This window comes from Haemaphysalis longicornis, unplaced genomic scaffold (genome assembly GCF_048455015.1).
Source record: "Haemaphysalis longicornis isolate Haplotype H1 unplaced genomic scaffold, Haemaphysalis longicornis Haplotype H1 scaffold_159, whole genome shotgun sequence".
Classification (NCBI taxonomy): Eukaryota; Metazoa; Arthropoda; class Arachnida; order Ixodida; family Ixodidae; genus Haemaphysalis; species Haemaphysalis longicornis.
This window is the reverse complement of record NW_027526265.1, coordinates 306,505-378,593: the sequence shown is the minus strand read 5'-3', so window position 1 is coordinate 378,593 and position 72,089 is coordinate 306,505. Positions and strand designations below refer to the sequence as shown.

General features: G+C 48.7%; 1 protein-coding gene across 1 annotated transcript; it reads right to left on the bottom strand.

Moving 5' to 3' along the window:
• Positions 1-18,285: 18,285 nt before the first annotated feature.
• On the bottom strand, positions 18,286-51,460 carry LOC144166033 (uncharacterized). Its single transcript, XM_077695700.1, is given in 4 exon segments — positions 18,286-18,480; positions 47,705-48,007; positions 48,009-48,464; positions 49,350-51,460. Coding segments are annotated over 4 exon segments (2,787 nt in total). The 5' UTR covers positions 51,183-51,460.
• Between the last annotated feature and the right edge of the window lie 20,629 nt (positions 51,461-72,089).

Here is a 72,089-nt window from a genome sequence, read left to right as displayed (position 1 = left end):
CTTCGCACTGCGCGACGGCCTTCTTTACCGCCGTAACTACCTCGATGAAGGACGCAAATGGCTTCTTGTTATCCCGCGCCATCGCCGTGCCGACAATTGTGCTTCCCTTCACGCCGACCCAACCTGCGGTCACGCGGGCGTCTTGAAGACGTACCATCGGGTCCGTTTGCGCTATTACTGGCGTGGCATGTACAACTTCGTTAGGAAGTACGTCCAGTCATGTGCCACGTGCCAGCGCCGCAAGTCTCCTCCCGCTACTTCAGTCGGTCCCTTACAACCGTTACCATGTCCAGCGAAACCCTTCGACCGTGTTGGCATTGACCTCTATGGACCTCTGCCCTGTACGCCCGCTGGTAACCGGTGGATTATTGTCGGTATCGACCACCTGACGCGCTATGCCGAGACTGCTGCATTGCCAACGGCTGCAGCAGGATACGTCGCTTCTTTTATTCTCAGTCACTTCATTTTGCGACATGGAGCGCCTCGCGAGCTCCTTAGTGATCGCGGACGCGTGTTCTTGTCCCAAGTTGTTGAAGCACTGCTCAAGGCATGCCGCGTCGTGCATCGAACAACTACTGCCTATCACCTGCAAACAAACGGCTTGACAGAACGCTTCAATCGCACACTAGGGGATATGCTCGCCAAGTACGTCGCCGACGATCACCAGAACTGGAACCTCGTACTACCCTATATCACCTACGCATATAATACCGCCACCCAAGCTACAACGGGTTTCTCCCCCTATTTTCTGCTCTACGGAAGTGAGCCCTCGTGCACTCTGGATACCATCCTACCCTACCGACCCGATCCTTCAGAGGGCACGCCCCTTTGTGATGCCACGAAACGCGCGGAAGACTGCCGACAACTGGCGCGACGTTTCACTGCCGAAGAACAGTGGAGACAAAAATATCGTCATGATGACGTTGCTGCAGACCCCACCTATTTACCTGGCTCCCTGGTGTGGCTTTGGGTGCCCTCTACTACACCGGGACTATCCAGCAAGCTACTGTCGAAATATCACGGGCCTTACCGCGTCATTGAACGGGTTTCCCCAGTCAATTACGTTGTAGAGCCTACGACCCCTTCTGCGGACCTCCGGAGGCGTGGTCGTGAAACCGTGCACGTGCAGCGTTTGAAGCCTTACCACGAACCGATCGTTTCTTCGGCGCCATGACGCAACAGCCAGGATGGCCCTCTCTTCTCCGGGGGGGTAATTGTAATGAGAAATTGGTGCAACCACTGGCCAACCCGCCCGTATGGCTGGTTCACGAATCATCGCCAGCAGCGGCCGCGAGGCAGAAGAAGCAGAAGACTAGTCTGCCCGACATAGCCTGGACTGCCCGTTTCGGTGACTGCGCTTCGCTACCAATAAACCCCCTTTCAATAACATGTTACGTGGCACAGGACGTGAACCATGAGATGCGGATGATGTATTTAACACTATTTATATGGCGGCTATCGCCGAGCTCACACCGGCTGCGCGTCAGCCACTTCCTCGACTTCGAGTATGGTTCGACATCGGGGATTGTCTTCTCGTTCGTAACATCACTCCCCGGCCAAATACCACCGTCCCGGTCGTGCTCGGTCACCGTGAATGGATGGGTGCGGTGAGGATGAGATGCGATGTGTATTAACACTGAAGTCCTTTCCACAGCAAATGATGACGGCGGTCTCCGATTTCGGCTGGTCCCCGAACATCGAAGCCCACAAGGCCACGACGAACCGATGAGGGTGCACAGAACCGTACCGGACGAAAAGGCTGGGGACACGGCTGGACGACACGTCTTCGCTGGTCACATCTCGTCGCGTCTTGGTTCTTGATCGGCTTCTCACGGGCTGGGGACACGGGGCGGAGGTATCGTCAAGTGCTGGTCGCGGCGGGGCTGGGGCTGCCCGACACGGCCCGTGTACCCTCGATGTTTGCGCCGGTGCCGAGACGGAGCGACGCCGGGGCCAGGACGGGGAGAAACCCGCACACTCCACCAAACATGTTACGTGGCACAGGACGTGAACCATGAGATGCGGATGATGTATTTGACACTATTTACATGGCGGCTATCGTCGAGCTCACACCGGCTGCACGTCAGCCACTTCCTCGACTTCGAGTATGGTTCGACATCGGGGATTGTCCTCTCGTTCGTAACAATATATATATATATATATATGTATATATATATATAGTGAAAGAAGTCCACTGACACGTTTCCCGTTTTTGTTGCCAACAGTTTCGGAGTTAAACTCCTTCTTCAGGGCTGTATTTTAATTTCTCACATTTCGCCTTTATACAAAAACTTCTGTGAGGGAGGATTACTTCCCTCATCCCTGCAGGAGAGGTCGCGAGTGAGGGGTGTTACAAACAGTTTTAGCAAGTGAGGCATTCCGATTGGCTAGAAAGGTGGAAGGTGAGGGAAGGGGAAAGAACACGGACGAGAAGGCAGCACAAAAACACGTAACAAGAGGCACACAAGAAAACACAAAATCAAAAATAAGAGTGAGTCCTGCGCGCTCCGCAAATGGTGTAAAAGTAGTCAGCGGGAAGGGAAAAGGGGCAAAAAAAGGGGGGATGAAGGGAGACGGACATAAGATGGCGGCACAGGCATAGATCTTCGATTCCGTCAAACTGGAAGGCCACATGCATGGACGGCCCGCCCAGTCGACACATGGTCCCCGCGCCATACTCGGAATTTCCTGTCCCATTTTCGGTGTTGTTTTACTCCTGGTTAAACCTACAGCAGCTCTCGTCTTGGCGCCACTTCGACGAAACCGAGTGGTGCAGCAAAGCTTTGCCGCGCGACCAGCGAGCCGCGGAACAAGTAACACTAGGATTTGGTTTCGTTTCTCATTCTTCGGTTGTTTGTCTGTCAGTGGTGCGGCGGTCATAATTCAGGCCACTGTGCGTCGGCGGGCCCGCGGGGCGCGCTCACAGCTGTTAAGGTCACTGATGAGATGGGTGGTTGTTGCCGAACGGGCGGGGAAGGGGGGCGGGGGCGTTCTACACGTTTGTTTTGCTTGACTTCGCCCCTAAAGCGGGGTTTCCTTTTTTCCTTCTTGCTTTTTTTTAAGTTGTATACACGGCCCCGGTTCCGCGCTCACCCCCTCCATCGCCCGCAAGGTCCCAATATTTCCGTCTAAGGCGCAGCTTTTTGTCGTAAGAATGAGAGGCGGCCCGGGTCGTCATTGATGCCATGGGTGAATGCCTGGAATTTATGTACGAAGTAGGACTCCCTCTGCTTCCGTTCGAGGGAAGAGCGGAAGCGGGACTGCAGGAGAGTGATTCTGATATGCTCAATGGAATGGTGCGGCAGGCGCATATGTTTGGAAAATGGTAGATCCGGCTGTGAGGTGACGTGGGATTTGTGGTTGTTGAATCTGATTCGGAATGCATTCTCGGTCTGGCCAATATAGTCCTTGCCACACATTTAGCAGTGCAGTCTGTATACGACGTTACTGGAATCACAGTGAAGGCTTTCTTTTATTCGGAAGGAAAATTTGGAAAAGCTATATTTTGCCGTGTCGGTTGGGGTGATGAGGGGACAGATTTTGCAGCGCGTTTTCCCGCATGGGCGGCAGCCTGAGTGTTGTTTGGTGACCCCAAGTTTAGCCTTAACAAGCATATCTCTTAAGTTATTGTCTTTACGATACACTACACGGAGTGGTTCGGGGAAGATAGCTGACAGGTGCTCACTTTGTCTGATCATGTTGAAATGCTTGCTCAGTATGTTGTTTACTCGTGGCATGTTCGCACCGTATGGTAATACCAGGTTGGTCTGGGGTGTTTCCTTTTATTGTGAATTGTGAATTGGCTTTTGACAATGCTGACTGGCGGTCTGTTCGTTGGGCCCGGTTGATTGCGTCATCAATTATATTTTCTGGGTAATTTTGATTCAGAACAATGTTATTTAGATTTTACGAGTTTCTGTCAAATTCTTGGACATCAGAAAAGATTCGGCGGTATCTGTATGCCTGCGAGTATGGTATTCCAACTTTGCAATGTCGTGGGTGGTTGCTGTCAAAATGCAGGTACTGTTGGCGATCCGTGGTTTTTTTTAGACGGTGGTCGCGAGGGAGTTGCCATGTACCTGAAGGGTTACATCCAAGAAGTTGGAAGTATATTGAGATATGTCGTGGGTGAACTTGATTGATTGATGGAGGCAGTTAAATTTGGAAATGAAGTCGAGAAGGCTTGCATTGTCATGGTTCCATATCATGAATATGTCATCTAGAAAACGCCTGTAAAACAGTGGTTTCTTTTGTTGCTTCTCAATGAAAAGAGTTTCGAATGATGCCATAAAAATATTGGCGTAATTTGAAGCCATCTTGGTTCCCATCGCCGTGCCACTGATCTGAAGGAAGTGCTTTTCGTTGAATTCGAAGTGGTTATAATTTAGTACAATGTTTAGAAGCGTTGCGAGAGTTTCGCTCTCTATGTCTGTTGATCTGTTTCGCTCTCTATGTCTGTTAAGCCAGTAAATGCTGCCACGGTCGCGGCGATGCCTTCCGAATGGGGAATATTTGTGTACAATGAACACACGTCCAGTGTCCCCAGAAAAAAACCCTGGGGATATGGCGATACCAGCAATTTCCTGTAGAAAATGGCTGGTATCTTTGATGTAGGACGAGAACGTACCGGGGATGTCCTTAATTATGTGATTAATGAAGCTTGAAATTTTTTCTGTCACCGTCCCATTACTGGATACAATGGGTCTGCCCGGGTGGTTGCTCTTATGTATTTTAGGTAGCAAGTAAAATCGACCAGGGACAGGATGTTCCGGTGACATAATTTTAACCATCCCGGCAGTTATATTACCTTCCGTGACAAGAGATTTGAGGGTGTTGTGTATTTCACTTGCATAGAATTTTGTGGGGTCATTTGGTAGCTCATTATAGAATTGCCTGTCGCTTAGTTGTCGTATTGCCTCTTCCAAGTATTAAGACCTGTCCAGTCTAACAATGGCTCCCCCCTTGTCCGCTGGTTTGATAATTATACTGGTGTCCGCTTGAAGGGAATTTAAAGCTGCTCGCTCTTCTACTGATAAGTTGTTGCGCACGGGTTGGTGCTGTGAATATGCCCGGATTACATCCTTCTGTACAGCCGCTATACAGATATCTAAGTGCTGGTCTCGTCGGTATTTTGGTGTCCAGGATTTGCTTGACGCACCAGACAGTTGTGTTTTTGTGTTGGGGCGGTCATGGAAGTATTCCCGGAGACGCAGATTACGTGCGAATGTGTCCAGATCCTGATATATTTGGAACTCATTAAAATTTCCCGATGCTGGGCAAAATCTCAAACCTTTTGAGAGAAGTTTTTCTTGAGCCGGGGATAATGTTTTGCTTCACATATTTACCACGTTCATTTGTTGTGCGTTCACATGGCGAGATATAGCATCGGGATCTGGGGTGACGCCTACGGGATGGGTTGGTTGCACGGGGTTGACTAAAAACCGGGGGGAAATGTTATCGCGTTGCAATTTCTTGATCTTTTAAGTGCAATGCACTTCTTAAGCGACCCTGAACCTGCGTCCACCGGCGATGTCCGCATCACATACCCACGTGGGGGATTGGCAAGGAATCTCCTCGTCATCCTTGGCAACGGGGGGAGATGGGCGCGCGCTGCCTGGCCGCTGACATGGCACATACCCACGTGGGGGATTGGCCAGGAATCGGGCGTGAGAAGGGCTAATGCACCCGCTTAAAGGAGTACTGACAAGAAATTTCAAAGCTGAGATCCGCTCTAGCAATCAAGTACAACGACAACACAAATAGGTGTCGGTGAATAAATGCATCTTTCTTTCTTTGTAGTTGTGTGTGTGTGTGATCTCTCTTTCGCGAACATTACCGAACCGCGCAAATTCAACTCGTGCATTCGCACTTTCACATTCTTCCCCTCGGGTAAATGCGGGGAATTTTTGTTGTGATATTTCTTTCCTCTTTGTCGTCTCAAAGTTTTTAAGTTCCTTGCATTCTAAGTCGGATAGATTCGATTGCGACCTCGCTAGAATTTCGGCATCTAGAAACTCCGTGTCCCGTCTTCGGCTGTGCTGCGAAACAATCTCCGTGAGACCCACCGACGCATCGGACAGCACTTTCTCCCATTTCGTAATTTCCTCCGGATTAAATGTGCACATCGAGGGTGTGCAGGCTAGACGAAGGCCTCTTTGTCCGGCGTTCTGGTTGACGTAAATTTCCAAGTGACCAGCATGCAAATCTAAAGCAAACACGCTTGTCGATTAATTTCGTAATTGACAAAAAAAAGGGAGACCATGAATGATCAAGGCGAGCCGTAGCTGTCTCCACTGCAAGACAATTCTCAGCCTCCCGGCTTGGTTGCGACACCGCCTGCGTGGCCAGGCGTGTCATGTAGCGGCGTTCTGGGATGGGCGGGGCTCGGGAAGGCGTGGGACGGGGTGGACGTTGTGGACACGGCGGGCACGGTAGGCACGGAGGACAGGGGGGCAGGCCGGCCGGGGGAAACGCTTGGTCATGTGTGTCCGTTTCTTATTTGAGTCGAGGCGTGGAGGCCCAACGCGGGCGATGATAGCGCAGGCGCTCCTTAAAGTGTTGCGCCAGAACCGCGAAGCCCTCGAAACTCGCGTGCAGCCCGTCGGCGGCGAGGAAGGGCCAAGGGGGAAGTGTCCGGAACTCGTGATCTATGTAGAAACACCATAGAGCGCAGTAGGCAAGGCAAAGAATGAAGGGGACACGGACGAGCGCTCGTCCGTGTCCCCTTCGTCCTTTGTCTTGCCTACTGCGCCCTACGGTGTTTAGATGGAGTTCCAACTAGCTCGTACCCATACGTTGTTAAACTATGTAGAAAATCCGGGGCCCCAGTACCCCTGCACGGCACAGCTGTCGAGCCTCCCGGGCGTAGTGCTGTGCCTCCGCGTTAAACCAACGAACAAACTTCCGGTTGGCACCCCCTCTGCGACGGTTGGGGGTGCGGGGAAGAGGGAGGCTGAGAAGGATGGTCTTCATCTCCGGTCGACGTTGTCGTATCCGCTCCACTGTTCGCTTCAACTCCGCCACCGCCGCCGCCGATCCGCGCCAGGCTAGGTCCACCGTACCCACGTGTAGGACAAGGGTATCAACTCCGGTCGGCAAGTACTGCAGGGTGGCAAGGATATCCTCAAACAGTGCTCCGCCGTAGGACACAAATCCCGGTGCCGAGGTATTGCTTGGGTCGAAATGATTGAAGACATGTCTGATGAGTGAATCACCAACGATTCCTGTTGGGATTTTGAATTTCGGAAATCTCCGAGACAGACGTTCAGTCGCGAGTTTGCTGGCAGCCATAGTAAAATATAGAGATCATGAGGTTCGATGGGCCAGTATAAAAATAGGGAAATAAGTCGACTGACACGTTTCCCGTTTTTGTTGCCAACAGTTTCGGAGTTAGAAACTCCTTCTTCAGGGCTGTATTTTAATTTCTCACATTTCGCCTTTATACAAAAACTAATTTATACAAAAACTACAAAAAAATTACTTCCCTCATCCCTGCAGGAAAGGTCGCGGGTGAAGGGTGTTACAACCAGTTTCAGCAAGTGAGGTATTCCGATTGGCCAGAAAGGTGGAAGGTGAGGGAAGAGAAAGAACATGAACGAGAAGGCAGCACGAAAACACGTAACAAGAGGCACACAAGCAAACACAAAATCAAAAACAAGAGTGAGTCCTGCGTGCTCAGCAAATAGTGTAAAAGTAGTCAGCGGGAAGGGAAAAGGGGCAAAAAAAGGGGGGATCAAGGGAGACGGACATAAGATGGCGGCACAGGCAAATATCTTCAATTCGTTAAAGCTGCAAGGCCACATGCATGCACGGCCCGCCCAGTCGACACATGGTCCCCGTGCCATACTCGGAATTTCCTGTCCGATTTTCGGTTTTGTTTTACTCCTGCTTAAACCTACAGGAGCTCTTGTCTTGGCGCCACTTCGACGAAACCGAGTGGTGCAACAAAGCTTTGCCGCCCGGCCAGCGAGCCGCGGATCAAGTAACACTAGGATTTGGTTTCGTTTGCGGCGCATTCTACTGTTGTTTGACTGTCAGTGGTGCGGCAGTCATAATTCAGGCCACTGTGCGTCGGCGGGCCCGCGGGGCGCGCTCACAGCTGTTCAAGGTCACTGATGAGACGGGTGGTGGTTGCCGAACGGGCGGGGAAACGGGGGGGGGGCGTTCTACACGTTTGTTTTGCTTGACTTGGTCCCTAAAGTTTGGTTTCCTTTTTTCCTTCTTGCTTTCTTTTTTAAGTTGTATGCACGGTCCCGGTTCCGCGCTCACCCCCTCCTTCGCCGTCTGAGGCACAGCTTTTGCAGCGCGGCAAAGTTTTGCTGCACCACTCGGTTTCATCGAAGTGGCGCCAAGACGAGAGCTGCTGTTGGTTTAACCAGGAGTAAAACAAAACCTAAAATGGGACAGGGAATTCCGAGTATGGCGCGGGACCATGTGTCGACTGGGCGGGCCGTGCATGCATGCGGCCTTGCAGTTTGACCGAATCGAAGATCTATGCCTGTACCGCCATCTTATGTCCGTTTCTCTTCATGCCCCCTTTTTTTGCCCCTTTTCCCTTCCCGCTGACTACTTTTACACCATTTGCGGAGTGCGCAGGACTCACTCTTGTTTTTGATTTTGTGTTTGCTTGTGTGCCTCTTGTTACTTGTTTTCGTGCTGCCTTCTCGTCCGTGTTCTTTCCCCTTCCCTCACCTTCCACCTTTCTAGCCAATCGGAATACCTCTCTTGCTCAAACTGTTTGTAACACCCCTCACCCGCGACCTCTCCTGCAGGGATGAGGGAAGTAATTTTTTGTAGTTTTTGTATAAATAGTATTTGTATAAAGGCGAAATGTGAGAAATTAAAATACAGCCCTGAAGAAGGAGTTTCTAACTCCGAAACTGTTGGCAACAAAAACGGGAAACGTGTCAGTCGACTACATTCACTATTTTTATACTGGCCCATCGAACCTAATGATCCCTATATTTTACTATGGCTGCCAGCAAACCCGCGACTGAACGTCTGTCCCGGAGATTTCCCGAATTCAAAATCAAAACAGCAATCGTTGGTGATTCACTCATCAGACATGTCTTCAATCATTTCGACCCTAGCAATACCTCGGCACCGTGATTTGTGTCCTACGGCGGAGCGATGTTCGAGGATGTCCTTGCCACCCTGCAGTACTTGCCGACTGGAGTTGATACCCTTGTCCTACACGTGTGTACGGTGGACATAGCCCGGCGCGGATCGGCGGCGGCGGTGGCGGAGTTGAAGCGAACAGTGGGGCGGATACGACAACGTCGACCGGAGATGAAGACCATCCTTCTCAGCCTTCTTCCCCGCACCCCCAACCGTCGCAGAGGGTGTGCAAACCGGAATTTTGTTCGTTGGTTTAACGCGGAGGCCCAGCGGTACGCCCGGAAGGTTCGACAGCTGTGCCGTGGAAGGGTACTGGGGCCCCGGATTTTCTACATAGATCATGGGTTCCGGACACTTCCCCCTTGGCGCTTCCTCACCGCTGACTGGTTGCACGCGAGTTTCGAGGGCGTCGCGGTCCTGGCGCAACACTTTTAGGAGCGCCTGCGCTATCATCGCCCGCGTTGGGCCTCCACGCCCCGACTCACAGAAGAAACGGACACCCATGACCAAGTGTCTCCCCCGGCCGGCCTGCCCCCCTGTCCTCCGTGCCTACCGTGCCCGCCGTGTCCACAACGTCCGCCCCGTCCCACGCCTTCCCGAGCCCCGCCCGTCCCAGAACGCTGCTACATGACACGCCTGGCCACGCAGGCGGCGTCGCAACCAAGCCGGGAGCCTTAGAATTGACTTGCAGTGGAGACAGCTACGGCTCGCCTTGATCATTCATGGTCCCCCTCTTTTTTGTCAATTTGACAGACAAACAACCGAAGAATGAGCCGCAAACGAAACCAAATCCTAGTGTTACTTGTTCCGCGGCTCGCTGGCCGCGCGGCAAAGCTTTGCTGCACCACTCGGTTTCGTCGAAGTGGCGCCAAGACGAGAGCTGCTGTAGGTTTAACCAGGAGTAAAACAAAACCGAAAATGGGACAGGAACTTTCGAGTATGGCGCGGGGACCATGTGTCGACTGGGCGGCCCGTGCATGCATGCGACCTTGCAGTTTGACCGAATCGAAGATCTATGCCTTTGCCGCCATCTTATGTCCGTCTCCCTTCATCCCCCCTTTTTTTGCCCCTTTTCCCTTCCCGCTGACTACTTTTACACCATTTGCGGAGCGCGCAGGACTCACTCTTATTTTTGATTTTGTGTTTGCTTGTGTGCCTCTTGTTACGTGTTTTCGTGCTGCCTTCTCGTCCGTGTTCTTTCCCCTTCCCTCACCTTCTACCTTTCTAGCCAAACGGAATGCCTCACTTGCTCAAACTGTTTGTAACACCCTTCACCTGCGACCTCTCCTGCAGGAATGAGGGAAGTAATCCTCCCTCACAGAAGTTGTTGTATAAAGGCGAAATGTGAGAAATTAAAATACAGCCCTGAAGTAGGAGTTTCTAACTCCGAAACTGTTTTCAACAAAAACGAGAAACGTGTCAGTCGAATTCTTTCACTATTTTTATACTGGCCCATCAAACCTCATGATCTCTCTCTCTCTCTCTTTATATATATATATATATATATATATATATATATATATCGAAGTGGCTGGAGTTGATACCCTTGTCCTACACGTGTGTACGGTGGACATAGCCCGGCATAGCCCTTCATATTTGTATATATAAATATATATATATTTGTATATATATTTGTATATATTTGTATTTGTACATATTTGTATTTGTACATATTTGTATATATATATATATATTGAAAGGGGGTTTAGTTACTCGCAGAGGCCTGATGGCACATAGCCATTAGAAGGTATTGTCCGCAGTTCCTAATTTATGCAGCCCGCATTACTCCCTTACAACTGCCCGTCTCACGGGGCACACGACACTAGGGGATCATAATATGGTGTGACGCGGGTTGTTGTGTGGATGAGGAAGTCAAGTTTAACTGACGGAGAAGAAGCGAGGCATATGATGTCAGACATGGAGAGACTCTATTCACTGGACTGAATTAGAAAAAAAAAACTAGTAATTAATCTAATCAAATGACTAGATGTCCGACAAGACAATTTTCTTCGCTCAAAAGAGTTCCCGCTCACGTCTGGCAGTACTTGGCGGGAAGGAGCTGCGGCGCTACACTTGATTGGTGTGATGGCTGCAGACGCTGTCTCCTTGAGGCTGGCGCTGGTCGCCTCAAAGTCGGGTCTCGTGCGCTAGACTCGGGGCGCTAACGCGGTGCCCTTGTCGATGCCGGTGCTGCGACTGATGGGCGATTCGGCCCGGGTGCTCCGTGGCCAGTCTCGGGTGAGCTGCCTCGATGTCTACGGGGAAGATGCGGCTCGCAACGTAGGTTTCCCGAAAGTTCTCGGGCTCGTAACGGATGTTCCCCGAATGTTCTCGTCCGGCAGGTCGTTCTCCAACCTCGCTCCTCCTGCTCTCGTGCCACGATCCTCCGGTTTCCTCTCGCTCTTTTTCTTCCGAGCCCATCTTCGGCCCCCGCACACACCTCGTCTTCGCTTCGACCTGCCGAGCCCTGTTCAGTGAGCTGCGCTTCCTCACGATTGCCCCCATCGAAAGAAGTGTTTTGGGGGAAAACACTTCCGGTGAACAGTTCGTCGGATGGTAACAGTCCTTGATGATACTGGTCTGTCGGTCGACGCACACTTCACTTCCAGTTACTACTACCACTACCACACTTCCGCGTCCGACACTCAGTTTGATCACAATCACAGTACATTGTAATGACTCAAAATGCACAGAAATACTGAAAAACAACAGTTCTACGAACCGGGACAGTTCCATGTTCTCATTGAAGGCGGCTCAAGTAGTCCGGACCCACGTTACTAGCGTAAGACTTAAAACACAGAATTTCCTTTCTGAGTAGAAATGGCCGAAGCCTAGCATTGTTGTATACATACGGCCAGCAATATTCCGACAGGGCCAAAACGGATGATACACCAGTTATTGGCTTTCCGCAAAACAGTTGTGGTTCACCATCATGTCATGAAAGTTAAGAAATCTTTTGACGCCTTGTTCACTTCTCGTCTATAATATTCTGTCTTAACTATGGATTCGGTCTTTTGGGCACCTTTGCGGGCCGCCGACAAACTTTCCCGTCCGAACCGATTCGGGCGTTCTCGGTGTTGCTTAGTCGAGTTCAACTGGTTAAGCCTTTCCCGGGAAGGTACTTTGTGTCCCCCGAAGAAATCATTGCGTGTTGTCGAGGATCTTGCCTCTGGTTCAGGCTTCCCGAGGAACTGCTTTCGGTTGATAGCAAAGCAATTTTCCAACCCATTCGTTGGTTGTTCTGTGACCGATTTGAGCAGATCAGGTTGAACACCTTCTGCGTTAAGCCTTCCTGACCTAAATATGTCAGTTTGAGGAGCATCCTCCTGGAGTGTTTCTTTGTCTTCTTTCGTTAAATAGGCCAGCTCCCTTGTCGTGTGAGGGCCAAACGTCAGTTCCACACACGAGCTAGACATCGGCACAGCCTCCACATTTCCTAATATCAAGTCATAGAGAGGATTTTGCCTACAATTTGCGGTGAGTTTTCCCGAAAAGAATGGAATTTCGACCTCGATGTCTGCTTCCGGAAGGAACTTGATGGTTCAGCCTAGGAGAAGGACAGGGCTAATTTTTCCTGTGAAGTTTTTGCCAGGAACCAAGTTTTTTCGGACAATAACGGTGTTGCACCCGGTGTCTCGAAGCACACTAACAGTCTTGCCTTCTAGCAGTCATTCAACAACAGCTAGGTCACACATAATGGTCAGGCATTTTTCTCTGGCCGTATTTACGACTGGAAGTTTTTCGCCAGTGTCCAGAGCGACCAATTTCGCAACATCTACTCGGGGCTGTACCACGCACGATGCCTGCAGTTTTTCGTCTTCCTGCTGGTGGCAATTATCAGCCCTATGGCCAACCTGCCCGCATTTGCAAGAGGCTCTCGTGCGCTGCCAGCACTCGGTGCTGTGTGCCCCTGTTTGTCACAAAGAAAACATTGATTTCCAGTCGGGAGTTTCCTATCCGGTGAGCAGCGCCTCCTCCCATACGGCTTCAAACGCTAGACATGAACAGTCTCCCTCCCGAGGCCACGGAGGTCTAAGGAAGGTGTCATGGGCTCTATGACGTAGTTCACCGGCGACGTCCGTTCGAGAACACAGTAGGGTCCATGAAACCGAGAACGAAGTTTGCTACACAATCCTGATGTAGTTGAGGGAATCCACAGCCACACCACAGATCCTGGAGAATACGTCGGGTGCGTAGCTGTGTCGTCGTGACGAGATTTTTGCTGCAACTGTTCTTGAGTCGTAAAGGACCTTGCAAGCTGGCGGCATTCTTCCGCGTACTTGGTAGCTTCAGAAGCCGGGGAGCACTCGGAACTATCCAGCCGGTAGGGGAGAACCGTATCAAGGGTACATGACCACTCGTGACCATACAGGAGGAAAAAGGGCGAGAAACTTGTTGTGGCCTGAATGGCTGTATTGTCCGCTAAGTCACTTAGGGCTGCACAAGGTCCCAGTAATCGTTATCCGCTGAGATGTACATCGACAGCATGTCGTCGAGGGTGTGGTGGAAGTGCTCAGTGAGGCCGTTTGTCTGCAGATGGTACGCTGTACTTGTGCGATGGACAACACGGCACTCATCAAGGAGGGCACAAATAACGTCTGACAGAAACACACGTCCCCTGTCGCTGATGAGCTCACGAGGTGCCCCATGACGCAGAATAAAGCACCATATGATGAAAGAGGCGACATCTCGGACTGTGGCAGCAGGCGGAGCCGCAGTTTCGGCATAGCGCGTCAGGTGATCGACGGCGAGGATAACCCATCGGTTACCAGAGACTGTGTTGGGTAAAGGTCCATACAGGTCTATAGAAACACGTCAAATGGTTTCTCCGGGCAAGGAAGCGGCTGCAGTGGACCCACCGAGCTGGAAGGCTGAGACTTGCGACGCTGGCAGGTAGTGAATGACCTAACGTACTGCCGCACAAAGGTGTACATGCTGCGCCAGTAATAGCGGAGACAGACACGGTGGCACGTTTTTAAGAAGCCGCGCGAGCACACGTTGAATGGGCATGAACCAACGGGCAATCGTCGCTGAGATGGTGCTGAGGAATCACGAGCAGCCAGTTTCGGACTTTGTTGAAGTAATTCCGCCGGTAGAGCAACCTGTCACGAAGTGTGAAGTGCATAGCTTGTCTGCGCAGGGCCCGAGGTCGTTCAGTACGGGAAACGTCAAAGAGCAAGGAGATGAGTGAAGCGATCCTTGGGTCCTTACGTTGTTCAGAGGGCATGTCAGTATAAGAGAGAGTGAGGACACAACCGCGTCGTCAGGCAGGATGCAAGCAATCTCTGATGACACTGGAGAACGGGATAAGGCATCAGCGTCGGAATGTTTGCGGACAGACCGATATATGGCACGTATGTCGTACTCTTCTAGCCGTAAAGCCCAGCGACCTAGCCGCCAAGACGGATGTTTTAGTGTAGACAACCAGCATACAGCATGGTTGTCTGTGACGACGTCAAAAGGGCGGCCGTACAAGTAAGGACGAAACTTATCTAGTGCCCAAAATATGGCCAAACACTCTTTTTCTGTGACAGAGTAGTTTGCGTCAGCCTTGGTAAGGGTACGGCTGGCGTAGGAGTCAACGTACTTCTCAAAGCCCGATTTTCGCCGAGCAAGCACAGCCCCAAGACGAACGCCGCTGGGATCAGTATGAACCTAAGTGGGGGCGTTCGGGTCGAAATGCCGCAGGATAGGTGGCGACGTAACAAGCTTCCGCAACCTTACGAGCGCATTTTCACAAGCAGGGGACCACGTAGTGAGGTCTTTAGGGGTACCAGAGAGAAGCTTCGTGAATGGTGGAACGACGGTCGGAAAGTTGTGGACGAAGCGCCTGAAGTAATAACAGAGTCCGAGGAAGCTCCTGAGGGCCTTCATAGATGTCAGCTTCGAGAACTCCGCAACTGCCTTAAGCTTAGACGTGTCGGGTAGAACTCCATTCTTCGAAACGACGTGGCCCAAAATAGTGAGCTTCCGAGCGGTGAAGCGACATTTCTTTAGGTTGAGCTGCAGCTTTGCGTGAGCAAGACAAGTCAAAACTTGTTCTAGTCCGCGTAAACGTGTCTCAAAATCCGGAGAAAAAAACGACGATGTCGTCCAGGTAGCACAGGCATATTTTCCATTTTAGTTTGCGCAAAATGCTGTCCGTCATGCGCTAGAAAGTGGCAGGTGCAATAAAATGGCCGAACGGCATCACAATGAACTCAAAAAGAACGTCAGGTGTTATGAAAGCCTTCTTTTCGCGATCAGCATCTGCCATAGGTACCTGCCAGTACCCGGAGCGCAAGTCGCGCGACGAGAAATATTCGGCACCCTTCAAACAGTCGAGGGCGTCATCGAGAACGCGGGAGAGGGTAGACATCTATTCTGGTTATCTTATTGAGGCGCCGATAGTCGACACAAAAGCGTATCGAACTGTCCTTCTTGGTCACAAGGATTACAGGAGACGCCCCGGGACTGTTGGAGGGCCCAATGACGCCTCGCTCAAGCTTATCGTCCATGTTTCATCAATCGTACGGCGTTCTTTGTGGGAAACGCGATAAGGTCGTTGTCGTAGCGGTGGATGCGAGCGAGTGTCTATCGTGTGTTCGGCTGTTGATGTTCATGTTAGCGGAGCTTTGAAGCAGTCAAAAGACAAGCGAAACCGATGGAGGAGTGCCCGCAGTTGATCTCGTTGTGTTGGCGTCAGATCTCCATCGACAGACTGATTGAAAACGTCGGATGGTAAAACCTCTGCTTCGGATGGAGCACTCAATTCTGTAAAAACGTCGGATGGTAAAACCTCTGCTTCGGATGGAGCACTCAATTCTCCGACATGAGTGATAATGGAAGTACCGTAGGGCACATCGATGACAGCACATGGCTCGACAGGCCCAATCGCCCTCGACCGGCCCAATCACGCTGTAGCAGCGAAATTTCATCCGAGGAGCAGTTACTAACGAGCATGCGGCTAGAACCAGAATTTCTCTTTAAAAGAGCGGACGGCAGCGGAAGACGTCTCCGTCGGATGAAGAGTTCGGACGGCGTAAAAAGCATGGTTGTGTCAGCAGTGCACGCACAGCGCAGGGGCACGGAAACATAGCAGTGCAGTGAAATTTTTGCGTCATCGCTGACGGCCCATTTACCAGAAGTTGTCTCATTATGGTGCGCATCGTATTCTGGTGCAAATTCTACTTCCGCACGCGCACAATCGATGACGGCGTGGTGACGAGCAAGAAAATCCCAATCCAATATGAGGTCATGGGAACAAGTAGGAAGCACGATAAATTCTACAATGTACAAAACATCCTGGATCGTAACTCGCGCCGTGCACGCTGCAGACAGCATGGACGTGCTGTGCGTTTGCGGTACGTATCGCAAAGCCATCCAACGGCGTCGTCACTTTTCTAAGAACAGGGCAAAGGTCGGCATGAATAACTGGAATGGCAGCGCCTGTGTCGACTAACGCCAATGCACGTCGGTGTTCCACAACTACGTCTATAACATTTGAGGAGAAAAAAATTACATCATCTTCACGTGGGGAACCCTGATGAGGATGCGAAGCATCGTGGCGGTTCCGTGTGGTTCCATTGTGTTGCCGTTATGTTCAGTGATCTGGTTTTTACAAGCGCCAGAGGGAATTCCGCGTCTGGATCCACACCGGTGGCAAAGGCACGCAAGTACTGTTGTGTGACGGTGAGTAGGCGGTGGTTTTCGAGGCGCCGAAACTCGTCCATCATGTTCTTGTCGATGTTGTCTCTGTGGTAGAATCGGTAGTCTCCGTCAGCATTGGTGAGGTAAAGGTTGTTGACATTGGTGCACCGGCTGAGAGTAATGTACACGCTCTCCTCTTCGCAGCTTTGTCTTCTCCTTCTTCTTCAGCGGTTCCCTTATGGGAAGATGACGACGGTGGTTGAACGCGAACCTATCTCGTGATGGAATCTTTGGTTGGCCAATCACTAGGGGCATCCTGCCAGAATCAGCATCAGAGGCGCTGCGGATGGGGCTGGTTGAGCTGCAAGGCGCGTGGCGCTTCCCTCCACAGCTTTTACACGGGAAATTCAACACCCTCATCTAAAGTTTTCAGTTCGTCTTTTCCGTTTACGTGCAGCTTTGCGTGCCTTCGTTGTATCAGTAGCTTCTTGACGTAGTTTGAATTAGTCAAGGACATAAAGCGCGTTGGTAGCACGTGCTCCTGTCCCGGATTTTTAGCGTAGTGGGAAGAGCACCGCGTACATCCCGTTGCGGCCAGAAATTAATGGGATCAAAACCGGGCGCCGCTATTTCTTTTTTGGTATTGTGTAGTATCACGCAGCTGTGGGTGTAAGGAGGAGAGTTGCGCATGCGCAGTGTGAGTGCGGACGCCGACGACGCCGACGCCTACGCGGGACAGGCCACCGCTATAAGATGCTCCGCATGTAAAATGAGGTCTTGGATAGTTCGCTGATAACGCAGTTCTTGCCGCCTGAACTGCGTCAACTAGTTTTCCTCTTCGGTAACGGTTGGTCGGCTGCGCATGGGAGAAAGAGACCGACGACGAGGGGAGTGCGAGCGACGGGTAGCGAATGTGCGGGAATCAGAAGGTGCAGCGGTGAAGTCGGACCCGTAAGAGACTTCGGGTGGTGATCGGCTTCGATGGCAATAAGTAGGGTCTCCTGTATCGTCGTCGGTGGGCGTCAGGCGTCGGCGGCAGTATCGGGCAACATGTCCGGCATAACGACAATTGAAACAGATTGGACGGTTATCCCATGTTCGCCAGGCACTGCTGGATTGTGGCGGAGGCCGAGACAATGGCGGTGGCCTCATCGGTACAGGGTGTTGGTAAGACATGGAGACCGGCCGAGGGGGACACCCACAGCGTCAGCGTAATGTGACGATAAGTACCGAAGTCCTTGCGACGCTTTCGGCATACGGCAGCGGGGTGGTAACGCTCAAGTTATGACAAGGAGGCGCACTGCGAGTCGGCAGAATGGCGTCAGCAACTTGCTCATGAATTACGCTTCAGATTGTTGGCCGCAAAGTAGACGAAGGCTCCGTGGTGTATGGCAGCAGGGAGAGCTGACCGGCGACTTCTTCCCACACTATCTGTTTGGTCATCCACAGCAAAGAAGAGTTGTCGGGGTCACTGACCATGGTCGCTATGGTGTCGTCTTGGACGGAGGTGCGTCATGTTCACACTCGCTGTTCACGAAGTTAGTCGTAACTCTGACAAAGGTTCACCAGTTCAGCAACGGAACCCGGGCCTCTCGCCAAGAGCATCTGGAAGCCACCCTCGTCGATCCCTTTCATGAAGTGCTTGATTTTCTGGGTCTCTGTCTTAGATGGGTTCTCACGCTTGCAGAGGTCCAAAACATCCTCGATGTACCTTGTGAAGGTCTCGTCCGTCTTCTGGGCGCGGCTTTGCAAGAGTTGTTCGGCGTGCAGTTTCCGCGCAGTGGGACGGCCAAAAGCTGCAATTATTTCTGTCTCGAAGGTCCGCCAGGCGCTTATGGCGGATCCGTGGTTGTTGAACCACACTTCGGTGAGACCGGAGGAAAACAAGCTGACGTTATTAGGTTGCATGGCGTCATCCCATCTGTTATGCGTACTCAAGCATTCAAAGGACGCCAACCAGTTCCTAACGTCTTGCTCCTCATTGCCGTTGAACATTTCAGGTTCACGTTCACGAAGAGCGCCAGCGCAGATGATAGCTGGGCTCGGAGGCAAAGTGGGCCTGTTGTTACCGCCAGGCATGGCGGTTGGTATGGTGCGGCTGCGTAGTTCCAGGGCTTGGTCAGGGACGCCTACCGACGCGAATGGACGCGATCCTTGATCCTTGAGACGAATGCTTCACGAACCCACACGGGCGTTGCTAGAGGGCGTAGCTGGAGAACCGCAACCTCCACCAAAATGAAACGGGGTTTATTTGCTAGTAAATGCGGATGGTCGCAGAGGTCCAGAAACGCAGAGAGAGAGAGAGCCGACAAACGATCACACCCAAAGCTTCGCAGTCCGAGCTTCTTCGTTCACACGTGCGCGGCTGGTTGTCTGCTTGCAACATGACGATGTCTGATAGCACATAGCCATTACAAGACTTGTCCGCCATTCCTAATTTTTGCAGTCCACATTACCCCATTACAATATATATATATATATATATATATATATATATATATATATATATATATATATATATATATATATATATATATATATATATATATATATATATATATATATGCAGGGAATCAGAATAGGAAATGAGGGGCTCGTTGAAAATAACACAGATATAAGAGTTGGCAGCCAATAAAACGTCGGAAAGCAAAGGGGAGGATGTGGTAGGTCATTGAAACAGATAAAGAATTTGGAAAGAAAGAAAGAAAGGGAAGAAAAAATGCCCGCCAGGTGGGATCCGAACCCACGACCTCCAGAATACCGGTATGGTGCGATTACCACTACGCTACCGGCGGGGCGATTTCCCCTTTACTTTCTGGGGTATTTATGTTTAGGTATTGTTACGGGGCATTAATTAGATTCCCCACAAATAGGACGGCATTCATGTACTGTGCTAGCGGGCATCATCATCAAGAAGAGAGATGAAGAGGACGCTGACGGTGAAGCGCGTTCGCTCCCTGGCTTGCGCGGTGCTCTCTTCCACCGTGGTTTGTTATAACTAGCCTCTGAATGTGCATCGTAAATACACCACTGTAAACACAGCTTTACCCTGTATCAGTATTTTTGTTTCCTGTTCTTGGGGGTGGTAGCCAGCGCCACTCGGACTACTCGGGGTGAAGCTGAAAGGTCCCCTTCACCCCTTTTCAATGCTACATTTCAATGCTATATTAGATTTCAATGCTAAATAAGGCAAGCATCAAGCTGGAGACGTGGCAGTTGGGAACTATAGTCATGGGTGTAGAAATAGTAGGGGGGAACTACTAGTTGAGTTTGCGGAACGGAATAACCTACGCGTAATGAATACCTTCTGTAAACAGGTGAGCCTGACGGGGACGTGGAGGAGCCCGAATGGGGACCATAAAAATGAAATAGACTTAATATTATGCGATAACCCTGGTGTCGTGAATGCTGTGGAAGTGATCGGAAGGGTAAGGCGCAGTGACCATTGTATGGTAAGATCTCGAATTAAGCTAGATTTGAGGAGGGACAGTAACAAGCTAGTACGAAAGAAGCCGATTATTGATCTAACAGTAAGGGTAAAGTAGAATAATTCACGATCGCGCTGCAGAACCGATACTCAGCTCTTACCAAGGAAGCTGAGCATACGACGCAGGAAGCCAGCGACAACCTTACACGCATTATCACGGAGTGTGCAGTAAGTCCGGGGCCCCATTGGCATACACAGGATACTGCTAAACTTTCCCAGGAGAGGAAAGTTGTAATTAGGAAACGGCAAACCATGACAATCTCCACCCCAGCTGACAGAATAAAACTAGCAGAGCTTTCTAAGTTAATCGATAAGTGTAAGACAGCTTACATACGGAAGTATAATATGGAGAGGATCCAATACGCTGTAAAGAACGGAGGTAGCCTGAAAGAAGTAAACAGGCGTCTTTCCTGGGGAAAAATCAGATGCATGTACTTAGAGACAAGCAAGGCAATTTGATCACAAATAGGGATAACATCGTCACATGGGCCGGTGAGTTTTATAGGGATCTGTACAGTAGCCGGGACATCCAGAATAATGCCGAAAGAGAAAGTATTTCAGAGGAGATAGACATCCCACCAGTAACGACTGAATAGGTAAGGCAGGCTTTGAAAGAATTGAAAGGAGGCAAAGCATTTGTCGTGGATCAGACAACAGCTGAACTCATGAAGGATGGCGCAGAAATGGTATTTAAAAACTGGCTTCCTTTCTACCCAATGCCTAATTACTGCAAGCGTACCGGAATCTTTGAAGAACGCGAACATAATCCTAATCTATAAGAAAGGTGACATGAAGGACCTGAAAAATTACAGGCCGATCAGCGCACGGTCCGTCGTCTACAAGGTAGTTACCAAAGTAATCGCTTAGAGAATTTCTGCAACTTTAGTATTCAGTCAACCTAAAAAACAAGCAGGGTTCCGTAGAGGTTAGTCAACAATAGACCATATTCACACAATCAATCAGGTGATAGAGAAGTGCGCTGAGTATTCTGAACCCTATATATAGCCTACCTTGAATATGAGAAAGCATTTGCCTCGGTCGAAACCCTAGCAGTTATTCAGGCATTACGGAACCAGGGAGTAGATGAGCAATATGTAAAAATACTAGAGAAGATCTACAATGGGTCCACAGCTACCAGCATCCTCCGTAGAGTGCAGTAAAATACCTATAAGGAAGGGCGTCAGACAAGGAGATACAATCTCTCCAATGATATTCACAGCATGTTTACAAGAAGTATTCAGAACGTTGGATTGGGAACAGGTGGGAGTAAGGGTTAATGGAGAATACCTCAGTAACCTCATATTTGCTGATGACGTTGCCTTGCTAGGTAAGTCGGCGGACGAATTGCAAAGCATGCTTTCCGCACTAGACGAACGAAGTAGAACCGTAGGCCTGAAAATAATATGCAGAAAATTAAAGTAACGAACAATAACCTCGGGACAGCACAACAGTTTGGGATAGGCGGTGAAGTAGTGGAAGTGGTAAAAGAATATATCTACTTAGGCCAAGTTGTGACCCCAGATCCCAAACTTGAGGCAGAGATAATTAGAAGGATCAGAATGGGGTGGAGTGCATACGGCAGACATTCTCATATAATAAATAGCTGCCTACCATTGTTCCTGATGAAGAAAGTGTATGGCAGCTGCATCTTACCGGTACTCACATACGGGGCAGAAACTTGGAGGCTCACTAAGAGGGTTCAACTTAAATTGAGAACGACTCAGAGGGCAATGGAGCAGAAAATGATAGATGTAACATTAAGGGACAAGAAGACAGCGGAGTGGGTCAGGAAACAAAGGCGTGTTAAGGACATACTAGTAGAAATTAGGAAGAAATGGACGTAAGCAGAGCATGTAGTGCGCAGGCAAGATAACCGTTGGTCATTAAAGGTAACATACTGGATCTCTATAGAAGGCAAGTTTAGCAGGGGCGGTGGGAAGTTAGATGGCGGATGAGATGAAGAACTTTGCAGGGATAAATTGGTCACAGTTGGCACGGGACTGGGGTAATTGGAGAATAACGGGAGAGGCATTTGCCCTGCGGTGAGCGTAAATAGGCTGGTGATGATATATAAATATATATATATATATATATATATATATATATATATATATATATATATATATATATTACGAGAAGGACTGTCTTTGGTTGCCGTAGCAAATAGTAAAAATGGGTATAGCTTCTAACAAAACTGTTTATTGGTCCACGTTTTGATCGGATGCCGATCTTTCTCAAAGAGAAAGGTCGGCAAGACCTTGAGAAAGGTCTTGAGAAAGATCGGCATCCGATCGAAACGTCGACCAATAAACAGTTTTGTTAGAAGCTATACCCATTTTTTACTATATATATATATATATATTTATATATATATATATATATATATATATATATATATATATATATATATATATATATATATATTTATATGATATAAACATATATATATAATATATATAAATACATATATAAATATATATATATACATATATATATATATGTATATATATATATATATATATATATATATATAAATTTATTGGAATTTCACGTTAGCCGTAATTAAACAAACGTTGGTGGTTTCGCTCGCCTGTTTTATTTGTCGCTGCTCCATGATATCAAACAACTGGCGTTGGATCCTGCAGAAAGTGTAAAAATACGGCATGCACTTCATCTTGAAAATGGAGTCATCTAGCAGTAGTAACATGTTGTTCGCTTCATTCCCAGTTCTGATGGGCCCAAAGTTCGAACAAAACGGAGAAAGAATTGCAAGGAGAAGCAAGAAACCCCAAAACACAGATCTAGCGCAAGGCCTTCGTGCTTCCATATGATCCCGCGACTCTCGCCTCAATTGCACAATAGGTGAAGCGGCCAGTTTGCCTGGTTTTCATCAAAATGCAGTAGTGACTGCTGCCGCTCTTGAAATGGAGTGTCTTTCGATGTAGGGTCTGTAACGAAAGGGAACGAGGAGATCAGACGTCCGGCTATCCAAGATGGCTACGACCAACTGCCGCGACAGCCGCGCTCGTGGAGCGAGCTCCCGCTGGCTGCGCTCGTGGCGCACTTCGTTCTCTTTATTTAACAGGGTCTATCGCCACTTTCGGCGTTTTGTAGGCGCGGTCGATTACGCAAGTATGCGTGGTCAAACGGAGACATGCATGCGTGTACCTTACCGCTCCGCACGTGAAATATATCGCCAACCAATATTGCGCGGTTCACCCCCAGTACATCGCCTCTCTGGACACTCGTGAACAGCAAAACTTGAACACCCTGTATCTATAAGAATAGGGCCAGCGTTAACTGAAACAACCATCACCCTAACGCCAAAAAATGGGGTCCAACATTACCTTGTGGCCAAATGAACCCTAAGTCCGGTACAGAATGAAGTGCTTAGGTAGCTGGGCTTATGAGAACAAACGCCTCAAGAAGGCACCCTCAGGAACAACAACAAGCTCACTGACGACTTCAACTCAACAAATTCTCTCAATAAACAAGTATCAGCACATACGCCTCTAATAAATGCGGGGGCATGGGTTTACCATTGACGTCGCCAGGCCCAAAACAATGCAATGGCGGGGCAGGAATGCAGGCTTTGCTGCGTCATACTGATGTTATTGGATCCTTTCCCGCATCATGGAAGCGCAACTCAAAGTACGCGTATACTAATTCCTACCACCACGGCATCCAATAACTCTCCGAAAATAACATTCGTGTCACTTCATCGTACATTTCACTGTGGAGTCCCTCCAGTGTGTTGCTCAAAAAGGCAAGACTATTCGCCTTTCTTAGACCCAAAGCTATACGATCTTGCATAGGGGACCAAAGCTGGGCTTAGCGTTTCCAGGGAGAGCCATACGATGTCTCTCTACTGCTCTTCTTTTGCGCAATGTATAAATCTACGCGTGGACGTAGTTGCTAAGCTTGTTCTACAAAACTAGTCACCCTTAAATGCTACTCCAAGACAGCCTTCCTTCACGGTGTAAACGCTTTCAACGGCATCATAAACATTGGGCAACGGGATCATCGACCATAGTGCCTAGGCGCCCTCTATATTTAAAAAATGCCCCCATTTGCTCGACAAAAAGTTACATAGCAAAGCTGGGACGTGCGGCCCTTGTTTTGCATGTGACACGTGTACTGCGCATGTGAAAGTAATTTGTAGCTTGTGGTTAACGCTGTGGCCACGTTACACCGTGACTGACGTGTGGCCAGTGGCCCCGTTGGCTTTGCTACGTCCGCATCACATCTGGATCCGCCCGCCGTTACAGCTTGAGCTGAGAGAAACCCATTCACTGGTTGGGCGCCCCAGCTTCGTTGAACCTTCTGCTTTCGTGTGAATGAACGTTGAGTTTTGGTCCATTTTTTAGTTCACTTCTCTGCCTGCCCACATATACCCATATTTTCCTGGTAGGAACATCTTCAGCACTGGTGATGATCTTGCGCTGTAACATTCCCGGTACACTACCTTAATTGGTGCTTACATTACGACCGTTATATTTCCGTCGCTCTGGCGTTTTCTTTTTATTTTTTCGTACTCTTGCAATTTCAGAAAAGGGCACCACTTCTGTTTTTAAACCAAACTGGTGAATCATATCAGCGATTCAGGCTACGCATTCAAGAATTTTCTCACCGAAGTTTATTATAAGTGCTTCTCTCCTAATTTTGTTATAAAGTTTCATATCAATCTTCAGTCATGAGTACTTATGTCGTTTATTGTTGACTGGACAGCCTAACAGACTGGCCCAAGCATTACCTTCAGAGGAAGATTCTAACGGGTGGTATCATACTAAATTTACCTAGTAAGGGCGAGGTATTTTGAAATCAATGGTTAAAACACATCATTAGTGTCAAATGCTTCTTGTTTTTTTAAGGTCTCAAAATTTGTTAATATTGCTCCAGGTTTGAACTCTCTCTTTCTGTAGTCGGTAGGACATGTTACGTGGCAAGGGACGTATGTTTGAAACTATTTGCACTGTTTGGAAGCGTTGAAGTAACCTGAAGCGTAAATTCATTGCCGAGCGTCGTGGTTCTCGTCCTCTTCCACCAGTGGCACAGCGCTAATATTATGAGTATTCCTAACAGAGGTTCCCTTATCACAATATCAGGCCCTCTATTCGACACCTGAAGTGCTCACGTCTTCTTCTAAGGCTGCTGAATTTGGTGAAATGATTCAAAACGTTGCTTAAGTAAAAAGCCATAGATTGCAACTTCAATAACTCGGAAATGCGCTGTCAGAACATCACATGACCGGGAACACAAACTTGCGGATGTTGTGCGACTTCTGCCTGTGATTCAAAACAAAGTGCGGGCATTTGCTGCCACTTTTACTCCTGGGAATATGTGGCTGGTCTGAAGGCAGTTAACTTACCCCATATTGCACAATGTTGTCGTATTGCTATACCGCTTTTGTTGAAAGACATTCTTTTGTCAATAACTGCTACCACATTTCACTTTCACACTTCGAGTTGCTCTTGCATAAATTAGACCGTAGAATGTTTAGCAAATTTACTTCTGGGTACCAGGAGTGAATGAATTACTTTCTTGCAGCCACCGGTGCATACATGGACGCGCAAACAACAAAATGCATCTATTTAGTCATGTCGTCGTGAACCAATTCAGTGTCGAGAAACAGCACCCTGTTTTCTTACCTGGTAAAAACATCGAGTCTAAATTTTGTTCCCCTAATTGAGCACTGAAGCTAGACACTTGTTGTACGATGCGCATAAAAACATTTATATCTTTGATACAAAAATAGCAGAATTGTCTATGCTTACCGTAAAGTGAGAACAGATCCTAAGAAGGCTTTTGAGCTCCTCTTGTCGACAAAGCTCACGGTCACCTCTGCGGCGTCGTATGCATAGTTTTTTTCAGCCTCGTACTAGCAGCTCTAATAAACTTTCATTTGTAACCAGCTGCAGGGAATGCGGAGGGAGCACCTGAGGTGAACGTTCGAAGCGGACACTGCCAACTGCGGATTTTTTTGCATCGCCTTGCACGTACAGGCAAAGGAGCTCTTCTGTATAGCCTTTCGGCCTCTACTAAAAGGTAATAGTAACAGTGATATCACCGTTACCTACCTGAATGAATATCCTACCCGTGTCGTATTTAAAATATCCGGTTGAAATGTTTCAATACCGTTGACAACCCTGAATCCAGTCCCGAAATAGGCTTGTGCAGGTAACCTTTAAACCAAACATATTGTTTTGAACAGTGCTAGGAGCACTCAATTTTGTTCACAGTAATTAAGGATTATAATTGTGTAACGCGTTAAATATACGTATATGTATTGCAGCTCCAATTGTTACAAATGTTAGGTTTTGTATGAACACCAAACACAAATTTTCTGGCGAAAAACACCACCGACTCAGGAATCCGTACCCAGTGGGATGCCTTGTCACGCAAATAAGTGTGTGCGCTCACAAATGGCAGTTATACTTTCTATTCAAAAATATGAACTTCTGCAAAAATAACTGAGTTTGGTATTAGGGTTAGCAGAAATATTTAGCAATGTTGTCGCCTAAAATCTACGTGACGTTATCTGCGTCGTCCCAACGTTGACGCCCACGACCAAAACCGAAATAAAAACGTTCTCTATATTTGACTCTTGGGTTGCCGAAACCACCAATGGTTTATCAGAATGTTTCCCTGGGAAAACCTAACGTCTAGCAAAATACTCAACTTAAATAAGCTGCTGACAGACGGAGTCGTAGTTTTACCTTCTGGTGCTACCAAGAGAGCTTGTGCAACAACAATTCAAACACCGAAAAGGTAAAAAAGGATAGTGTTTCACACTTCCATCTTGTGAGGAAAATATATAGGCGGCAAATAAAAATAAAAAAACACGGAAAGCAATATACATAAGCAGCATGAAAGGTGTACTTTTAGAACTAACGAACAAACATCCTAATGGCCATAATAATTACGCAACCCCGTTTTCGCAGAATGGAAGCTGGTGCAAAAAATATGTGCGGCAGATGAAAAGTTTGTTCAACGCCAAATAAAGCCGTAATCAGCCTGAGTTTTTTTTGCGACACTGAATTCTACTCGTTGGGATGGCTTTAGGTGAATATTTGACTTATGTATCCGCGCAGTATGGCTTGTTCACTCCTCACGTTTGTGTTAACGGTGATTACATTTTTAGGGATAAGGCGAACTGCATCACTGAGTTTTTTCGCGTTAAACCAGCTCCAGTGTACGCAACATCTGCAGTAAAAAGGGCTCTTGCCTGCGTTGCCTGCGGATCCACTGATCGCAGGTTACGAATGTTTGAGGACCAAAGAACATGGCGTATAAGGGTATGTGCTATATGCGAATGCAGCTGCGAGAATTCAAATTCGTGGCTTGGTTCCGGAGGAGGGTGTTCATGCTTGAAAATCGACCTAGCGTTTCGACGCTTCCAAAGCGCTTTTACTACGCAATTTTGAACATACAATACATAGCCCAGAAGTTTTTGTAGAAAAACCAGAGCCATGACATGCAAGACCACCTCAGGGTCACATTTAGAACCTTTTCGGGTGTAAATATTTTCCCTAGCGGAGAACATTGCTGTTTTTAATAGAAAAAGTTGCGAAAGGTTTTGCTGAAATACGTCGATAAAGTGGCAGCTGCTACAGTTAGTAAGTTCAAAAACCTATAGACATTTCATCATCACTCAATCCGAAAATACACAGGCTGTCACGGCATCGGTCACATTAAAGCGCTACTGATTGCGTAAGTACGTTGATTAAGTGGTTTTATGTTAGTATTTTCGCGAACGCCATTCAGTTGTGCACAACAAATTGGACATAAATATTTTCGGCAGGTAATAGCATGGTGGCCAAGCGGATGGAAATATCTGCTCGCTTTTCTTTCAGCATTCATTCAAGGATCCTCATCGTCGTTTATGGAAGGCTACATACGTAGCAAAAGCGTCGCCATGAAGGTATTATAAGTAACATAGCAGTTAAGGATAGATGTTCATGTTCATTCCGGGCGTAAAACAAGCTCTCGTTTTTCGCACGCCATGATTGTGATCCTAGCTTAATCTAATATAAATGCAGTTAACAATCTTTCGTTCAGTGTTGGTCCAATTTTATTAAAAACAGACAGAGTGTAGCAGACTGTTATTTTTATAAATGTCCAAAAGTGGTGAATACGGCCACACATGCGGCCCAATCGATAACTCCTTGAATGCGTAATTCCAAGGATTCAAATTGTAGAAATTTATTTTAGACAACACGAAAGACAGGTTCCCTGGGGGGACCTGCGAAAATGCACACAAGGCCTCACAAAGCGCCAATTAACCCTCTTGCACACCCATAAATCACCAGTCTTGAATGAACATTCGTTGAGTAAGGAAGAAAAAAACGAAAAGGAAGAAACATGCGTCCCCAGAAAACCACTAACATCTCTGCGACGTCCCAAAAAGATCCGAACGTCAATGTACCAGCAGCATCTCTATTGGACATCCGTACACCGTGCAATTATTTTATGAAAATTTTTGGATGTTGAGATAACATTGCTGGTACCTTAATGTCGGACGTTCTTTCAACTATGCTAAAGACGTACTCTCGATGTTGCTGCTGCTTCATTTGTGGACGGTATTTAGACATAGTTTTCACAACGTTGTTCAGATGTTGCTGGTATGTCCGTTTTTTACTTCGTAGATGTCTATCGCAGTTACATTTATTTTAGCTATATCTGCTATACTTTATTTTCAAACTCTCCGCAGGCGTACTGTTTTGAAGTTACCGAGGGGTTTTAATGTGTTTTGTATGGGTTTTGTACCGAGGGGTTTTGTGCAAATTTTGTAATCCACCAATATTGCTTTTACGGAAATATAAATGCGGAGGACATAATAAATTAATTACACTAAACATATGCCTGCACAAAATTTGATGCTCATAGGAGTTTTTATTCCGTGAAACCACCATTTTACTTTGTCATTTTTTCTTCGTAATGAAAATACAAATGCTGACCTGACAAATCGCTGGTGACACTGTTCCGCCACATATGTTAACAAATAAATTTCCCCAGCTTGTACCGATGGTGAAAGGCTGGAGGAACAGGAGAGCTGGCAGGCTCTCCTCGGGTCACTTTCTTCACCGTACGGACATCTTACCCCGCAACGGCGGAAGAGGAGGCAATAGCCCTGGCCCGCATCAGCATGCTGCCACCACACATTATAATCACTTATTCGAAGAAGGCTATTCAAAACTTCATTCCTGGTAGCTTTTCGGCGATTCTCCAAAATCCCCATACTCAAACACTCGACATCGTCTGGACCCCGGCCCCCACTGGGGTGGGAGGAAACGAGGCGGCCCACGAAGCAGCACGACAACTAAACAGCTGTGTTGTGCTCGCTCCTGCTCTCTAACACAGTGCTCGGTCGGCACGCGATCGTCTGCTCTCGTATCAAGAAGCCACGGAACATAATCGCTTCTCCCGCCGCCGTTTTCCCACTGCCCACATATCCCTCACCAACGCTCATAAGCACCTATGGCGACTCCTTCAGACCAACTCCCTCGCCCGTCGACCCCTCTTCCACAAGACCTACTCCTCTGAGTTGCCTGCGCCCAACTGTCCCCTCTGTGGCTCAATGGACGCATTAAGCCACGGCATGTGGGCCTGTCCGGTTAGCCAATTCCACCCCATCTCCAGCATCGAGCAGTAGGAGGACGCGCTCGGCTGCTCGCAACCGGGGCGCAGCTATTTCTGGTTGACCGAGCCGCCACTGCCGCGGCCAGCCTTCGGCCGGCAGCCACCACTCGTTCCTACTGAACTTGCTTGGAAAATGAAGTGATTTCTCTCTCTTTATCTCTCCCTTCGTCGGAGACCCGGCTGTTGCACCTGACATGGATTTCCTAACTGGCTCCTGAAAGCTCTCCATTAGGGGCCGGCCGGGATCGTTTCGTCCTTCGGCTTAAACATATTTAATAAGGTGGACCGTGTAGCACGTGCTCGAATCGGCGGCTACTGGGTTCGCGTCTGCAGAGCGAGCTGTTCGGTGCTGCCTACTTGCGGCGCGAGCGTACGTTAACTGGCGAGTAGAACAGCACGCGAGAGATCACGTCACAAACGCTGGGCAGCGTGTTCTAGAAGGGCAAGTTGGATGATGCCGGCTGCTCGTCCCGAGGCGCACGCTCACGTGCACTCGGTAATTCCTTTCTTTTTTGAGTGCCCCTCACGTGATGATGCCTTGCGCTTCTGACGGGATTCACGCTCACACGCGCTTGTATTTTCTGCGCTCAGTATTTTCTTTTTTCTGAGCACCTGACATGGCGGAAGCCCACATAAGGCTCTTCACAAAATGCATGCTTACGTGCGCCCGAAATTTTGTTTGTATTTTTTTCTTCCAACCAAAAGCTTTATAAACAGCCCGGCAGTGAAAAGATCCGAAATCTTAGTAAAAAATATCAAAAGGCATTTTAATGTCCATCAATGTTTTTCTGTAAAAAACGCTTTGCGTGTTGTGAAAGCAATTCTAGCAACACCCAGCCGAACATACGAGCTTTAAAGGCAGGATAAACCTGCCTTTCGAGCCCGTATGTTCGGCGGTTCGAACACCCTGTTTGAAAAAGGCATCGCTGAATTTAAAAATTAGCAGACCTTCAAAGTTGGCAGTTACTTTAGGATTTTTAACTTCCGAGCATTTATGATTCGTTGGAGTTAATTTTAGTCCTTAGCTTTACTATCCCACATTTGGAGCATCACAATTAATGCCACTTTTTTGGAAAGCTCATTGTCCTGGAAATTGTTCCGTGTGAGTGTTAAAGTTTTCTAACTGTGCACCACCCTTCAGCTTGGTTCCAATATTAAAATATTTTGCGACACAAACTGGAGTGGTCACTTATTAAAGAGGTGAAGCAAACATTTTATGGTAAGTGATCACAAGCCGGCATGCACTCCCTGCATTGGGCTCAGCTATTTCACATATCTTAGTAAAAGTCTATCCCTCACAAAAATTGATTACGAATTTCTGAAGAGTTTTTATGGAGATCTTATGGAGTCACAAGAAACATGACAGAAACTCATTATGAACTGTGAACTATGTGAAACTCATTATGAACTGTGAATTATGAACTACCGTTTTTCGCCTTGAAAAAGAAGCCGATTACACCCTCATTGCAAAAAAATGAAAAAAAAAAACAGTGACGTTTTGTCAAGATTCGAACCATGGACTTTCAAAATACAACGCCAGCACCTAAGCTCCAAACCACTCCACCACGCCGGAAGTCAACGGGTGGAACCAAGAATTTGGTACCCTAACTGAGGCTGCCAACGAATATTGTCGAGTGATTCGTTTTGGTCGTATTTGACAAATTTCGACAGTAATAACGCTTGTTTCTTCCGCACCGATCTTGGAGGCGAAGCCAATTATGCTAATACTGCAAGTGATGTAACCAAAGCTCTCTTATTTAAGCCAAGAAAAGCTGTCGCGCTTTATCGTTCCCCTACGCAACCTACTTTAGCCGCGAATGAAATTGAATGCGACGCTGGATTTCTGGCGTTGATAAACTTTGTTCGTTACGCACCGATCTTGTAGACAAGCCCATCATGCGAACACTACAAGCGATGTAGCCAGAGCTCCCGTATTTAACTCACAAAAAGGTATCCCAAACCCCAGGTCTTCTCGATGAAAGCACAGCTGGCCACGAAGCAATGCGCACTTCCGAGGAGAAATGTCTTGTAATTTGCCTCACGGCACCCTATTACCGCAGGGTAAAAAGAAATTGTTTGTTTTCTGCGAAAGTAATGACCCCAAACCAGGAGATGGACATGGAATCTGGACGATGTCGCCTGCTTTCGGATATTTCTCGCGCTGCGTCGACGCTGATATCTGGCGAGCATAGACATCGGCGTAGCTCTCGCGTCAGCTCACGTCTCCGTGCATTTTGCCGACGCCGTCAACGCGGGGCGATGTCGACGCGCGAAAGCGAGGAAAATACGCTGCAAGTGGTTCCGGCCTCAGAACAAACCGTAAAATTAAGACGCCCGCAACACCCACGCCAGCTGTATTTCCATCGTAGACCCTGAATTAGCCTTAAATGCCGTAATCTAGATTGTCGGTACAATTATGGTTTTCTTTAAAAAAAAACACGCTCTAGCTTTTCTTGTACATAATGGGAAACTAATATCTGTATTAACCAATATCTTCAGCATCTATTTCGCAACGCGTTTTCGTCAAGGTGGGTGTCTTTCACGAACTAGTTTTCCCTCGGGCGGCCATGAGACAGGAAAGTCGGTGCTACTGGCCGGTGACGGCACGGGTGTGCACGCCTACAACATTCGTTATTTCGGTGATTTCACTACCATGGATTTATCTACCGGACGAAGAAATACTGCCCAGTAGTGAAGGTAAATGAGTACTAGTGAACCTTGTTTTCTTGTCATATTGCCGCGAATCATACATTGGGTTTGTTTTTTTGTGTTTTGCTTTTACCGCCCGGCTGCGCCGGTCTGTGTTATCTCTGCGCCAAGGGAAGCGCGTGTTCCATTCTTTGTTTCTGTGCCGCATGTGTTATCTGTTGTGATAGGGAGAGCATTCCGATCTAACGTGAACAGCCCAGAATAATCTTCTTGGATCTACTATGTTCTCGATGCGAATCGACGTTTCGAGAACCACGCGCGCCAGAAGATATAAAGCCTGCAGTGCGGACGCCGGGGCATTCGATTCGACGACACTCGCCTGTGCAAGTCATTTTGTTGACCGCTGCTTCGCCACCTCTGTATTCTTTTGAGTTGTTAGGGGTGCACAAGTTCGCTCCAATAAACGTGTTTCTCATTCAACACAACTGCATCGTCCTTGTCTTCGTGACATCTGGTGGAGGTGCTGGGTACGCACCCTTCATGCCCACTACAACCTCGAAAAGCCGCCAAGCCAGTCCAACAAGCGCCAGCCCCCGCCTGCAAGATTTACCGCCCGAGTTCAGTTTGATGCCAGAAGGGCCCAAGAAAAGGAACGCTGCAACCAACACCATGGTGCAAGAAACAACGTCGCCAATCGTCCTGCAGCAGCCCCGGGAACCGCCATCGTTCCGAGGAGCCCCCGCAGAAGACCCAGAAGAATGGTTGGAGAAACTGGAGCGCGTCCGGAAATTCAACAGGTGGGACGACGCAGAAACGTTCCGGCACGTTTTCTTTTACTTGGAAGATTCGGCTCGCACTTGGTTCGAGAACCACGAGAGCTCCTTGACAAACTGGGCTCAGTTCAAAAGCGAGTTTACTAAGACCTTCACTACCGTAGTGCGGAAAGAAAGAGCCGCCCTTTTGTTGGAAACGCGCACGCAACACCCCAACGAAGGTGTCGTGATCTTCGTTGAGGAGATGAAGCAGCTATTTCGCCGCGCGGACCCCGAAATGACGGAAGAAAAGAAGTTGCGCTTCTTAATGCGCGGAGCGAAGGAGGAACTGTTTGCTGGACGTGTCCGAAATCCGCCCAAAACCGTCGCCGAATTCGTGACCGAAGCCAGCACCATTCAGAAAGCCCTCGAAATGCGTGCTAAGCAGTATGACCGCAACTTTGTTGGCGCGGCCAATGCGAACGACTTTGGCAGCACGCGGATCCCGGCCGACAGCCTACGCGAGACTATCCGCGCAATAGTGAGAGAGGAGCTGCGGAAACTTCTCCCAACGCCGCCGCAGCCCCAAGTCGCTTCCCTCACCGACGTGATTAGAGAAGAAGTGCAACAAGCGTTGGGAACTTCTACGCCATCCGAGGTACCCCGAGAGCCACAAGCTATGACATACTCCGCGGCTGTTCGTCGACCCCACCCTGCTCCAACACGCCGTCAAGAGACCCCGCCGTACCGCCGCCCACTGTCACCCGCCCGACCCCCGGTAGCCCGAAACCAGACGCCGAGGAAGACGGACGTATGGCGAACTCCCGATAACCGTCCTCTGTGCTACCACTGCGGAGAGGCCGACCACATTTACCGTCGCTGCCCATACAAAAGACTCGGACTGCGTGGTTTCTCCGTCGACGCACCTCTCCCTCTCCCTGGCCAACGACCACGTGAGATCGACGAGTATCTATCTGAAACCAGCCGTGGCCCAGCGCGTTTCAACCGTTCGCCGTCGCCCTACCCCTACCAATCGCCGACCCGCCGTAGCAACGCTGACTTCGCCCGTGGAAGGTTCCCCAGCCCATGCGGGGGAAACTAAAGGCGGCAACTTCTGGAGGTGAAGTTGCTCTACGGCGAAAAACTAGAAACCCTCCAACGACGCAAGGACGCGCTGAAGACTGATTCACGACATGCCCTCATCCCGACGACCCGACCTAACCCTGACGAGACTCCCGAACACGACGACAGCTACACGGCGCGACGCGTACCCGACCTGACCGAGACGTCCGTTGAGAAGACGACGACAACGACGATGCACAGTGCCCGACCATCAACACGTACAAGCAGAGATACGACGCCCCGACGAACCCGGAACTCGAGGACGACTGCATCTTCCGTCAAGGTGTCCATTGACGGCTTTGACGAAGTCGCCCTCGTAGACACGGGAGCTGACTATTCGGTAATGAGCGGACCATTTGCGTCTAAACTGAAGAAAGTTATGACCAGATGGGACAGTTCGCACATACGCACAGCAGGAGGCCACCTCGTGACGCCAAGTAGAACGTGCACATCGCGCGTCACCATAGACGGCACAACGTACCCTGCGGCGTTCGTCGTTCTGCCTAACTGCTCCCGCGACGTGATTCTCGGAATGGACTTTTTGACGGACAACGGCGCAATAATTGATCTGCAGACCAAGTCGATAACATTTTCCTCCAATCACTCCACGACGCCGCAGCCGACCCCGATCACCGTGCTGCTGTCAGGATCGCCGACGATCACATCACCCTGCCACCCCGCGCAAGCTTGATGATCGCCGTCTACTGTGAGGATGCTGTTTCTGACATCGACGCTATCGTAGAGAGTGATCGAAGGTTGCTTCTCGACCGCGGTGTCTCCGTCGCAAGAGGCATTGCGCACTTTAAGCAACGCCAATCTCACGTTTTGGTCACTAATTTCACCGAAGAGTACCAGCATATAAACAAGGGAGCTGCAATTGCGTTCCTCGAAGAAACGCAAGAAGCAAGTGATGTGATCGCAGTCGCCGACTTTGAACGCACACCCGTAGAAACATTCAAGCTCCCGCAGCCATTCGACGTGAATCCGGCGCTACCGCAAGAACAACGGAAAAATTATTGGCTTTGCTGCGTCGCTATAGCGAATGTTTTTCGTCGAGCGCAAAACTACGTCAGACCCCTCTAGCGAAGCACCGAATAATAACCGAAGATGGAGCCCGACCAACCCGACAGTCACCGTACAGCGTCTTTTCACACGAACGGGAAGCCATCCGGACTCAAGTCGACGACATGCTGAGCGATGACATTATACAGCCATCCAAAAGCCCCTGGGCTGCGCCCGTCGTACTCGTAAAGAAAAAAGACCGCACATTAATGTTTTGCGTTGACTACCGGCGACTGAACAAAATCATGAAAAAGGACGTGTACCCCCTCCCCCGAATCGACGACGCCCTCGACCACCTCTGCCACGCGAAGTACTTCTCATCGATCTACCTGAAGACCGGCTACTGGCAAATTGAAGTGGACGAGAGAGACCGAGAGAAGACTGCATTTCTAACCCCAGACGGCCTATACGAGTTCAAGATAATGCCGTTTGGGCTGTGCACAGCACCAGCGACGTTTCAAAGAGTCATGGACACTGTGCTAGCTGGCCTTAAGTGGCACACCTGCCTCGTATACCTCGACGACGTAGTGGTATTCGCCCGGACTTTCGATGAACACCTTGCAAGGTTGGAGTCTGTACTCGAGGCCATTCGTACGTCGGGGTTGACGCTGAAGCCTGAAAAGTGCCGTTTCGCATACGGGGAACTCAAGTTCTTGGGCAACGTCTTCAACGCCGCTGGAGTCCTACCTGACCCGGCAAAAACTGCAGCCATTGCGAACTTCCCAAGGCCGAAAGACAAGAAGGGCGTGCGGAGATTTCTCGGGCTGTGCGCATACTACCGGCGCTTCGTCGCAAACTTCGCACGCATTGCAGAGCCACTCACGCGCTTGACGAAAGATAGCACCCCTTTCAGCTGGGAAAACGACAAAGAAAAAGCATTCGGCGAGCTGCAAAAACGCCTGCAAAGCCCGCCCGTGCTCGCTCATTTCGACGGAAATGCCGAAACGGAAATGCATACGAACGCCAGTGATATAGGCTTGGGTGCCGTCCTTGTCCAAAAGCAAAGCGGCTGCGAAAGGGTAATCGCCTATGCTAGTCGTGGTCTGTCGAAGGAGGAGAAAAACTATTCTGCCTCTGAAAAAGAGTGCCTGGCTATTATATGGACGATTTCAAAATTTCGCCCATACGTGTATGGAAGGCAATTCAAGGTTGTTACAGACCACCATGCGCTGTGTTGGCTCGCCAATTTGAAGGACCCCTCTGGCCGTCTTGGGCGGTGGAGCTTGCGCCTGCAGAAGTTCGACGTTACAGTCGTTTATAAATCCGGCAGGAAACACTCCGACGCCGACTGCCTGTCCCGCGCCCCCGTCGACCCACCACCACAAGACCCTGATGAACACAGCGCGTTCTTCGGGATCGTGACGGAGAGCGACGTAGCCGCCCAGCAGCGTGCCGACCCCGACTTACGCGTCATAATCGAGTACCTCGAGGGATGCAACGTTGCCGTTCCTAGGACCTTCAAACGCAGCTTACCAGCATTCAGCCTGAGAACCTCCGTCCTTGTGAAGAAGAATTTCAGCCCCGGAACAAAAGCGAATTACCTTCTCGTCATCCCCGCGGACCTTCGTGAGGAAATTTTGGAAGCGTGCCACGACGACCCGTCTTCCGGGCATCTGGGCACAGCCCGCACTATTGGAAAAATCAAGGCGAGGTACTACTGGCCCGGCCTTACCCCTGACGTCACCCACTACGTCCGGAGCTGCCGTGACTGCAAGCGACGAAAAACGCCGCCGACAAGACCCGCCGGACTTCTGCAACCGATCGCCGCTCCATCGAGACCATTTCAACAGATTGGAATGGACCTTTTAGGCCCGTTCTCTACGTCACGATCACAGAACAAGTGGATTGTCGTAGCGACAGACTACATGACGCGCTACGCAGAGACCGCCGCTCTTCCGAGGGGGACTGCACAAGAAGTGGCGAAGTCTTTATAAGCCAAGTTGTGCTGCGACATGGAGCCCCGGAAGTCCTAATCACAGACCGTGGAACGGCATTTACTGCGGAGCTGATGCAAGGAGTATTACGCTACAGCAACACGGATCACCGAAGAACGACGGCGTACCACCCCCAAACGAACGGACTAACAGAACGCCTGAACAAGACAATCGCAGATATGCTGTCAATGTACGTTGACGTTGAACATAAGACTTGGGACGAAGTGCTCCCGTATGTCACGTTTGCGTACAACACGGCTATCCAGGAGACGACACAGCTGACGCCGTTCGAGCTTGTCTACGATAGAAGGCCGACTACGATGCTCGAGGCCATGCTTCCGCACGTAGAAGACGACGACCTCAACGCCGACGTCCACGGATATCTTCAACGTGCGGAGGAGGCCCGCCAGCTCGCTCGAGTTCGTATAACGGACCAGCAGCTGGTGGATGCGGGCCGCTACAACCTCCGACGCCGAGACGCCGAGTACCAACCAGGGGATCATGTGTGGGTTTGGACTCCCATCCGACGACGCGGACTCAGTGAGAACCTCCTGCGACGGTATTTCGGACCCTACCAGATTCTACGACGTGGTGGCCAACTTACCTACGAAGTGATCCCCGATGGTGACTCCGGCACATCACGACGACGCACGCGGCCTGAAGTCGTCCACGTGGTTCGCTTAAAACCTTTCTACGGACGATGACGAACTTTTATTTTCATTTGTTCGGACTGTCGCTTATGTTAGCATCGGGTTGATGCACTCTTAGAGGGGGGGGGTAATACCGCGAACCATACATTGGGTTTGTTTTTTTGTGTTTTGCTTTTACCGCCCGGCTGCGCCGGTCTGTGTTATCTCTGCGCCAAGAGAAGCGCGTGTTCCATTCTTTGTTTCTGTGCCGCATGTGTTATCTGTTGTGATAGGGAGAGCATTCCGATCTAACGTGAACAGCCAAGAATAATCTTCTTGGATCTACTATGTTCTCGATGCGAATCGACGTTTCGAGAACCACGCGCGCCAAAAGATAAAAAGCCTGCAGTGCGGACGCCGGGGCATTCGATTCGACGACACTCGCCTGTGCAAGTCACTTTGTTGACCGCTGCTTCGCCGCCTCTGTATTCTTTTGAGTTGTTAGAGGAGCACAAGTTCGCTCCAATAAACGTGTTTCTCATTTAACACAACTGCATCGTCCTTGTCTTCGTGACAATATGTATTTAACGTGGCGGAGTTGCTCTCAAACTTCGGTCACGTAAGCAGTTAGCCTTAACGTTTTGAGTGGCTCGCTTTGTGAGTTGCACAGATTTGTCGGTAGACCTTTGTACCTGGCTTCTGCGTGTGTAAACAGAATCAATTCTCGCGCAATTTCTAGACCTGTGTTTGGTGAAGTGTTTGTGTCCTCTCCTTTTTTACAAGCCGAATGTTTTGATATGAAATGAAGTAAAGGAAGCTGGAGAGTGTGATTATAAGTGCATGTGCGAATATAAGTGCGTCTATGCGTTACACGCACATCGTGTACCTTTAGCGTGATATAATGCACTCTTGGTTTTTGTTTCGTTTCTGCAGATGCCGTTTTTTTCCGTCAAAATAGTTTTCGGTTAAAAAATGTGCACAATAAATTGAATGATTGCCATGCGTATAGCATTAGAATAATATAATAAATCTAGTGATTTCCGAGCGTACATAATTAGATTAAAATGCCATCTGGATGCTTTTTCGCGTTTCTATTGAGTGTTCAATATTTTCGAATGCTCAGTTTGGTCGTGAAATGTTGGAATGAACAACGTGTATTTAACCTGAATTTATTTGTAACTTCAGAACTACACGCATGTCGTAACTGGTGCAGTAGTAAGAGCAGCGCTGGTGGCGCTTCGTACTCTTACTGCAGCATCGCAAACGTAAATTACCATTCCGAACCTAGTAAAAATATTAAAAAATGGCTTTTCAATTTCTGTCACTTATGCAATTTCCAGCTTAATAAATTAAGTGGTGAAAAACCTTGGTGATCAGAGTAACACAGCATTTGGGATTTCGTAGATTTAAGGTAGAGTATGTTTCTGGTGTCTGGCCTGTCGTTTGCTAATAACTTCCATGTTGCAGGCTGCTGACTGGTGCAACTTAGACTATGTTTGAATGTGATTGTGCATTAAAAACTTCTCGCACTATTTTGATGCTTCCTGCTGTACAACGTATACTTCAACTAAAAATGTACGCCTAACAGGACAACAGGACGAGTTTTTCAGTGACGTGATTTTTGAAGGTTTAATTATGAATATATACCAATTAGCCCACCTCGCCATTCTGCTGCAGGAAGTATACGTCCATGGTAGTGACACTGTCCGGGTTTGTGCATGTTTCCTTTTGCCACATTTTGTGGACATGGCTTCATGGGCGTATATATTGTCACTTCAATCAACCAAGTGGTTAGGATTCCACAAATTCGCCGGTAGTACATGTGTCACCCGAAGTTCCCCAGGGTTCGTTCCTGGGGCACCTTTTCTTTTCATTGTAAATAAATGACCTGCCTAATTGTATATTCACAAGCATCCTCCTCTAAGCTGACGACTGCGTGTTATACAGTATAATTAAAACGAATGGTGATCATATTTTACTAAATGATTCTTTCGCTTTATTTTGTAGGTGGTGCCAGACATGGCAAATGAATATTAACTTTAGAAAAACAGTCACTTTATCTTTCAGTGCACGCAGTTCCGTTTCTTTGTTTAATCATTCTTTCAACGGCTCTTCCCTACAGCGGGTGAAGGAATATAAGTACCTGTGTGTCATCTTCACACCTACCTTGTCTTGGTCAAGGCACATTGATCATACATGCAACAAAGCTCTAAAAACGTTAGGCTACCTAAACCGTACATTGCGGGAAGCTCAACTGGAAACGAAAATGCTAACATATCAAACGCTCATCCGACCAATCTTAGAATACGCCTGTACCATCTGGAACCCTATTAAAGTAACTAAAATTAACACACGTGAATCTGTTCAGAAAAAATCCAATCGTTTTATTTTCAGCCGTTTCGATTGGATCTTTTCTCCATCATTCCACCTTGCCACACAAGAATTGCAACCACTGTCCGAGCGCCGTGAACGCAAATGTCTTAAACTTTAACATATTCTTACGAATACTCCGCGCTACTCATTGCATAACCGCTATTTGTCGCCCGATAAACTTAAATCTAGTAGAAATAGCCACAAACTCAACCTTGCAACTTTTCATCCCCGAACAAATCCATTTAAGTACAGCTTCTTCCCACGAACAATAGAAACATTTAACCTACTACCAGGTGACATTAGGCCATTGCCTTTGAAAACATTTTTGCAGAATTTTAATTGAATGTGTTATTTTAGTTTTGCATAATTTCAATGTCTTGCTGTACTTATTATCCAACTTGTCTAAACTTTATAAATAAGTGAATTTAAATGTTTTGTGTTTTTGTAGGTCTTATTCTCTGCAGAAAAGTATTTTGCATTCAATGTACCAACCCACTCTGGTGATGGCCCAATTGGGCTGCAGTACGTATAAATAAATAAATAAATAAATAAATAAATAAATAAATAAATAAATAAATGTTTCATACCAGAACTTTCTGTCAAATTGTGTGATGGGTGCTACGCCGCTTCTGCATTACGCCGCTACGCCGCTTCTGCATTATTTGTGCTACGCCGCTTCTGCATTATTATGTGCTACGCCGCTTCTGCATTATTTAGGAAACAAGGATGGTGCATCCTTTTTATACTCAACTAGGAGGGTGCTTCTGTCGAAAAAACACCATTTATTTTGGGTGATATGCAGCACCCAAACATCTTTTTTGCCTCAAGACCTTTTTGAAGGGGTGTAAAAAAGACGGCCGAACTTCAGGGGGCTTCAGATACGGTGCTCCAGCAGCGACGAAACCTAAGCACACTAAAGGGCGCTAAAATTGTCGTTCAGACGGTCCTCCTGCGGCGACAACCAAACCTTTAGGGACAACCTTTAGGGACTAAACCTTTTTTAGTGTGTAGCGCTGTTCCGTGAAACTGCCATACTCTACATCGTGTTATACGGCGGCAATTCTGCTCAGTGCCCTTCTGCCGTGAACTAATCAAGGTAAAAATTTTGAGGGCATGTAAGTGTCAGCAATGACGCATGACGCGCCCCTGAGTTAGCTACAGAAGTTCAAGGGCGCTGGTGGCACAACACGCGAAGCACATCGCATGATGTCGTGCGGCAGGCTGTTCAACGAAACGGAATGAGCTGAAAACAACGTATTTGCAGCTTCTTTGCGGGTAAGAAAAAGCCCAGAAAATGTTCCCAGAAGGAAAGTACCATAATAGGAATCGGCAGCAGCACTCGTTTGAAAATTAGGTGGGCGGTTGTCCGGCACGGGATTCAACCAAGCTGCTCCCCTATCTCTTGCGGCTTTCGGGACGTGTTTATATTGCTGCAGTTCACCATACGTGTGATAACGTTGGAGTTATGCTTCGTTCGTTGGAAACTTGATAGAGATACCAAGAAAAAGCGGTGGCAGAGAGAAATAAGAAGGATTCAAGAAAATGCCTGGGTACTACTGGCGCGAGAATTGGGGATGTTTTGGCGTTTTCAAAATGTAAGCAGAATAAAATTGCGGCAAGTTGTAATTCCTAGGAATAAAACTGGCATAAATGGGGCTGGCAATTCCAAAAACCAATTGGGTCAGACGATGCACCAATGAGTCCTCCGGCGATGTACTGAATTTTGGTGACAGACCATTTTATTAAATGCGCTGTACAAAAGCGACCATTCCCATACCAGCAAGGTATAATGGGGGAAAAATATATACACAAATTGTATATTTTCATTTAAAATAACAATGCAGGCTGACATACTTACAGAGAGACACATCAAAACTAACCAGTTTTCCCAATCCAGCAATTCCAAAAAGCACTATCGTAATAAGAAACACCGTGACAAAGGAAAAATTGTGCGTGTCTCCGGTGGGCCCTTGCCACGTGGTTGAGAATGCTGCTCCAACGTAAGAACATTTTGTTGCTGCCAAGTTGATTCATGACTCGCACAGAAATAAATGCTGGGCTAAATACGAAAAAGCGTCGAGGAAGACGAGTGCGAGACAGGACAGGCTACCTGTGCGTATGTTTTAAATTATTTGTGCACACTTTGAGTCCTCATTATTTGTTACATCCCCTGAGAGAGAGAGAGAGAGAGAGAGAAAGGGTGGGAGAGAGAGAGATAAGAGGGAGAGTAGAAGGGGGGTTAGACAGAGAGAGCAAAACTTTTTTTGAGCATTTCTAATACATCCGCAGAGAGTAACGCGTACCGTGGGTTCTGTATTTGCCAGACAATATAGGCAGGTGTGCATCATGGTTACTGTTAATATTCGGTGCTTGGGCAGCTAAAGCAGTTGCGATTTCTTCGGTGCACATAATTACATAATATAAATAAATTATAAGCAAAGGTAACAACGTGTGCTCAACAGACCGACCGAATTTTTCACGAAGGCTACGTTCAAACACCCTCGGTGCAGAAAGGCCTCCTTGATACCTAATCACGCCAGGTGTTTCATGCATATAGGTTTAACGGCAGTTAATTGAAGGTGTGTATATGCATTATTTGCATTAACCCAGCCACATAGCTCTACGTTTCAGGTCGTTGAGTAAGCCCCAGATGCGACATATTATTCGCAAGAGAAATTGGGTGTGCCAAAATTGATTACTCGCGGATCTATGAGACCGTAGTGACATGTTGGAACGTTACCGCCGATGCTGCAATCGGGAGGATGCCACTGCAGTTACACACCGGTCCGCACAAGCAGCTCTTCGGGGTGAGCAATACTTATGTGCCCGGTCATATCACTATTATCGAGCGTTAGGCTGTGCAGTGCCTGAAAATAGGTCATTTAGGCTGCCCGTTGACAGGTGCAGTCTGCTTTGGGTTAGAATTAGGAGAAACACTGCAACGAAACCTGTCTTTAGCCGGTGTGCCCGCTTTGTTCGAAATGGAGGGTCACTGAAGGCAGGGTGCGAGAAGAGCTATATTGTATTCCTAAGGACGCTGTCGTCACTGATTTCAAGGTTATTCTTTGAAACTAATTCGTTTAAACTGTTGGATTGGGGCGCAAGTTGCTGCAGCTCATGTTTCCGCACTACTTCTTTGCAAGAAACTTGGGTTGTATGTGCGTAGTTTTCTGACTCGTCCGGTTTATTTGCCCCAATATTCTGTAGTACTAACGTTCATCGTCATATTTCAGTACACCATATCGAAGCTTAGGATTTTTGGCCCGCCTTTACACCTTCTTCGGTAACATACAATCACACAGTTAAGCAATTAGGCTGTTTCTCATATTGTTAGACCCCTTCCCCTCAGTTCTTATCTACACATATATTTGTTGGAGAAGTGCATCACGTTCCCGTGGTTGGCGCACTTTTTCGGTTGCTTCTGCTTCTTTTTAGGTGTGAGCCAGAGTCTTTGTGGTTATAAATTTATGGTGTTGTATCTTAGTTAAATGATTTCTTCAAATGCTGGTTTATCTTGTTAACTATGTGTTTGCCTCACCTGTACAGGCCTTCATATAGGGGTTTTTATGTCATTGAACTGTCCGTACCTTAACAACGTGAGGGTTCGAGCTAGTTGGTACTCCATAGTGAAAATTTAAAGCGCCGCAAATTTAGACACAAGACGAATGTGTCTTGTGTCTTGTGTCTAAATTTGTTGCGCTTTAAATTTTCACTGTCCGTACCTGGCATGTTATTGTTGCTAATACGATCAAGGGCAAACAAATTAGCAGCCGAGAGGGCCGACAACTTAGCAGTATCTGTTTTGAAATGAACGTAGTACCACCTAGTTTGCCCAGGAAGGGCCGGAATTTACCCAGGACTTTACCACGTAACTATTGTAATCGTTTATGAAGCACGTTAGGAAAAATGCGTGTGCTTGTGGAGTTTACACTATTGTCTATCACCTCCCTATCGGAGAAGCTCCGCCTCATCTAGAAGGCAGCCGCGGCATCCAAAAGACAGAAAAAGCTCCTCGCTCAAGGTGCGTGTGGAAATCTTGCGAAAACACGATAATTTGATCGAGATAACACAGACATGTTTTCAACTTGAGGCCCCGTAAAACATTGTCCATCATTCGCTCGAAGGTAGCTGGCACATTACCAAGACCGAAACGCATCACATTGAATTCGTAAAGCCCGTCGGGCGTAATGAACGCTCTTTTTGAGCGATCGGCTTCGGGCATGGGCACTTGCCAGTAGCCTGACCGCAGATCTAGTCAGGAGAAGAACTCGGCCCCCTGTAAGCAGTCAAGAGCGTCGTCGATACGAGGTCTTGTTCGGGCGACGGTAATCAACGCAGAATCGGATCGACCGGTCTTTCTTAGTTACCAGTACCACGAGGGAGGCCCACGGGCTGGTAGAGGGCCGAATTACGTTGCGCGCAAGCTTATCTGCGACTTGCTCGTTGATCACGCGGCGCTGAGCAGGTGACACGCGATATGGTCGCTGCCGTAGTGGCGCGTGGGAGCCGGTGTCAATTTCGTGGGCGACATTCGACGTGCGTCCCAAGGTGGCCTGCTGGCAATCGAACGATTCCCGAAAACGTTGTAGAAGGTCGATGAGCTGGTCGCGTTCGGCCGAGGTGAGGTTTTTGTTGATAGACTGTAGGAACACGTCTGGACTTGCCCTATACTCGGGACTAAGTGCACTCACAGGGAAGAACGATGGTTCGTCGGGCGCGGCCTCTACATGCGAGGAATCAACAGCTTCCACGAATCCCAGACATTCCCCGTGGAACAGTGTTGGGCAAAAGGATGCGTTGCAGACCGCCATTAAGCTTGAACCAGAGCGAACATCAAGGACAGCGGGGGAAAAGGGAGCAACTTGCGCCAATGAAATAAACTCGATGGTGTGAAAATCACGGTTGTGTCCGCAGCGACATTGCAAGAAACAGGAACAATCACGGATCAGCTCGGGGGAATATTGGTATATTCGGAAACCAGCAACTTGATCGACAGTTCGTTCTGCGGCGGCTGTTGCGACTGGCCACCCGAGCGCAGTCACCGGTGTAACGATGTTGCCCTGCTCCGTCCGCTATCGACGCGGCGCAGAGCAGAGCGACGAAGTCCTCGAGCCGACGAAGAGTTGAAGTAACATTTATATACAGTATATACAGGGTAAGCAAAAGTTACATCATTCGCACAAAGGCGACAGCACCCTTTCACTCGGTGCTTCCGAAGAGACTGGTGCCGGAGAGAAGCCGCCGAGGAATGCCGACGATGAGAGCCTCCGGGCTTCTTTTATAGCCCGGGAGTTCGTTGTGGCCCCAAGAAGTTCGAAATGCTCCAATCAGGGCTCTCGCTGCCTGAAGTTTGAATTCCGACGAATGGTAGCGAAGCGGTGAGTCAGCTGCGCCGCCAATGGGGAAAGGGAGAGCGATGCCGCCGCCGTCTCCGTGACCTCGCCTCCGGGCGTAGCGACATGCCCTTGTTTGGGTCGTTCTCCGCTGAGAGATTCGGCCGCGCCGCAGCGTTTCGAGATGCAGGAGTCGGCCGCGCCGCAGCGTTTCGAGATGCAGGATTCGGCCGCGCCGCAGCGACAAAGGGAGAGGCGTGACTCAGCCTCGCTGTCGGCGCGTCGCCTCGTGCAACGCCTTTGGGCCAGGCGCTCTGGCACAACAGCACCCCCGCCGCCAGACAATGCGCCGTGAAGACGAGCTGCCTCCACGTGGCTCGGATGCCGGGCGCGCTCGTTCGCCAGGCTCATCCCGGTACACCTCCAGTGCCCCAGGAAAAGAGCGGCTCCACCAAGTTCCTCTCCATGAACGGGTACCGCCCGCCAGGTCCGGATCACAGGTACCTCGCCGTGCTGCCCAGGTGTCTCCACCAGCTTCGTCCGGCTCTTCCTGTCTGTCCTCAGCACCGGTAGCTCATCGTTCTGGAGCTTGCAAAGAACCGACCGACAACAGGCAACACCCAGCGCAAGCAAGCACCCTCTGTCCTCCGTCAGAACACCAGACTCCAAAGCGTGACAAACTCTCCTAGCTAAGTGTCTATCCCCAATTTGGACCCTCTACACCAAGAGACCCTTGCGGGACGTAAAACTCTTAAAGGAAGAACTCACACTAAGTGTCAAACGTAACACACGACATTAAATGATAACTAAGGTTGATTACTTGAAATCACGCGGTGCGGAAATAATCAACTGAGGCAGCAAATGAGGGCAATAATTTTGCTCCCATCTACCTCCTAAGATAAAAGCTGCTCACGAAGAGGCGAAATGAAAGACACGGGGAGGATGAACGCAGCTTTACTTAGAACGCACGGCTTAGTGCGTCTGCGTTAGCGTTCAACTTTCCTTTCTTGTAGCGAACGACAAGATTGTGCTGCTGGAGTATCATACTCCACCTTAGCAAACGACCGCTTTTAGAGGACATGTTATTTAGCCAGGTTAGCGGGCAATGATCAGTTTCCACAACAAACTGGGAACCGGCTACATAGCACGCCAGCTTCTGTACTGCCCACACGACGCAGCCACATTCCTTTTCGGATGTGCTGTACGCCTCTTCCCTGCAAGTTAGCTTGCGGCTTAAGTACAAAACTGGTCGTTCCCGGCCATTCGCATCCTCTTGGCATAGTACAGCTCCCATGCCACGATCGCTCACATCGCACTGAATCACGAAACCCTTCGAAAAGTCGGGGGCCATTAGGACTGGCTCCTCGCTCAGTGCTCGTTTGAGCGTTTGAAACGCGTCCTCCTTCTTGGTGTCCCATGCCACCTTTACTGGCTCAGTCTTTCTGAGAGCGTCAGTTAAAGGACTAGCGAGTGTGGAGTAATCTCTCACATAATGCTGGTAATATCCAGCCAAACCCAAAAAAGCCCTTATCTCGGACTTAGTCGTTGGTCGGCGATAGTTTAGAACCGCGGCTACTTTGATTTCCGACGGTCTGCGTCGGCCGCGCCCCACTACATGTCCTAGGTACGTCACTTCGGCGCAACCTAGGTGACATTTCGACGGTTTGACTGTTAGGCCGGCTTCTTTGAGCCTGCTCAGCACGACTCGTAAGTGCTCTACATGCTCCTCCCATGTGTTCGAAAAGATGGCGACATCATCGAGGTAAGGGAGCGCGTACTCTGAGAGGCCGCGAAGTACATGATCTATTAGTTTCGAAAAGCAATACGGCGCGTTCTTGAGACCGAAGCTCAACATGACGGGACGGAAGGTTCCGAACGGGGAAACGAACGCAGCGTATCTGCTGGCACGCTCAGAGAGGGGCACTTGCCAATAGCCTCGTACGAGGTCTAGTGTGGAAATGTAATTCGCCTTGGATACGGTCTCCACCCGCTCCTCGAGGTTCGGAATCGGATACGTCTGGTCTCGGGTTATCGCGTTGAGGCGCCGGTAATCGACGCACGGCCTGGGGTCCTTTCCAGGTACTTGAACTAGTATTAGAGGGGAGGTGCAATCGCTCTCACTCGGGACAATGACCCCAAGGTCACACATACGCTTGATCTCGTCCGCCATAATCTGTTTCTGTACGGGAGAACATCGGTACGGCTTGCTACGAACCGGCTCGTCCCGCGTTAACTCAATGTCATGCTCGATTAGCGTAGTCTTTCCGGGCCGATCAGAGAAAAACATCCTCAAACTCGAAAATTATCTTCTCCAAGTCCTTCTTTTGCGCTTCGCTTAGAGAGGGTTCTAACCTCACTTGCTCCCGCAGGAGATCCGAAGTGCCTTCCTTCACGTCCGCAGAGGTCAGAATATCTGCGCCTTCCTCATCCTCGGCATTCAAAGCTATGTTCACCACAGCATGACGCTGAATGTAGGGTTTCATCAAATTGCTGTGGTAGATTTTGTTCTGCCGTTTGCCTAGCTTTACTTCGTAGTTTGTGTCAGATAGCTTCGACACTACTTTCGCTGGCCCCTCCCAATGAACTTCTAGCTTATTTTTCTTCGAAGGGCGCAGCAGCATCACTAGGTTACCCACTTCGAACGTACGCTTCCTAGCCGACTTGTCGTAGTACGCCTTCGACAATGCTTGTGCCGCCTTCATGTGGCTCTCAACAAGGTCTTTACTTTTCCCGAGCCTCTGCAGTAGATTAAGAACGTACTCCACCACGTTTGGATCCTCACTGTAACCTTCCCAAGACTCGCGCAGCATTCGCAGCGGGGTTCTGAGACTCCGGCCGTACACCAGCTCAGCAGGGCTAAACCCCGTACTTTCGTGTGGAGCCGACCTCAAAGCGAACATAGCGGCAGGTACGCATGCTTCCCAATCGCGTTTTCGCTCAAAGCAGAGGGCTCGCAGTATTCGCTTTAACACTGAGTGCATTCGCTCCACTGGGTTGGATTGCGGGTGATAGATAGAGCTGTGCACCACTTTGATCCCGCACCTTTCAAAAAAAGTCGAGGTTAGGCAGCTAGTGAAGACGCTACCGTTGTCGCACTGAATTTCCGCAGGAAATCCGACACGAGCGAATATTGAAAGGAGCGCGTCAACCACTTGAGGAGAATTGAGCTCTCTGAGTGGCACTGCTTCCGGGAACTTTGTCGCGACACAAAGGGCGGTTAGAATGTACCTACAACCGTTCTCGGACTCGGGCAGAGGCCCAACAATGTCGATCACCAGCCGACGGAATGGTTCAGTTATGACTGGTACCAACTTCATAGGCGCCTTCCACTTATCCGTACTCTTGCCGACCCTTTGGCATGTGTCGCAAGAGCGCACAAAGCCTTCGATGTCTTTCCAGCATTTAGGCCAGTAGTACTCTAGCGCAAGTCGAGCCTTTGTCTTTTTCAGACCGAGGTGCCCTGCCCACGCGTTTTCGTGCGTGAGTTCCAGTAGCTGACGGCGATACTTTTCCGGGATCAAAAGCTGCTCGTACTTCTGACCCTTTGCATCTGTGTAACTGCGGCACCACAAGCCGGACTTCTCATGAAATGAAACGTTCTTTTTCTTTGCGCCCCGTTTCACATTCTCAAGCAAGGCTTTTATCGAGCTATCATTTTGCTGTTCTCGAATGAACGTTGCTCGATCCACCTTGATTAACTCATGCCAGCTGTCGGAGACTGGGGACAACATATCGTTCGCCTCACACGGCGGCGCCGCTTCGGTTTCTCCGCCGAAAGGGGTGACGCAATCCGCTTCGGCCGCTGGCGGTTCAACCAACCTATCGCGAGAGTGTGCGGTCGGCTCGCAGCTCGGGCTACATTTCTCCCCCGCCTTTACAGTTTCGCTCGCTGGGGTAGTGTCAAGTTCCTGGGAGAGCTTCCGCGCCTGCGATCTCGTGAGTGCCATGCACGCCAAACTGGTAAAGCACGATTTTCCCTGTTCTTTGAGCAGTTGCTCCGAGCTATTAGAGAAGAGATAAGGAAAATGCTCGGGGAGCGCTGCGGACACGGCCGCCTCGGTGTTAAGCTTACCAAAACCGCCTTCAATGACGACCCTCGCAATCGGCAAGCAAACGCCCTGCTCCTCGGCAACTTGCCTTATCCACGCGCATTCTCCTGTGCAGTCGTTTGGAGAAACTAGTGACGGGTGGACTACGTCCATAGTTGCTGCGGAGTCTCGGAGTGCTCTGCACTTCTTGCCGTTCACGTTTATCTCCTGCATGTAGGGCTCGAGCAACCGCATGTTCTTTTCGGTTTCTCGGATCGTAGCGAATGCAACCTTCTGTTTACAGTTTGCCGCGATGTGCCCTTCCTTTTTGCAGTTGTAGCAGATTATCTGCTTCCGCGACTCAAATGCCCGGGCGGCATCCGCGCGCTGCTTAGCATCGCTGTTCGATTTTCGAGACTCATCTATGCCTTCCCCAACAGTTTCTTTCGTAGGAGGTGAGTCTTTTCGAAAACTGCGACGCGCTAGCTGTTTCCCTTCCTCAGGCTTCTTCCTAAAAGCGTCCTTACCGTCCGCTTTTTCAATGCGCACCACCTTATAATGCAACTTTCGGCGGGTGTAGTACTCCTCAGCTAACTCTGCTGCCTTGTTAAGCTTTACTTCTTGGAGCTTATCCTGCAGCCACAACCTGACGTCGTCTTCGACGCAGCGGTAGAATTGCTCAAGTGCTATGCACTCAACCACTTTGTCGCGGTCGTCATAGGCTTCCTCGCCTTTGAGCCACTCAATTAGGTCAGCCTTCAGACGAAATGCGAAGTCTATACGCGACTCATTGCCCTTTTTCGCAAACCGAAACCTCTGCCGGAAAGCCTCAGGCGACAACCTGTATTTCCTCAAAAGAGCCTCTTTGACCTCGTCGTAGCTCTCAAAGGCCTCCTTCGACAGGCACGTTATCACGTCCGATGCCTCTCCAGGAAGCAGGGCTAACAGGTTTTGCGCCCACAGAGACCGTTCGATATCGTTTCGCTCACAAACGTGCTCAAACTTAACGAGGTACTTCGCCATGTCCTCGCCAATAACGAACGGAGGCAGTTGGTCCCGAATTCTCGGACCGTTCGCAGGAGCCCTTGGAGAAGCTACGCTAGGCGCCGGCGAGCCCTGCCGGAACTCTAACTGCTTCAACTCGAACTGCCTTACGGCTTCCCGTTCCTGCCTTTCGGCTTCCCGTTCCTGCCTTTCGGCTTCCTCCCTGCGTTCCTGTCTTTCCGCCTCCTCACGGCGCTCTTTCTTTTCGGCTTCCTCGCGCTCGCGGCGCTCTTTGATTTCAGCCCTGGCCTCATTGACTTCCTCAGCCGTTACGTTCTCCTTCCGCAAGACCTCAAGAATTGCTTGCTTCCGTTTCGCACGGCCTAAGTCAAGGCCCAGCTCCTGGCAAATTTCGATGAGTTCCTTCACTGTAAGGTCCTCCATCGTTTGCACTGGCCTCTTGCTGCTTACCCGCGTTAGAATTCCCTTGCCGTTCCTATACTATCGAGCTACTAGTAAGGCACGCGCAAGTAATTCTCTACGCTCCTTTGTTTACCTCTCGGCACTAGCTTTGGTTTCAAACACTTTCTCTAGGCTTGAAACACTCAAAGCTATACACAGTGCTTCACCCAGCCCTTCTCTAAACTACCATAACCTGTGCTAGAGAAGTCTGGTGAACTGAGAGAAAACGTCGAGCGCTTACCACACCAGGTAGTAGCCGTTGCCGGTCGATCCCGCAGCTGCCATCCACTGTTGCGACTGGCCACCCGAGCGCAGTCACCGGTGTAGCGATGTTGCCCTGCTCCGTCCGCTATCGACGCGGCGCAGAGCAGAGCGACGAAGTCCTCGAGCCGACGAAGAGTTGAAGTAACATTTATATACAGTATATACAGGGTAAGCAAAAGTTACATTATTCGCACAAAGGCGACAGCACCCTTTCACTCGGTGCTTCCGAAGAGACTGGTGCCGGAGAGAAGCCGCCGAGGAATGCCGACGATGAGAGCCTCCGGGCTTCTTTTATAGCCCGGGAGTTCGTTGTGGCCCCAAGAAGTTCGAAATGCTCCAATCAGGGCTCTCGCTGCCTGAAGTTTGAATTCCGACGAATGGTAGCGAAGCGGTGAGTCAGCTGCGCCGCCAATGGGGAAAGGGAGAGCGATGCCGCCGCCGTCTCCGTGACCTCGCCTCCGGGCGTAGCGACATGCCCTTGTTTGGGTCGTTCTCCGCTGAGAGATTCGGCCGCGCCGCAGCGTTTCGAGATGCAGGAGTCGGCCGCGCCGCAGCGTTTCGAGATGCAGGATTCGGCCGCGCCGCAGCGACAAAGGGAGAGGCGTGACTCAGCCTCGCTGTCGGCGCGTCGCCTCGTGCAACGCCTTTGGGCCAGGCGCTCTGGCACAACACGGCTCCCACAACGGTAGAAGTTCAACTTGCGCACGAGCGCAATTGATTATGGCGTGACGAAGGGATAGAAATTCCCACCCAAGAATGATATCGTGAGAACATGACGGGAGCACAACGAACTCGATGTCGTAAGTGATGCCTTCGATGAGGACACGAGCGGTGCACATGGCTAGCGGCTTAACCTCTTGCGCACTTGCAGTCCGAAGAGTAAGTCCACCGAGAGGTGTTGTGACTTTACGCAACGAGCGGCAGATACGTTCACTTAACACTGACACTGCGGCTCCCGTATCAACAAGCGCGAGTGCGGCGACACCTTCCACAGTCACATCTATAACGTTAGCGGGTGAGATAACAGGACTTCGGCATTTTGACGTTCGTGCAGTTCTTGCCTCGGGAACTGCAGCCGTCAGTTTCCCTCGGCAACCGGATTTTGTCAGGGGCGCATGGACGACACGGAGCGGTGACGCGGGGAAGAAGGGCGACGGCTCGAAAATGGTGGTGGCTCACTAGTACAGGAGCTCGGTGTCGGTCGTGAATCACCGGGGGCGAAATACGGCTGAGATCCGTAGGCCGATAGAGGGTGGGCATCACGATCAAGTGGTGGCCGCCGACGGCACATCCGCGCCACGTGCCCGGGCATGCAGCATGCGTAACATATCGGGCGGTTGTCTGGTGTGAGCCAAGAATTGAGCTGTTGAGGTGCCGGTCGAGGATACGGTGTCGCCCGTAGGGGTGCCGTGTACTGATATGCCTGGAAGGCGCCTGGCTCCAGTTGTCGTACGACTCAAGCGTAATTCATCGCAGCCGGTTAAGCAAGAGGTGCTGCCATGGGTACCATTAGGGTCGATGCTACTGGGGAAGCGAGAGGCACTGCGGCGGTAGTTGAAAAGGGCGGTGCCACTGTTAACGCTAAGTGTGAGGTCGAGGGTGAAGCCATGGATACATGCACATCTGGCGGTTTGCAGGCTGAGGGAAGCGCCTCGGCGACCTGTTCTTGAATCCCTCACCGCACAGTCGGGGCAGCGGAAAGGCAGGCTCTCGAGCGCTAGGAAGCAGTGCCAGCTGCCGCGAAACTTCTGCAATCACGAACGCCTCAATGTGCGGCAAAAGAGAAGTCGGAAGGTACAGCCAATGAGGACAGTCACACTCGTGAAACGTCTTTGTTGGGCAGTGTGCGTTGTCGAGTAACAACACGCTGTTTGCGCAGCTCGTCATAGCTGAAGCACCAATTGAGGACTTCGTCAACAGTCTGCGGGTTCTTGCCCAGGAACATCTGAAATGCATAATCCTCGACGGTCTTGAGGACGTGCCTGATCTTGTCGGACTCAGGCATCGCAGAATCCACCCGCTTGCAGAGGTCCACGACGTCCTCAATGTAACTGGTGTAACCCTCGTCGTCTCGCTGTGCTCGCACGCGAAGCCGCTGTTCATCAGAAGCTTGCGCAAAGAGCGGCGATTGAATGCGTAATGAACTCGGTCGTGAATTCAGGCCACGTTTTCATGCGCGGTTTGTGTTTATGAAACCACGTGTTGGCGAGCTCATTCAGGGAAAACTTGACGTTGTTCAGCTTCATCCCATCATCCCATCGTTGTAGGTGCTCACCCGTTCGTAGGCAGAAAGCCAATCCTCGGCATCGGCATCCTCGTTGCCATTGAAAAAGGCGGGGTCGCGTTGGCGAAGAGACCGGGAGCACACGATGGGTGTCTGCTTTGGTGACGCCATTTTGTCGTCGATTTCTCGATGAAGGGGCGGGAGCACGCGCTTGCTTCGTAGTTCCAGGATGGGGATCGCGTAAAGACTAGGACGTCAACCAAAATATAAGGGGGTTTATTGGCAGGTCTTGCAAGAGTCACCAACGAGGTCTGGCCGTTTCAGAATCCAAACGAGGTCTGGCGTCCGCGCGCAGGTCTGGCGCCGAAGCGCTGCCGATGGAGCTGCCGCTTGCGCTACGGGGACATATACCCACTGGGGGATTGACGCCACTCAGAAGGTCAGCCTCCGCTTTAGGCGAACACATACCCGCTCGGTGAGAATGGTGCTCGTAACGTTTGCTCACTATCTCTGTTACAAACGCCTCAATTCCTGCCGATTTTGAAGCTCTCATTTTGAGTTACCAACCAACTACATATTTTATGCAAAAAAACACGTGATTGAGATGGCATATATGTGACACAAGTTCCTCACTGATGTGGGCAAGATATGTTATCTCTTGAATCGGTGCAGAGCGTGCAATGCACATTTCACCATCGCCGTTCGCTGAAATGGGGAAAAGAGAGACTGGTTAAATGCACACGCGATTATGGTTCTCTCGGCAGCCGAAATGCAAAGTCAGATGGCGTGTCAATGCATCTTGCCACGCGCTCGTGTGCCCCGGCCTATTTCGCACCCGGGTCTGCATAGATTTGTCTTAAACAGTACGCAAGAGTCATAGCAGCTTAAAATTACAGCTACGTTGCAAAGACCTTTAGAAGTTATCCTTCACTTCCTGCTTAGGGTGGTACGCCTACACTCGGGGACAACTTAACAGCGACCACGCAAGGTGCCCCTGGCCTCGTCACCGCAACCGGCTATTCCTCCGCGCACCGACTACTGACACGAGTTGTTGTGATTGTTAGGACTTCATTTGCTTGTAGATAATTTCGTGACAAAAGCACTCGATATCGCGTGACAAAAGCACTCGTTACAAAAGCATTCGATATCGCGCGTTAGGCCAAATCTTTCAAACCACGGGCATACGTGGGCATTCACGGCCGTCGCTTTGGCAGAGCGGTACACTACATTAGCCATTGCCGTTCTTAAGGGGCAGGCAACTGATTTTTGGGGACTTTATTTTCTACATCCCAAATGAAAGGGCATCACTTAAAATCTTTTAACTCCTACCGGTTTTGCTGATGGCACCTTAGAGCGACTGAAATTAGAATTTTTACATCAGCCAATCATACGTATCCCGACAAAACGGATTCGGGCCACCATCACAGTAAGCCGTGGCGCAACAAACTTTAAACTGCACGTGTGAATAAAAGAGAGGCTAAAAACTCGTCCCGGGGTAAAACAACAACACTCTGCAACCTTGTCTATTCCTTGAGCGGTGGTTGAATGACGCGCTGCAGTCGACGGACTCGTTTGTACAGGTGGTGTAGTGCCACGTTTAGACACCACTTGTCACCACCTTTCGGATCACAGAAATGTTTGTGCGAGACAACAGTTATTTTTGCGAATTTATATAGAAATTCTTTGAGCTGTTTAAAATATAAAATGCGGGCTTTCACATCAGCTGGACAACGTACCTTCCACAAAAATAGGTCGTCTGTCCCATTTACTTTTACACGGAGGTAAACCCCTTGTGAGGAGCCCAGCTGCTTGTTCGATGGAATCTGTTCCTCATTTTATGCCGTGTATCATTCGCGTTTCATATTACAACCGTCAATGCGATTTCCAGCCGGCGGGAAGCGTTATTGGCGAATGGCTATGCACGTGTTCGTTGGCCTCGTCTTGGCACTTCGATTTTGAGATGCTGATGTGGCCTACTCATGCCTGGTCACCGAATGTGAAACCGCCATCTTTGACATGTAGCGGCACTTCGTCATCGACAGCAAGCGCCCACCATCATCATCACTGGCTGCTAACTCCGTCGTTAGCAACGCGTGGCCTCGACACGCACGACGATCTACGCGCCAGAGAACAACCAGGCTACTGCACTGCTCGGCCGCGTTCCACGGGTGCTCCCAGACTCGCGGGGCTTCGGCTGCCACCGAATCTTCCTCTGTAAATAAATGTAGGGTCAGCCGCACGACCACATGGGCGCCCACATTAATTGGTGGCAAGAACGTCGTCGGTATGGAGCCCCACTTCGCTTACCCTCTGCCTCCCTACCCGGCCATAGAGCGACGCTACCCCCGAGCCTGGTTCATAAAAATGGAAGCGCACTTCTTCATCCGCCGCATCGACTCGGAGACCGAGCGCTACCGCATCACCACCGCCCTGCTTCCGGCCGACCTACGCTGTGAGACGCTAAAACATGGTGGGACCGCCCTACGACACGCTACAGGCCTACGTGATGGCGCGCCTCGGCTCAAGTCCTTCCGCCACAAAAGCGCTGCATCGCCCCCTTCCACGGTTACCTCGCACGACGTACCGCACGATGGAAAAGGAACCGTGCTGACCTGCTTGCAGCGTCCCGTCCGCCCTGAGGACGATCCTCCCACCCAAGAGTGAAGAGACGTTCTACCGCCACCCGGCTTCGCTGAACGTCATTCTACGGGCCACTCCAAGCCTGCTGCGCCGAGCCACTACCCTCAAAGTGCTTCCGCCACAGCACTCAGTGCAGCGACTTTGCCACCCCACCCACCGTACTTACCCAAGAACCCCGAGGTGTAGCTGATGCAGATGGAGTGCTTTTTTGACCTGTACCGCGTCACAGCCCAGGAGGACCGTTTCCACTGATGTACGAGCTCCAAGCATCAAGCTTAGCCTCCACCTTGCCGGAGCCTGCAGCCCAGCCCTACGACGAGCTCAGGACTGTCCTCCTGACGTGCTACGGTCGGTTCCTCAAACCACCCACGCCAGACGCCCGGCCTTGCACCAACCCTGTCGGGGACCTTGTTCCTAACACCAGCACGCTGGCGTCGGCGGAACCGCCCCGTGATGACACTACCACTACGACCACGCTATGCCCAGCGGACGGCACCTCAGCGGCAACGATGAACGACTGCGCCTCACACCCCAGCAGTCTGTTGCCCACTGTGTCTACGCTGCCTGCCAGCTTTACGCAGGCCCCGGGCTGGCGCCTGAACACACCGCTGTTACCACCCTTCAAACAAGCGGCATCCGTGGACTTAAGCGCAGTTTATGCACCCGATACGCCATGTTTATCTTCGCAACCGGAGATGCTAGTTCAAGACGCTGCTTCACGACGCACCTCTATCATATGTGATGTGGCTGACGCGACCACTAAACCTCACCCGCAGTCGTCGAACAGCACGCACGAGATGCACACTGCGTTACGCGTAACCGACCACGTAAAACGCGCATCCACCGACAAGCTCTTACAGCCCCTACTACCTTCCGTTACCAGAACACCGATGGGAAGGATGGTGTGACCGGCAACCGTATAGTCCACTCCATGAACCCCCTCCAGAAGAATCTAGGGGGCAGCTTTACCTTGCCAACCAATGTTATGTGGCTGCCGAGCTTGCGAGACACAAATACCGCACGTCCGCAGGGTCAGCAACAACATCCACCTGACAAAAACGGACCCTCTCCGTTCTTGAAGCGGCCCCCACCAGCTCGCATGAGCGCCGTCGTGCTTAAGCGTCGCCGTTTTAATGAGCAAATGCCGATGATGATGTTCTAAAAAGCAAATGCCGGCTGGCAGAACGCTGCCAGATCCTAGAACAGCTGTAGCTAAAATTGGGTACAGGGGTCATTGTGGCATGCATTCACGCAACTGTGAGCTCTAAGCAGTGACTCTTCCCGATGTAACCGTCCAGTTTCGAAAATCCTTTGTAATAATGCTGTGCACGAATTGGTGTGTCGGAAACCTCGGCGCACTGGCGTGTTTTCAAATGTGGTAGCTACTGCTCGTCACTTTGAATAGTTTCTACTCCAAATAGAGGCTCGAGATCGCATTTAACCTCTTTCGGAGCGATTGGAAGGTTCTTACCTTGACTGAACTTTTGAGACAATCTGGATATATAAAGAGTTAGGGTGTTTGGCAGGAACCGTTCTCGTCGATAGTGAATCTTAAAGAACGGGTTAATTTATTCCCGCGCGGAATATCGTGAAGCAGTGTGTCAAAATTTGTGCAAATACAAGCAGGATATGTATCGAAGAATGCTTCGATTTCACTTCTTCTAATCACTCTTTTTTCCTTTATGGTAAAATGGTGGTGGATGTTATCAGACATTGCGCGTAAAACAAAACAAATACTGAACCCAGTACCCACGACATCCACAACGATCCGACTAACTGCTTGCGTTCTTTGAAAGGGAACATTTGCAACGACGAACCAGTTGTTCTGAACACTTCTTTCGTGCGCAAGTAATAAACCAATCGGAGAAACAAGCGGACAGCCCAGCAAGCAGTGCACATGAAACCTAGCCTAAGTAATACGCTTCTAAATCAAAAGTTACTGGTGCTCAAACTTGTGTTGTAGAGGCCCAGGTCCGGGTGCTTAGAAAATATATACCACAATTCTGTAACAGGTGTTGTCTGCAGAAAAAAAGATGTCATTCGGCTCGCGGAGTTATACGAGCCCGACAACATTGAGAAATCGATTCCTGATTCAATAAAAGACATAGTACCTCTTGGATGCTTTTTTGTGACAGAAGCGTTAATGGTTGCAAGAGAATTAAATGCTACCCTACCAGATGCCTTGCCACAGGCTAAGCTCTCCAAAAACCCGCATCCCCCAACAATCTCTTGACCCTTAAAGCAAAACCATTCGCTTGACGGGCAGTATTGGTGTTCTTCATCCAAGCAAGGGAAAAATCTATCCTTTGTAACGCTGATTTATGAGTTACGTAATGGCTTCAGGACACCACAAATATGGACCTGAAATGAAGATGTGTGCGCAACGATCAAGGTTGCCGCTGAAGCTAACTCGAAGTTACCGCGCAAGACGCTGGCCATGTTTTTCGCGAATGGTTCTTCGCACAAAACAATGAACTGTCGGTAGCCAGAAAAAAGAATGCTGTAAAGCGCGTTCTCAGAATTCTGAGGTCAAGGGCAGCCGGTTTCCACGATTGCGGTTTAGTTTTCAAACACGCCTTTAAGAGCTGAAGAAATAGATGGGCTGACGCACACAGCTTTCACTTCTAAAGGAATGTATCGTAAACGCATCGTGGACACATATTTGAAAGCACCCTTAACGTTTTGAATAGTGACAGGAGGCATCTTGCTGTGCTATGAGTAAACCAAGCGAAATTAAAACGGCCGAAAAAGTTTGGGCGGTTGGAAGTTTTAGGGCTGCGAAAATTACCATTCTTGGAAGATGAAAGTCTCTTCATCCAAAAAAAGAATCCTAAGAGCAGGTGAAGTTTTTTTCTTTGGGGAAGAAACAAGAAAAGAAGATTCTATCTTCGTCAGCTACGAACGGTGCGGTTCAGGTCCTTCTAGAAACATATGCTGGGAAATAAAATAGAGATGTGATAAGGACGTAAAAGAAAAGAATTACCTTGTAAATGAGTTGATTAGAAGTGAAGTGCATGATTAATGTAATAAAAACCTATTCAGTGAAATAAAATTACGGTAACATGCTGACAATTCTATAAAAGCCCCTTTAGCCTAGAATTACGAGCAACAACCACAACATTTTTTTAAAATTTGGGACTCAGCGAGGATTTTAGCTATTTGCAGTAGTATTGTTATTTTGTGGTTTTTGTAAACGTTTAGATTAGTTGCATCCCAGTACTTGATGTTCCCGACTAGCATTCTAGATTTCTTATTCACAGATGCAAGCAATCCCCTGTTTGACAATTATTATTTCTCCCTGGTTGAAGAAAAAATAATGCAAGGCTCATCTTACACTCCGGCTCACAAACAGCAAAAGAATACGAAACCATACCAAAGGAAGCTACCTTCAAATTACCGCTGATCTTAAAAGTTTCATTCATTCCTACACGCCCGGCCATTTCGATTCCAATGTTTAGCACAACTGGAACTTGTTTTAAAAAGTTGTTTTAAAAGTCAAAAGATTCGTTTAGCTGTTGTCTCAAGTAAGCAACGCTCACCTTGCTTTGTATCTAATGGGCACTGACACGAAAAATTTTGCATGTTGTTTTTTTTGTTGCGATAAGTAGCTAGTGACCTACTTATAACCTGTAGAAACCTCATTTGCTTAACCGTGCGACGGTTGTTTAATTAGAGGCATTTTCAATGCGACCAGTCGCAGTTTCAGGTTCAGCGAGTGCCTCGAAACGATGGATTTTGTGGGTTTTGTGTGAACAAAGCTGACCACGTGACCGTCGGAGGGACATCACAGAGCAGAGCCGCCGTAGCACAGTCTAATCCGCATCGACGGCAGTTTCTGCGAATGCCCCCACGTAGTGATCTCGTGAGGCGCTTAATTAAAAAGCGACCGTTGATGTAACGCAGGCGCTGCGAGTGCAAATGCTACCGCGGCTAAAGAACGACGCGCGACGCTCGAGACGGTAGGTGGCAAGACGCGCGCTGGGAGCACCCGGCAGGTCTGCCCACAGGTCCGCCTACAGATGTGTTCAGCTTAGCACTGCCGCGGATATTCGAGTGCCGCTCTCGTCAGCGGTGCAGATGACAATTTTTAATGCAACCCGACATCGCATCAATAACTCCTTTGTCATGTAAGCCACCATGGTCGGGACTTGGAGACGATTTCGTGCAGCGGTAACAAGCTATCACTCGAGCTACCTGCGCCGGCCTGGGCCACGTCGCGGCCATGGCCGCCGCCTGCACAGCGACGTTGCGGCTACCTCAGTGGGCGTTGCGTGCCTCCGGCGCGTTTTCGCATCCAATGGTAATAAACAGTAATAGAAACAGAGTGCCTGGAATCGCTGTAAAACTTTGGTCGCGGCCAGGTGCCCGATGAACTGACGAAATCACGGCGCCTCCGCCGCCAACGATCGGGTCGTTCGTTCTCGAGAGCAGAAGCTCCGCCCTCCGGCCCTCCGATTGGAGCGGCGAGCTGGCCGAGCCGGCGAAAAACGCCGGCAGTGCGGAAACGGCAAACACAAACTCGTGACGTGTTTGGATGTTGTTTATATACACAATGTCCTCGGGATGTCGACTGCGCGAGGTCCTCTGCTGGCTGCTCGGTTGCGTTTTGCGCGCTTTAAAATTGGTTTTAAATATGTTCTAGGCTGTATTCACCGCTGATATTCTGCAGATGATGTATATGTGTTCCCACCAATCTATCTCCGAAGCTATCTCGCCTTCAAAAGTTTGTGTCAGTGCCCCTTTAAATAAACACCGCTCAACATAAAAAAACGTTTGTTTTGTTTCGCAAAACGCAAGAAGGAGCCATCCCGACGCAGCTAATACGAAAACATTTCAGCCGATTATTGCAAAGCCCAACAAGAAGCAAAAGTCTTTTATGAATAACACGACCCCATCACTTCTCTACAAAAACCCAATGAAGACTTTTAAAATAGCTAGACTGAATAAAAAATATGCAGTAATACCTCGTTAACTGGAACTCACATACCTTGAAAAATCGGCTACGTCAATATTTTGGGCGGCACCGAACGATTTCCTTTACGTTCCATGTATTTATTTCCCTTTATTCCGAAGTATTTTTGGGCCAACCTGCGGATATCTCAAAATCTTGACTTAGAGCGGAACAAAAATTTCGGCACTGCTGATAGTTTTACATGATTCTCGCGATATTGCCGCGCCTATCTCCCTGAATTTTTTCCTCGTTTAGCCGCACCTACCACAAAGCCAATGTTTTCCCCGAATGTGAAGTCTGAGCCAAGAGGCACATCAACTTCATCAAGCAACCCTCTGGCACGTCATGTTACGGTAGCGACATGCGCAGAGGTACAGCGCACTAGAAGATAGAGGTTTATCGGGCAGGTAAAAACCAAATGAAGAGAGCGGGTGGCTTTAGCGATAAAAAAAATGTATTTAGTGCAGGCGTTCCCCGGAGAACTCCATATTTCATGGCAATTCGCGTAGCTTTGCTTATCTCAAAAATCCACTTATTCCACAATATGTCCCGGTTTTTACTACGTCGAGTTATAGAGGTATTACTGTATTTCTTTTGCACATGCTAACAACAGGTCATGTACAGTGATGAATGTTCGTTTGCTAACGTAGGTATTCGAAAAGTTGCTTTTAAATTGTACCACTGCTGTTTTACCGCAATTAGGTGATTAACATTTAAACAATAAAAAGTGGCAAAATTCGCTGTGAGTATTAAGACGTTCAATCGTAACCTTAAACCTGCTTTCAGTTGTGGCATTTATACCATAATACCAGTTTGCTAAGGAAACAGATAATTGAACTCATTTATAAATCTATAGCACCTTTCTTTTAATCCTTCTAGTGTTCCGCTGCAACAATTGATTTGAAGGTACATGTCCACTTTTCAAGTGTTAAAATAAGAACTCTTCCCTAAATTGCTGGCCTATCAGTTTAACTTTTACGGCTTGGTAAATGTCAGAGAACGTCATTTATTCCAACGTCGTGCGACTCGTTGAGTCTAACTCGTTTTTAGGCTACATTCAGCATAACTTTCGGAAACGTTATTTTTACGAAATGAACATAAAAAATGTACACATTACATTTCACCACCTCTACATCGCCGTTTCTTTGGAGATTGCACCACAGTATATTTCAAAACAGCAGCTGATAAAGTGTCTTATCAACTCATATTTCTTAAGCACCATAGCTTAAAGGCTGAACCTATTGCATTTGTATGACTATGATGCTTTTTAAACCACTGTACCCAATTTGTTTCGCAAGCTCATGCAATTTTCGCCCTTGTGATGGTAAATTTGGAGTACCGCTGGATTCCATATAGCACTTTGCTCTTTTTATAAATATGCTAAAAGCATTCCTAACAGTTAAAGTGTTCCCATAACAGTAATAGCTGATGATTGTTATTTACCGCGAACAGCATACTGAAATTGATCACTTTCGTATCTTTATTTTACCTCTCACTTTATTTGCCTTAAACAGCGTCGTTTTCTGCACCTTAACAACTTAACGAAGCGACTTAACAAGGACCTGGTAAACGTTGTGTCATGGTGTAAGGAAATGCGCTGCACATAAAAGCCACAAAAAACAAGCTTCAAGGTTTTTTATACCCATCATAAGCAAAGCTTTTTAGTTCAGAGCATTATTCTAGGTAACCACGTGATTTATTTATCAAATACGGCCACGTTTCTAGGCGTCGAGTTTGACTCTCATCTAAAAAAACAAACATGCAATGTCCCTTGCTAAAAATATTGGTTTTGGTATACTTGTAATAATGAAATCTCGCCAGTTATTTCCAGCAGCATGTTATTCTGTCACTGTATTACGCTTTCATACACAGCCACCTCACATACTGTTTATCTTCCTTGGGAAACACATACGATACTCACATATATCACCTTGAACACTTGCAAAACCAAGCAGTACGCCCGGTTACATTCAATCCTGCTCAGTCATCTCCCCTCCCAATATACCAAAATCTGAACATTCTTCCGCTCACATACTCACTACAATTAAAGCGCGGCCTTCCAATTCATTGAATTCGAAATAAAGGCACTGTCGTTAATCATATTTCTGCCCCACAATTACTAAATCCCAATATTACCAGATTCGCGGAACTAAACAATAGGCTACGACCAAAAATGCGCACTAATTACGGGAAACAAACAGTCCTCTTTTCAAGAATAACTCTTTGGAATTCATTGCCCGCAAACATGAAATTTATCAACTATGAACGCTTATTTTATAAATGCTCAAAAATTACTTCTGGTGAACAGTTTGCCGTTAATCAATGTCCATTAACCTTGCTTTATTACGTCTAACCCGTTCTTTGAATATGTCTGTTTATAAATATTGTATTGATGTTTTTTGTTGTCTGCCAAATATCGCTTCACTGATCACTGTAACACTCTTGCTGCCTGTGTGTGCGTTTCTTTTGTACTCAGCACAGGAGGTCCCCTGAACAGTGTAAACTCTGGAACCTCCTTCTGTAATAATAATTGCCATTGGGCTTTTTATATGCAAATATTTTTCAATAAAACCTGAAAACCGGAAACCTGAAAAAGAGAGGTAAATTCTATAACAGTAGTTTAATTGCATAATTCTGTTTAATCGACATGGCCTCTTGGCACACCGCTACAAACGGGGCAATACCGTCACCCTCATGCTAGGGCATTGTGTTCAAAAAAGGAGTCGCCGCGATATGAGATCAACAAAAAATTGCAATTTCCTGTTTCTATCTTTCCTGTGTATTTTTTTCAAGTTTAAAGATAACCAAACCAGAGAATAAGTTTTGACATCGGCTTCCACGTAAGGCATTAGGTCAGTACTACAATATATACCCTTGAGAAAATAGAATTATGCGCTACCTTACGTTTTGTGTTCCTGGCAACTAGTACAACAATGTTCCCGCGCACCCATCCTAATTAGCTCTACAGTCACTGACCCCCCTAGCTGATTAAAAATAAACACATTAGGCTTTCACCGTGAGGCACGTGCATAAGAAAGCAGGACAAAGGTTGCAAGAAAACTGCTACCTAAAAATTGACTCAACGCAAGCCAGCCTGGACAGGGATTGTGGTCTCGAAAAAGACTTTTCGACAATACTCTCACACGAAAAATGCACTTAAAACGGTGGAAGGTAGAATCCCAAAACAATCCTACGCCTCGCAGTAAATAACCTCGGGACACGTGTGAGGATTTGTTTGTTCAGAACGTCCTTGTAAGGCTCATTTGCGAACATACCAAATTGGTTTTATTTGGTGTGCGTTGCCGTTACACACGTTTCAAGGAATATTTGGCCACGTGTGAAGTACACAAGCGCAATTCAAATGCTTTTGTAATCGGTGTTTGTAACTCTTGTATACTCTCGAGGTGCGGCTTCAAAAAAAATGTAGTTGTTACCATGAAGTAAAACATTCTTCCTTCGGTAAAGAGCGAATGGCCTAAAATAAAGGCCAGTACAATCTTTGGAGTAAAAAAAACAAGAATTTATGGCTGCCGGCAACAAAAATAATTTAATTGTAGTCATACCGCTAATACATTGCCAGTGCGGACTACGGGTAAAACACTATTCTTGTTTCGACTATCAAAGCAGTTGCTCGTCAATATTACAGCGTTCTGGCCAACATTGTTAACACTATTTTCGAAGCTGGTGCTCTTTCTAGTCTGCCTGACGAAGAAAAGCGGACCATGTATTCAAGAAGGTTTCTCTTTTGCTCGTGTGCAGCTGCCGTTCAATAGGAGCCCCGCTTATTTTCAGCAAACTCACAAAGAAACCTATGTAATTCGGTTAATTCTTTTCGTCAAGAAATTTTTGTAGAACCACTCAACACTATGTCTTCCACCCTAATTGCTCCGCGAAAGTTTAATAAAATGTACCTGTACGTATAAAGCCAATATTATATTGGTCATGGTGCTACACGGCTTTATACAATTTAAGAAACAGTTTGTGGCTAGAAACGACTAATTAAGGTATTGCAAAACTCTAATATTGGAATGCATGGCTCATCATTGACACTATTCAGTTTCTTGTGTGACAGAACCTACTTTGTCGGAATTGCATGCGCGTTTTCTTTTTCATTTTATAATTTTTCATGTGTTCCTCAAGTATGTGTTCTGGGGCCACTTTATTTTATATAAATTACCGATCTGAGTTTTTTTCATCTCCAAGAAGCTGTAAGCTTCTAGGAGCAAAGAAGCTCCAAGCAAGCGAAGCGGTAAGAAAAAAGTGGTAGCTTGCGCGTCTGCGGCTGTAAGTCCTTGCGACGTGATGAATGACCTTAAAATATGCACGCAGTCGAGCTTTCCCTCTGAAACGCAATATCCATGTAAACTAGGCTGACAAAAAACCGGATTCGGAATACGTGTAAAACTGGAAACCTGACATAATTTCCAGTGACAATACCTTCGGTCCCGATAATACTTGTTTGTACGGAGTCATCTGATATACTATTCATCACCAAGGTGCAATAAATACCTTGCTTATTTTCTATTCTCGATCCTACATTCGCTAGAAAATAAAATTAACATTCGGGGTTTTTATGACCAAAATGCTTTTATGCCCGTGTATTATGCCACCCGACAAGCGGGCATTGTTGTTATATTTATTGTTTGCCAAATTCCATATCATTTCCTTTTGTTTTTATTCTAAGCACTACGATCTGTTAACAGTTATTGCAAATATCATTGTGTCACAAACTCGAGCGTATGAGTCCACAATTGTTTTATAGCTTTTTCATAATATTGTACAGTGCCTTATTCTTGTTACAGTCGTCCGATTCATTCAGTTCGGTTCAATTCGCTCGAGAAAACTCTGCAACTCTCTCGAACGAAGTGGCGGTAACGCCGCGTACTCACGGGTTCGCCACCAAGAGAATACCAAAATAAAAGCTCCGCCGCTCAGCTTTCACCGAAGCTTCGAGTTCTTTCGAGGGGGCGATCGTAGCTTTGTCAGTGCTAAGGCGCGCCGATGATTCCAGAAGGGAGAAAGAGGAAAGTGGTTCGCTCGATGGCGGCCGGAGCGTTGTGCGTTGTGCCCTCTGTCTCCGCGCCGGCACATTATTAAAAAAAGAAGCCGCGCCTAAGCAAATCAGCTACATTTGGACGTCGTGATGTGACAACGGTTTCTGCCAGTTTGTGCACCACACCATCGGCGACGCGTGCCCTGGAGTACTCCAACGTAATCTCGGGCCTCGAATAACCGTGATCATCTCGGACGGTCTGGCCTACCACGAAGCCACGCTTCCCAGGTAGACGAATCGCCTCCGGCAGGGTGACTCCACAAAAATAGGTCGTCTGTCCCATTTACTTTTACACGGTGATAAACCACTTGTGAGGAGCCCAGCTGCTTGTTCGATGAAATCCGTCCCTCATTTTATGCAGTTTATCATTCGCATTTCATATTACAACCGTCAATGCGTTTTCCAGCCGGCGGTAAACGTTATTGGTGACTGGCTGCGGACGTGTGCGTTGGCCTCGTCTTGGCACTTCGATTTTGAGATGCTGACGTGGCCTTCTTATGCCTGGTAGCCGAATGTGAAACCGTTATCTTTGAAATGTAGCGGAACTTCGTCATCAACAGCAGGCGCCCACCATCATCATCATTGGCCGCTACCTCCATCATCAGCAGCGCGTGGCCTCGACACGCACGACAATCCACGCGCCAGACAACAACCAGGCTACTGCACTGCTCGGTCGCGTTCCATGGGCGCTCCACGACTCGCGGGGCTTCTGCTGGCACCAAATCCTCCTCTTTAAATAAATGTAGGGTCTGCGCACGACCACATCAGCGCCCACATTAATTGGTGACCCGGACGTCGGCAGTATGGAGCCCCACTTCGCTTGCCCTCTGCCGTCCTACCCGGCCTTGGATCGACGCTACCGCCGAGCCTGGTTCATAAAAATGGAAGCGCACTTCTTCATCCACCGCATCGACTCAAAGACCGAGCGCTACCGCATCACCACCGCCCTGGTTCCGGCCGACCTACGTTGTGAGCCGCTAAAACATGGTGAGCCGCCCTACGACACGCTACAGGCCTACGTGATGGCGCGCCTCGGCTCAAGTCCTTCCGCCACAAGGGCGCTGCATCGCCCCCTTCCACGGTTACCTCGCACGACGTACCGCAGGATGGAACGGGGACCATGCTGACTTGCTTGCAGCCTCCCTGCCGCCCTGAGGACGGCCCTCCGACCTAAGAGTGAAGAGACGTTCTACAACCACCCGGCTTCGCTGAACTTCATTCTACGGGCCACTCCAAGCCTGCTGCGCCAAGCCACTCCACTGAAAGTGCTTCCGCCACGGCACTAAGTGCAGCGACTTTGCCACCGCAACCACCGTTCTTCCCTAAGAATCCCGAGGTGGGGCGTATGCAGATGGAGTGCTTTTTTGACGTGTACCACGTCACAGCCCAGGAGTACCGTTACTCACTGATGTACGAGCTCCTACCATCAAGCTTAGCCTCCACCTTGCCGGAGTCTGGATCCCAGCCCTACGACGAGCTCAGGACCGTCCTCCTGACGCGCTACGGTCGTTACCTCAAACTGCCACGCCAGCCGCCCGGCCTTGCACCAACCGTACACCAACCAGCCTTGCACCAACCAACCAGCCTTGCTGCACTCGTACGTACAAAACAACGAAATTTTCCAAACCGCTCATAACTTCACAATTTGTCGCTGCGACCGAAATAACCGCCAAGGGGGCGGTGTCCTTTTGGCCATTTCGAAAGACTTCAAATCCTACTGTAGTCATATCCCAACCAACTTAGAAACTTTATGGGCCATCATTGAACTCGGCTTTCAGAAAATAATAGTGGGGGTTTGCTATCGGCCCCCTGATCATGCTTCCGACTTCCTAAACGACCTTCATGACATAACACACACAGTTTGTTCTCGTTATCTTCACCTGCCTTTATTTTTATTGGGTGATTTCAACATTCCTAAAATAAATTAGGCTACCGAGCCACCTACCATCCTTCCACCATCAACATTAGCAAAAGAATTCGTCGACCCGTGCTCTGTACTTTCCTTTTCTCAAGTAGTTCATGAACCAACAAGAACAACACTTTCAACCGCCAATACCCTTGACCTCGTACTATCACCCAGACCTGACGTTGTTTCGAACATTACCTACGCACAGGGTTTAAGTGATCATTCATTGCTGTCGTTCAACATTAGGCTCACGCGTCCGAAACCGCTTAAGAGCACAAAAATAATTCGTGATTATAATAAAGCAAATTTTGAAGGCATTAATTATGACCAGTGCAATTTTTTGACACTTTTCTGGAGGGTTTCGACGAGCGCACTGTGCAAACTAATTGGAATCTGCTTGTACGTAAGGTAGATGAACTAACCAACAAATACATTCTCGTCCGCTCTATCACTACAAACTTACACGCTCAATGGTTTAATAACCACAATAAATGACTATCTAACCAGAAGAAGCGTCTATACAGATTAGCAAAGCGTGCCAACAACTCTGCCCGATGGAATACCTACAAATTAGCGTCTACTGAGTACATCAAAGAAATTCAATCTGTAAAGACACATTTATTAATACCACTCTCCCATCCATGCTCTCTAATGATCCTAAAAAGTTTTTGCGAGCATAAACCCAAGCAGTGAACATACGATAACCCTTACCGATAGGTCCGGAGACGCTGTAGCCTTCGAGCAGTGCGCTTTATCTCTCAACAATTCTTTCACTCGTAATTTTTGTCTCACCATTATGTTCCTGTGCCTCCTAAGAAATGCTATAACTACCCACTCATGTTCCCAATAATGATAGATTCTGTTGGTGTAGAAACCATAATTAAATCCCTGAAACTTTCATCCGCCCCCGGTTGCGCCCTGATTACCACCAAGTTCCTTAAAGGTACCTGTTCCTACTCATCCATTATTCTTGCTAAAATTTTTCAACAGTCGCTTCACGAAGGCTTATTACCAATCCAATGGAAGATTGGCAAAATTGTACCATTTCACAAGTCGGGTGACAAGCATTCCCCATTAAACTATAGACCCATCTCGCTTACTAGTATTCCATGGAAAATATTTGAGCACATTTTGTTCTCTAACCTTGCAAGCTTATTGGAGTCTGACTCATTTTTTACTTGTCACCAACCTGGCTTTAGGAAAACATTCTCGTGTGAAACTCAGCTTGTAGCCTTTACACACAAATAAATGTCATTCTTGATCAATCTCGCTTTGCTGACTGCATATTTATAGATTTTTCCAAAGCTTTTGATAAAGTCTGTCGCAAGTTACTGTTGCGCAAATTAAATGAACCTAATATAGATCCCAGGCTTTTGAAATGGCTCGAATGCTTTCTAAAAAATCGCTCTCAATTTGTTTCAGTTAATAATGTAAGCTCTGAGCCAAGTGCGGTTAATTCCGGCGTACCACAAGGCTCCGTACTAGGTCCACTGCTCTTCATTGTGTACAATTTTGATTTACCTTCCTGCATTACCTCTAATATTCATTTGTTCGCGGATGAATGCGTAATCTTCCGGCAGATAACTTGTGATGGGGATATAACCTCTCTCCAACATTATCTTAACTCCATTTCTCTTTGGTGTAAAACATGGCTCGTAGAATTAAATAGTAAGAAATGTAAATTTTTACGCGTTTCGAGACCAAACCATCAAATTCCAACCTATTACCTTGATAACACACCTCTTTAATCCGTGACAAAGTATAAATACCTTGGGGTGCATATAACAACCGACCTAACCTGGACTGTTCACTGTAATTACGTAATAAAAATGCTAACCGAATGTTACGTTCTCTCCGCCGCAACATTTCAACGGCCCCTTCTTCCTTGACACTTCTTCTTTACACTACACTAATACGATCTAAACTTGAATATTCTGCTGCAGTATGGGATCCTAGTCATGCTAACCTAATACACTCTCTTGAAATGGTACAGAACAACTCAACTCGTTTTATACTTTGTAATTACAACCGGACAGCAAGCATAACAGCCATGAAATCCAGCCTTAACTTGCCTTCACTTTCATCCCGTCGTAAAATGTTCCGTCTCCACTTGTGTCACAAGCTGTTTCATCAACCATCGCTACGGGACGGTCTTATCTTGGCTCCTAGTTATATTTCACCTCGCCTGGACCATTCCCATAAATTCGGGTTGCCCCTTTGCAAGACTCACGCTTTCTCTCAGTCTTTCATACCACGCACCTCTGAGGACTGAAACTGCCTTCCGCATCGGTTGCAATCATTGAAAATCACCTTCATTTCAAAAGTGCGTTAGCAAATTATGTGTAATTTTGGTCATCAAAGTATTGTAATACCTGATGTTGTGTTGTGCTTGTACAGTATTTATTTTCTTGTCGTTTTTCCTTTCAAGGTCTAATTTTCATAATTCCCGCGCCTTTGTTTGCTATAAAGCCTGTTAGCTAAAACTGAATAATTAGGAACTTCTGCTCAATGTGATATTCACAGCTGCATTTTGTAAAACCTTTGTGTTTTATTTTGCAACCACTCCCCTCTGTAATGCCTTTTTGGCCCTGATGGTATTGCAAATAAATAAATAATAAATAAAAAAAAACCCTGTCGGGGACCTTGTTTCTAACACAAGCACGCTGGCGTCCGCGGAACCGCCCCGTCATGACATTACTACTACGACCACGCTATGCGTAGCGGACGGCAGCTCAGCGGCAAGGATGAACAACTGCGCCTCACACCCCAGCAGTCTGTTGCCCACTGTGTCTACACTGCCTGCCTGCTTTACGCAAGAACCGGGCTGGCGCCTGAACACACCGCTGTTACCACCCTTCAAACAAGCGACATCCGTGGACTTAAGCGCAGTTTATGCACCCACTACGCCGTGTTTACCATGTAGTGGGTTTACTGCGTAGTGGGTGCAGTTTATGCACCCACTACGCCGTGCACTTACTACGAGATGCTAGTTCAAGACGCTGCTGCACGGCGCACCTCTATCATATGTGATGTGGCTGATGCATCCACTAAACCTCCCCTGCAGTCGCCGAGAAGCACGCACGAGATGCACACTGCGTTACTCGTAACCGACCACGTAAAACGCGCATCCTCCGACAAGCTTTTACAGCCCCTACTACCTTCCGTAACCAGAAAACCGATGGGAAGGATGGTGTGACCGGCAACCCTATAATCCACTCCATGAACCCCCTCCAGAAGAATCTAGGGGGCAGCTTTACCTTGCCAAGCATTGTTATGTGGCTGCCGAGCTTGCGAGACACAAATCCCGCTGGTCCACAGGGTCAGCAACAAGATCCACCTGACGAAAACGGACCCTCTCCGGTCTCAAAGTGGCCCCCACCAGCTCGCATGAGCGCCGTCGTGCTTAAGCGTCGCCGCCGACGTCGCAAGCGCCGACCACGAAGGCGGTCTTCTGCGCCCGCCCAACAGCAAGAATTCTACGACAACCTCGTGCTTCGGCTATGCAAACGCCGGACACGCGTGCGCTAGATTCATCGGGGCTGTCACAAAAATGAAAACCTGCTTTCGACTTCCGCAACACGCAGACGCCGCAGTCATCATCCGCGTAACCTCCCGGTTCCGCGTAAAGCGTGCCTGTCTATGCTTCGCCCGACTCTATCCTCCCCAACTCGACTTCGACGAATCAGCCGTGCTACCAATACACGGGCACACTCACGTCGTGGGATGCTACCCTTCTCATCACCAGTTTCATCACCCGTCCCATCACCTGCGTGAATGTGGACACCCGCAAGAGTCTGACATCGGACCAGCCGATTCATGCTCATGCTCGACCACCACTCCACTCTCAGCCC